The sequence below is a fragment of the Cibotium barometz genome, chromosome 13 (assembly GCF_041138505.1).
Source record: "Cibotium barometz isolate CiBa-2024 chromosome 13, ASM4113850v1, whole genome shotgun sequence".
Classification (NCBI taxonomy): Eukaryota; Viridiplantae; Streptophyta; class Polypodiopsida; order Cyatheales; family Cibotiaceae; genus Cibotium; species Cibotium barometz.
In genome coordinates, this window is record NC_141058.1 from 33244104 (window position 1) to 33305051 (window position 60948).

The window sequence follows — 60948 nt, forward strand, 5'->3', positions numbered from 1 at the left end:
TATTTAATGGCCTCACATGCATGGTTTCACACCATAGACGTGCCATGGCACGACATCCGCCCCCTCTAAACCTGCACATCCTCCGGTATGTGCCAAGTCATCATCAAGATCCACATATATCTGGATGTCGTCTTCATCTTCTACATTACCAGGAAGATCATCCTCTTCCTCTTCAACCATATCCATGCTATCACTATGAAGCCTCTCATCTTGAGTCTCCTGTGAATCAAAAGGATCAGTGTCATCCCTTCTTTTAAACATCTTGATCCTTTTGCCTGCGACTATAGAGGATTCTTTATCTCTGTTCCGTCAAGCTCACACAGGGTATACGTGGCATTTCCATGCACATGCTTGACAATGTAAGGGCCAAGCCATCTTTTTGCAAACTTCCTTTGCACGGTGAACTGTCAAGACTACTATCATACATTAGGACCCAATCACCTTCTTCAATGGGTTTTGGCCGGAGTCTGTGTCTTCTATCAAATCTTTCTTTATTTTTCAACCTTGCATCTTTCAAACGAGCTTTAGCAAGCTCTACATCTTCAGGCCTCCTCTCCAACTGCCTCATTCGCAATGCAAGGAGGTCTTCCCTATTCAATTCTTCCACCCAGGGTAATACATTCCAAGTTGGAACTACTTCTTCAACTGGCATTACCGGCTTCTGACCATACATTAATTCTGCAGGCATGTAACCTGTCACTGAGCTATGAGTTGTACGGTCAGCCCATAAAGCATATGGTAGCAGCCTTGGCCACTCTCGCATTCTTCCTCTGCATGCCTTAGCCAAAGCTTTAATGATTGGAGGATGCCCTCGCTCGCTTTTACCATTGCCCTCAGGGTTGTAAGCACATGTTAGGGCCAATTTGATACCAATTCTAGAGAAGAATTCCCTTGCTTCTTTAGCATCTAGCTCACCCCTATCAGCAGTTATTTTCCCAACACAACCATACCGGCAAATCACATCTTCCAAGAGAAATTTGCATACTGACGTTAGAATAAAAATATCCCGTGGAGGAATCGCCCCTGGCCACTGACATATCTTGGCCAGAGATTCTACAGCTAGACTACACCGACGATTAGTCCACATCTTCCCACTCCTCTTTTAGCGTGTTCACATTATGGACCGCTTGTATATACTCTATTATGTGTATGTTAGTCACTTTATCTTCTTTGTAGACCTCTTTTGTTGTGTGAAGAAGAAGAAGAATTTTCCACCTCTTAACTTGTGTGCTCTCTTCTAGTGTTTGTCTGCATGTGTGTGTGTGCTTGCAAGAGCTCAAGCTCTCTTCTCCCCTGCATCTTTTCATGGTATCAGAGCCTGTTTCATGCTAAGGGCTGAGCCGCAAGCAAGAGAAGCACAGGAAGTGGTCTGAGGGTAAGAGCTTCATCTACTCTTCCCCCTTTGTGTTGGGGCTACTACACCCTTGTTGGGAGGTCTTCGGGAGGCACCAGTAAACGAACTCCAATTGAGGAGCTTTATTCGTGGTGGGAGGACCAGGTTTTGTGGAAACAGGGGATGACACTGCTCATCCAATTGCCCATGTTGGAGATGTGCCATTGTCTATGCAGGATGGCAAAGTGAAGTACCTTGCAGATGTACTTCACGTTTCGAATATAACAAAGAATCTGGTTTCAGTTGGCCAGATGATTAAGCAGGGTTTGCAGGTTCGGTTTAACCCTGATGGTTGTTATGTTGAAGACTTTAAAGACAAGTGCAGGTTGGTTGGGAAGGAATTGGAATCAACAACAGGGATGGTCACAACAGCAAAATTGGCAGCCGCCCCCGAATTGGAATCAGTAAGGGAATCAGCAGAACTGGACTCCGCAGGGGTGGAATCAACCAAGACCTCCTCAACAACTACCTCAGTTACCTACACCTCCTATGCAGTAGCGGAAGTGAATAAACCTCCTCAGAGTAATATGGTGAATGTGGATGTTTGTTTGGAAGCAAGAGCAGGTTGAGTAATGGCGGAATGTGGAATAACATGTGACTGTTCGAAGTGTGTTGTATGGGATTCAGAAGTTTTGGCAGTTGGGTGTCCGATAGAATTGGTGTTTGATCAAGGTGTCCATTTTCTAAATTCAGCCTGTCACAATTCCTTTAGTCTGCATAGACTTCATTCGCTGCACATTCACATGTCCAATTCTTTTATGCCAAATGTCTGTGTCTACAACAATTCCAGAACCATTTGCAAACATCGCAACACTCATTTCAAGCATGTCTACATTCAACGTAAACATTCTTCCCACTCTGTTGTAGCCCCCCTCACATTCCCATTGGCACATCGTGCACGGATAGGCACATGTGCACACACATACACATTTGTCAAATCTTCTCTTGCAAGTGCTATATACCGCATCTGCCAGATTCCCAAGGGCATTGTAACTAGATCCACTACCCATTTGTAGTGCATGGCAGGTGGGTAAGTTGGTTGCAGGCCATCACGATGTCGCACATTCAAGTACATTTGACATACCATGCATGTTTCCACATATTGGGATACATCCTTGTACATTCATTTCCACCAATATGTTTCCTTTATTTTGGTAAAGGTGGCCCACACACTTCGATGTCTAGCCCAGAGACTCTCATGGAATTCTTTCATGAGCTTCCCTTGAGTCTCTTTATCACATATAACTCTCTACGGCATAGCATTCCTCTGCTTAGGATGCTTCCACAGGTACCCATTCTTTAGAAAATACCCATATGCCTTTTTGCGGATCCTCTTGAATTCTAAGTCAGACCAATTTTCCTGCCTTGTCAAGGTACTCAAGTATTGGCCAATAAGCAGCCAATCTCCTTCATACATTTCCTCAGTAAAAGACTCAAGTGCATTAAGAAAACATGGTTCCCTTCTGCATGTGTAGTAGTATAGAACTTTGTGCCTACATCAACAGTGTCACTAATCATCCCTTCTTCATCTTCATACCTGGCTCTCGATAGCATATCTGCAAAACTGGGTTATCCTTCCCTGCAATATGCTCAAACTCAGGATTTAGTGACTTGATATAGGCAATCCACCTGAGCATAGCGATATCTGGAGTGGTGCAGCTTACAATCATCCCAAGGAGTGGCAAGCAGTCAGTTTCCACAAGCACGGATGCCCCAATGAGATATTCTTTTTCACATTTTAAGGCAGTGACTATTCCCCATAACTCCCTCTTGATCTGCGGATAATTTTGCTGGCGAATGCTTAGTACCTTTGCTCCAAACCTGATTACATACCTGTGATCATCCTCATCATCTTGCCCTACTGCCCATCCTATCCCAGTAGGACTAGTATCAACTGTTACAATCACAGGCCTGCCACACTCGTAATCTACCTTCCTTAGAGTAGGTGATGTTTGGAGCAGACATTTCAGCTTTCGCATAGCTTTAATATGTGCAGCACTCCATAAAAATCTCTGATTTTTCCTCAAAAGTTGGTAGAGTGGATCTGCTACATGTGCATAATGTGGGATCCATATAACATAAAAGACACATGCACCAAGAAATCTCCTCACCTCTGTAACATTAATGCATATCTCTTTCATTCTTTGTATTGCATCTATCTTGGCTGGACAAGGTCGGCGTCCATTAGTATTACAAAGATGCCCCACGATTAGTACTTCACCAACCCCAAACACTGATTTCATTCTAGACAAAGTAAGATTCACCTCTTCAAGCCTGGATAGGATTTTGTCACAATCCTTTATATGATTTGCCACAAATTTGCGGCACCCCCTCAAATCCAAATCCCCATCTTTATCTTTCTCATCACAGCCTTTTATGGGCACATCATCCAGAAAAGGCATAGTTATTTGTGGAATGAAGTCTTGCAAGACTTTATTCATACCATTCATCATATGTGCCATTGAGTTGGTGGCTCCCTGTGGTGGTAAGGTGCACATCCTTACCAAACCCAAAGGAGTTTTCATTGTGGTCAAGTCCCTGCTTTGTATATCCAGCTGGAACTGATCATATCCCGAATACACATTACCCATAGAGTATATAGCTTTCCCTGCAAATGCTTCTGCAAACTCGTCCACAATCGGACCTGTTCCCACGTTCCTGATTGTGACCTTGTTTATAGGTTGCATGTCTTGAATGAAGTGCAATGCTCCATTTTTCTTTGGCACCGTGAACCATCTATTGGAGTATGGAGCGCATGATGGCTCCAAAATTCCCATCCTGATCTTTTCTTTTAGTAATTTCATCAGCTTTGGCAAGAGAGCTTTTGGTACTGGAATCGGCCCCCGCCCCCGCAGGTTCCAGGGCACATGTGGAACAGTGAAGATCACCATTGGCGCTATTACACTTGGATCAACACAGCCTATCTCATGCGGCTCAAAAGCAAAGGCCTTTCCATGTTTCACAAGCATCTCCTCAAAGCATTCCTTTTCAACTGGTAACAGGAAATCCTTGTCACCAATCTTTAGCTCTTTTAGAGTTTCCTGTGTAAACTTATGCCCAATTTTCTTCGGATCTCTGAGATTAGGTTGCATAGAAGCCTCATCTATCTTCTCCTTGCTTTCTGGTGGCAAGGGCAAGGCAACTGGTTTCACCTTCTTTGCAACCGTTTTATACTTTGTATCAACACGATCATCCATCTCACAATACATGTTTTTACATTCTATCCCCTCAAATTCCCAGATTATATCATACATTCCCACAGATGACACTTTTACCATCTCATTTCCACCCTGTAATAAGCATGCGCTTTCCATGGCAGAAAGCTCATCCATAGTATCCACAAATGACACCTCGTCAAGCACACCTGAAATAAACTCATTTTTCTCCAAAAGACCACATTGCTCAAGACTTTTTTGTACATATCGACGCATACCATGCTTCAAATCCTTGCTTTTTACAAAGACTATTGACCCATAGCTAGAGGATCCCTGAAAGTTTGCTGAAAAGTTATTTACATTGATTGAGTCCTGCGAGAACTCATTGCCCCTTGTACCATTGCAATCCCGCTTTACAATGGCACCTAGCCAAAATCCCTCATCTCCCTGTAGTTCATGAATTCTCTGTTTATCTTTGGGAGTGACTGTTATCGAAGAGACTCGCGGTTCCTTTCATGGTTAATGCAAAGTGTCAAGAACTGAACAGCTTTCTTGCCATCTTTGCTCCTTATTCTTGCATATGCTGAGCCATCATCTAAGACTTTTGTCTCCATCCTCACAGCTGTAATATAGGGTTGCCCAAGTATGAGGGGATACGATGACATCTCCTGGACGAAGAAGTTCTGATCATCTTTCACATCCCCTATAGTTATCCTTACATTTGGATAGGCTGCATAGAGCTCTCTAGATGAGTTATTAGCCGCCTTAATCATCCACCCATGATCTACATCCATTGGCCACTTACATTTGTTGTAGAGGTTTTTAGCCATAAGATTTATTTCAGACCCATGATGATCGATTAAAGCAACATACGGCTCTTCCAAGTCTCCTATCTTGACAAGGGTTTCAGTGGTGGCCCTTGCCCAATGGTTCCTGGAGTAATGACTTTTTGCAAGAACTTCTTTTTCATCATCCTCATCCACAAAGCGCACTTGTCGTGCCCCTTCAGCAGAGTGATTACATTCCACCACATTCTCTCTCTCTTCCTTTTGTTGTACATGTACTCCATGAGTCTTGGAAGTGCTTGTCTCCCCCTGTGATGGAATAGATTCAATTATGGACTGCCTTTTCCTTCGTATTATATCAATTATCTCATCATGGAATTCTTTCTTTGCAATCCCCAAGACTTCCCCTAGTGTAAATTCCACCCTACTGTTTAGAATCCTTTCTTCTAGCACCTTTTTGAGATCCGTTGCGGCTTCAATATCAGATTGGAGCTTGTAGAGCGGACTTTTCCCTTTACCCTTCTCCTTCTCATGCTTCATCTTTGCTGGCGCTTCTTCCATTGATACTTCCTGTGGAGGCTGGTTATGTGGCGGAGGCACATGTGATGGCCCAGGGTCCTTCTTTCCACTACCACCCTTTTTGATGGCCCTCCTTCCTCATTTTCCCTCTTACGCTTTTCCTCTACCTATGCCTCATTATTCTGGCATTTTGCAATGTAGGCATGAACAGATAAATAATCCACAGGTTCTTCCCAGCCAGTCTCAAGACGTATACAGTCTCCTGTCTCATGCAAAGCCTGCTTAGACACCTTCTTTGACGCAATTAGCTCCATTGTTGATGGCCAAAAATCTTCATTCTCATAGTCTTCATCCTTCTCAGATTCTTGTTTTGATTGTCCGGCCTTTAACCCATAGGTTTGCTGCCTCAACCATAGAGATGGCATGGCTAGTAGCCATATCCTCAACCAGCTTTTTCATCCCTCCTTTCCCAAAGTTTGTGCTTAACGGAAGACCAGTCTCTGTAAGGTGGATTTTTCCATCTTTGAAAAATACAAGTTGGTTTCTAAGAGCTTCCTTATAACTGGCACAGTCTTTCTTCGCATGTTCTGGGTCATCACACCATATACATCTGAATGTAAACCCTTCTTTGCTTTGAGGCCTTTGCATAGAAGCCTGCCCTAATGGTAGCCCTTTTTCCTCAATCCTGGACATCTTCAGTTTTAGGTCTCATATGCCCTTAATAAGTCTTAGGAACTCTGTGGGGCAGAAATTCCAATTTTGGGTTTTGTACCCACTCCAAGAAAGTTCGCTTGGTCACCTGCTCGGAGTCCTCCATGAAATAATCATCCTTCAAAGCAAGCTTGAACTCCTCCCAATTTCTGCCACCATGTGCTGCCTATAATCCTCTTATGCGCTCTCTTATTTCGAGAACACATACCAGCTCAAAGCTTCGAACCATATCCTCCTCAGTCACCCTGTTTAGCTCCATTTCCTTTGTGTAATTGCGTAGGTACTTTGTGATGTCTTTACCATCAAATTGATCCACCTTCTTCACGATTGACTGTAGTGCTTTAGTCGTGGAAATTTGCCCCCTCTCAGCCGCTTGCTGTTGTTGCATATACATAGTAAACATCTGAAACATTTGCATAACCCTGGGGTCAAAATGAACCCCCTGTCCCTTAGGATTCTCAGCCATAGCTTGCACTGTGTATTTCACCACTAAGTCTCACCCCAGCAGTTTCACGTCGGGTTCACCAATGCTGTCGTGACGTGGGCGGTATCGCTGGGCAAGTGCAAGACTTTTGGCTGATCCTCACCAACAACAAGTGGCTACGAGCACTTCAATATACATAAAAACGTAAAAAGCACATGGGCAGAAGAAGACAGGAAAAATCCTGCCACAAAGGGACATCATCAAAAGCTAATTACTTCAAAAGATGCATGTCGCTTCAATGAATCAAATGAGGAACTGAGAATCACCATCTCATTCTGATGATTAAGTCTACGTTCCTCCGAATTCTTCTCTCTCTTCTCACCCATTATTAACATCTCTTAGTGTCCCCACTAACAAAATTCAAATGTAACCTTGCCGATGATTGCCAAAAACATATTGAGCCAAATAAAAAAAGAGCTCACACAAATATAAAAATACAATCATTCACAAGAAACGCCACCCCCCACCCCGTTAGAAATTCCACCGCTAACCTCTTCATTAATTAACTAGTTTTTCTTATTCCTTTCGGCGGAGGAACAAGACCATTGAACGTCACTCAGCATCAACGCCATCGACAAAACTTGTTCATTCTCCCCACACAAAGGTCTTCAATGCGGTCACGCGGACGCGATCGCCATCAGGAAGGGAGGGATGTTAATCCAATTCTAGGATTAACAAGAGCTACCGCCATTAGATTAACAAGAGCTACCGCCATTAGATTAACAAGAGCTACCGACATTATCTTACATCAAGAAGTCACGGTAGATACACCAAGGGGCATACATTCAAGATATGAAGCAATAGTGTCCAAAGCTACAACTTGGATGGGCGCCCATAATGGTGTGATGGAGTATTTATGCCAATTCCCGCCTCAAGAGCGTGTGGTAGCAAGATAGGAAGAAGTCCTAAGTGATGTATTTCATGGATATATTATGAGAGTAGTCATTGTAATAGCATTAGGCCTCTTATGAGCCTAAAGTGCCCGGTCAACCACAATTTAAGTGAGTGTGAACACTTATGGCCATGTATATAAGTGAATTTCTCTCTTAATTCAATATACTCTCCCATTGTGCAATGGAGTCTTGCTCTTGCTAATCTCTCTCCCTAATGCATGCTAGTGAGTGTGTGTGAGTGAAGTGAGGTGAGAGGAGGGACGAGGACCCATAGTGCAATGCAGCGGTGTGACAACGTTCACGGGAGACGTGGTAGAATTGCTTCTCAAGGAGTTGTACAGCTTGGAGACCTCAAGGGTTACGAGCTCAGCCATTGGAAAGATCCTCATCACGATAGTTGTGGTTCACCACGTAATCTCTTTTTGGATGTGTTTCAAGGAGGGTTAGGGTGAGCCATAACAAGAGTGGATTTAAAGTGATTAGCTACACATATATCATATAATTAACATCACATTTATGATAAATTGTATACATTTTTACTGTATAGAATTTTAAAAAGTAGTAGAGGACTTGCTGCCATTTGTGATGAGGATGATAAATGCATGGTTAAAGATCATGAGGACTTTTTGTGATAAGTACACGAGCATAGTATGATTTGAGAATACCTACAACATAAAATTTAGCCTCTCAAAAAGCACATTTTTAACACCATGGTAACATATCATACTTAAAAAGGTGGAAGGGGAAGGTTGAGAAGTTCTGAAAGTTTTTTATTTATTTAAAAAAGCATTAGGCACTAAAAGGGTGTATATGGAATATAGAGATACACATTCCAAGAGACCTTAGTATATACTATATCAACACACTCTCCAAGATGAAGAATTAAGACCTTGGTATATCAATACACACTTTTGCAAAAGTCTTTTTGTTAGAGTGTGTGTATCTATATCCCATACACACTCTTGCAAAAGTCTTTTTTGTTAGAGAGTGTGTATTTAAATCCCATACACACTCTCACAAAAATTCCATACACTCTCTTGCAAAAAATCTTGTATCCATTAAATGCCAAAAAGCAATGGTATCCTTAAGGACTTAATGGCTTCAAGAGTGGGCACTTTCTCTTAAATCATTATCTTTACTTCTTTTTATCACCAAATAACACTAATGAATGGTTAATTGGTGCTTTCTTTTAATTCAATATCTCTACATTTTATAAACTCTTGTAGATTTTAAGATCGTTTTGTAAGGGAGGTGTAATAGGTGCTAAGATCCTTATGGTTTAGTGTAAGGTCCTAAGGTCTTATATTGAGATATTAGTTCTATACTTAGGTATTAAGGCCTTATAGTTTGAGGTCTAAGGTCTTATATACATACATACATATATGTAATCTATGTAAGAATAATGGAGTGGGGCACTTAGGTAACCTTGAATTATCCATGAAAACATCATGACCTACATCAAAGTCGATGTCCCCAAAAGGGGGCCCCATAAATCAAATTCAGTGTGTGTCACCAGTGTATCAAGAAGTCATCCCTTTTCCTAAAATTGAGCCATTGTTGCCCAAAGATGCATATCCTCTCACCAACCAACTACTGGGTAAGGGATGCCTATGCATGCTCTCTATGTCATCGTCACTAGCATGGAAGATAGTGTGCTAAACATGGTTCATAGAATGTCTCCATAGTTATAGAAACATGGGATTTATTACAAAGTCAGTTTGAGATCGAAAATCCCCCAAGGATTTAGAATCTTGAAAATTTGATTTAACAAGTGAAGTTGAATGAAGGTGAAGCAGTGGAGGTATTTGTTCTCACTAGAATCAAAGATCTCCATGACCAAATGGCTTCTACAATCAACATGAGTGTTCTCACTAGCAAGAAAGGACACATAGCCAAAGAATGTAGGAAAAAGCAAGAAGATACCAAGATTGGCACTCTAAAGGCTAAGAAAGAATCCAATCATGCTGAAAAATAGAGTTATTTATTTCTATTGAAGAAGTGTGCAATAAAATAACTAATTTTATAGCACACGATCATCGACAATAGGGGACTAGTATTCCCTGTGGGAGATGGTATCATGACGGCAAGTGGGCAAGGATGTAAAGTGACTAATCATCAAAAGTTTAGATAATATTCACTTATGTTTAAAGGAGGTTGTTCAAAACATCCTTTTAAATGAGGAAACTCCTTTTTTGTCTTGGCCCCACCATCATGGACTGTGACTTGCAAGTTCACTTTAACGAGAATGGTGCAATCATTCTTGTTGATGGAGATGATAAGGTTATTGTAAAGGGCATGTATAGGCTTTTGGTGTTCAAAAATTTAGGTAACAACAAACTTTGGCATGAAAGATATGGGCATCTTAGTACTTTCAGAGATGTAAAAAGGTAAGCTAGTTGAGCTATGGGCATCTTAGTACTTTCAAAGATGTAAAAAGGTAAGCTAGTTGAGCATTTTTCACCAATTTCTAACAGCCTAGATGTGTTTACATGATGGATAAGTATCACCAGAAACCCTTTCCATAAGAGGCCAATTTTAGGGCCAATGCTCCTCTTCATCTCATACACACAAATCTCTGCAGAAAGATGAGTACTATTACACATTTGGAAGTTCTTCCTATTTTTTCACATTGATATATAATTACACTATGAAGATTTGGGTGCATTTTCTTAAGTAAATGTTATGGCTCCACCCAAACCCCCCTTGAAACACATCTAACAAGAAGATTACTTGGTGAACCGCAATTGTTGTGAGGATCTTACTGGCCGAGCTCGTAACCCGTTAAGGCCTCCAAGCTCTACAACTCCTTGAGAAGCGATTCCCCCGCGCCTCCCGCAAAGCGTTGTCACACTATTGCATAGCACTAAGTGTACTCGTCCCTCCTCTCACCTCACTTCACTCACACACACTCACTAGCATGGATTAGAGAGAGATCAGTAAGCGTATTAGCAAGAGAAAGACTCTATTGCACAATGGGAGAGTCCTTTGTATTATGAGAGATATTCACTTATATACATGGTCATAAGTGTTAACACTCACTTAAACTATGGCCGATCGGGCACTTTAGGATCAAAAGAGGCCTAATGCTATTACAATAATTCTCCAATGATTACTCTCATATTATATCCATGAAGTAAATCACTTTGGACTTCATCCTAACTTACTACCACACGTTCTTGAAGCAGGAATCGCCACCATAAGTATTCTATCGTACCATTACGGGTGCTTGTCCAAGTTGTAGATTTGGATACCATTACTTCATATCTTGAATTTATGACCTTTTGGTGTATCATTCCTGACTCTTTGATATAAGATAATGGTATTATCTCTTGTTAACCCCACGAGATGGTGATTCTCAGTTCCTCATTTGATTCATTGAAGCGACATGCATCTTTTGAAGTAATTGGCTTTTGATGATGTCCCTTTGTGTGGCAGGATTTTTGTCAAATGTTGTTGAGAAAGACCTATTCCTGTCTTCTTCTGCCCATGTGCTTTTTATGTTTTTATGTATATTGAAGTACTCTTATAAAGAAGATTTACATGAAGTACAAGAATTGAGTCATATAGACTCTTATTGAACTGCTCTGTGTTGAAGTAGACACTTATTGGTGAGGATTGAAAAAATTACGTCGACTTGTGAGGCTAATATAGATATCTTCAATAACGATTGAAGATCATTGATTTGTGAAGATGGTGGCATCATTTGGATAGGTTTGTAATTTGAAGGAAAATTCCAGGCGATGAGTTGTACCATTGACCAGGCTTTCGCTCACCATGGTCCCCCCATCCAAGGATGTACCTAGAAGTTGTCGATGGTGAGGCTTTGGTGCAAATGTTCTCCAGTGCATGAGTATGGATATGTACTCATCATGAAGTAGCTACTACATTAATTCAGCCAAAAGAATAGTAAGCAATAAGCTTAACAAATATATAATGGTTATTGCGTGATATGGCTTAATCTAGGATGAGGCTTAAATCATGAAAATGCATGTTCTTAAGCTGTGAGATGGAACTCCATGAATTGTAATTCCCTGAGATAGAATTTTGTGAATTTATAGGTTTTGACCTTGTGAAGTTGCAGGTTTTGACCTCGATAGTTTTTTAAAAAAAAATTGGTCAACTAGGTCATGACTTGCGAGCAACCGCTTCTTATGCACTTATTTCTCACATCTAGAGGGGTGACAAGAGCATTGTTATTTTGTCCTTGATGCGCTCATAAGTCTCCGTTGTCAATGTGGGTATTGATTCTTGAATTTGTTGCTCAAATGTTGTCGAGGCCGTAGGGAAGATTGCTGATTGTTTACTTGAATAGACAAGCTCTTGTGTTGGTGCTGAATGCACGAGAGTTGTTGAGTGATTTGCTTGTCGTTGCTTGGGCCTCCATTCTTGTCAAACTTTAGGTGAAGTTATTGGGGTTGAAGTCGGTGGTGAGGCTTTCTTCACATTGTTCGATTTTGGCAACCATATGATGGAATTACCAGCATAGTATCCGTATTGTTGAATCACATGCACAGGCACAGGCACCCATCTTTGATGAACACTGTAAATTGGTGGGGCCGATGTGCTTGGTGTTGAGGCTTTCTTCTTTGTGCAAGCTTAGGGGACTTTGTGATGTTCTTGGGGACCCAAGCTTTGGTATTTCTTTAGTAGTACCCTTGTGTGCACAGCATTGTTTTTGGTACCCACACTTCTTGCATACATTGGTGGAGTTCTTTGAGGAACCCGCATAGGCTTTTGTGGACAGTGTTGTGGAGTACTCCTCTTCTTCCTTGGCCTCCGAGTGCTGCATTGAGGAAGAGGTTTTGACTGTCAAGGCACCCAAATTTGATTGGCACCTTCATAGTAGCCTTGAGCTACAAGTAGCTGCTTCTCCACCCACATTGGTGGAGTTTTCTTTTGGGTTGATGTGGAAGGTTTTGGGCCCTCCTTGACTTTGGTTGGTGCTAAGGTTGTTGCAGGTTTGAGACTCATGGGCATTTTTGATGATGATGAGGCTAGATTCTCTTGTGAAGTGGCTGTCGATGAGATGAGGCCTTTGAGCATGTGGTTGTCTCCTTTGGCGAGGTTTGTTGATGAAGATGCATAGGCTCCCCCGAGATCTTTTCTTTGATTTCCTTATTAGAGATAGATGGTTTGGCTCTGGGAACTTCTTCAAGAATAGCTATTGATTGCAAGGTTTTGGCATCGAACTTCGTAGGTGAGGATGGGGTTGAAGGAGTAGACACTTTATCAGAGTCGGTCATTACGCAGATGGTAGGTCATTGTGTAGAGGGGCTTTTGTGGAAGAGAATTGTATCCTTTTGCGTTCAGCATCATAGAAATCCATTAAAGTTGGATCCTCTTCCTTGCAGTATGGTATTGTCAACTTTTTGTCTTTGACCATCATGATGACTCTATCACTAGCAAAGCACAGTGGTGCTTGGGTAGCAATAGTCCATTTATGCCCCAAGATCAAATCTGCTTCCAACACATACTCAACCACAAAAAAACTTGCAAGTGAGGGGGTTAGTTTCAATATACATTGTATATTCAAAGTACCCTAAACATGGCATGTTCAAGTCTTGTGTAAAGTATGTTCTTTTAGGATGTGCCGAGAGTGTTGGTTGACTTAACAAATCCCATAGCACAAGGGTCATGGGATTGTATTCTCGTGTTGGATAAAGCTGTGCTTGAGCTGTGGTGATTTTATTTGCAATTTCCAATCCAACCAAAATCCTAGGGATCTTTTCAATAAAATATGTTGGAAGTTCCAGCTCTTGCAAGGTCTCTTCCTCACGTAAGCAATTGTACATGGCCTGCAAGAGTGTTCAAGGCAACTATTTGCATGGATTCATCTATACAACGATTCACTTATCCAAGTTTTGCCAAGGATGACATCGTACTCAAGGGAATCTAGGGTAACATGGAATGTAAATTCCATATCGACATCGATTGTTTGATTAGTGTAGGGATAAGTTTAGGTTGCCCCAATGATATCCAAGTGTCTATTGTCACGATGTTATGACTATCTCGAGGGCTAATTAATGTGCGTTTGTGCTTAACATCATTGCATGTAGAGAAATCCAACCATACCATGATAAAATCTTCCAAAGGAATCATGGGTGTTTCGGTTATTATTTCGGCTTTAGATCTCATTTCTGTTTCATACTCTCATTCAATTTCATCCTCTGTTTGGGTCTCAGCTTTTTCAAGAGTACCCAAGGCGTACACTGGCACACTTGGCCCTCTGTCTGATAATTCTTAATGAGGGCTGTTTGGAAACTTACGAATCCTGATAGTCCTGTTTTATGGAGTTCGTTATGTCCTTGTATAACTCAAGTTGAGCCCTTAAAGGTGCAAGTGTTGATGTGATGCTGGCTTTAATGAGAGAAGAGCATTCCTCCGAATGAGGTTTTAAGAGACTGTTTTAATCTTATAAGGGAATTATCGAATTCCTCACGTGCTTTCTCAAGCGTATAATTCATACCATCTGTCCCAAATGACTCTTCTGTAGAGAGTATGTATTCCTCTTGAAAGGGAAAGCGGTACTCCTCTAGGCTTTATATCTTGGTTGCTATTTTAGGTTTGGCATTATGAGGTTCAATCCCAACTAGTGACCCTGTAAGACATTCAACCAAGCTAAGCATGCTCTCCTGAGCTTGCTTTTTGCATTTTGTCATGTGATTATTATTGTTGGGTGGGTTCTAGTTTCTTGATTGGTCTATGTGAGTGAAGAGTAAGAACTTGTTTCATCCTCACTTAGTGATGTACTAGAACTTGATTCATTCTCTGACTTTCTTTGGTTTGTCTCAGTTCTTCATTATGTTTACCCATGCAACAAGATCGAATTTTCTTTTGGGTTTTTGTATCCTGTGTCGCACATATGGGTGTCGAGGTTTGTGTGGTGGTCTTTGAGGTGGATGCTTCTGCATCATGTATAGCTTTTGGCTCTTTGGTGTTTATGTCCCTTTTTGGGTTTATGTCCTCTACAAACTCCTTTTCCCTGTCTTTTTATTCGACCTTGGTTTCGACAGTTAGTTGTCCTTTGTTTTTCTTGGTTTTAGAAGATTTTGCTCGTTCTTTTGGGATCTGTTTTAAGGCATGTTCTTCTACCCATGTTGAGGCATTATCTTTTGCATTCCTTTTGACTATTTCTTGTTCCTTTGCTTGTAAGCATGTAAGAACATCCAAGGGCATCGTGAACAATTGTCCGTTTTGTACACTTAAGATGTTAAGAGTTGTATTTTGTGAGACAAGTTGCATTGAAGCAACTTGTCGTGGGCAATCTTAGAACATGTGATCAATGCCACATCGTTCACACATGGGTCGCAAGGTGTCAGTGACTATGGGCATGGAAGTATTCCAAACTGTGTAGTTTGCCACCTTGTGAGGTCCATGACAATAGAAACACTGAATGGATTACTATTTCCTGAGCAGTTTCTACCCTTTGGACTGTTTCTGTTTGGTGCACAAAGATGGAGGTTTTGAGTCCATTGTGGATGAAGCAGGACACTTTTTAGTATCATGGTCAAAGGTTTTACAATATATGTAGTATAGAAGAATAGGTGCCTTGTATGCACAATGAGGATTGGGGTGGTCGTAGTGATTGCGTTCAACACAAGGCATTTTGTTTCCTCACTTTTAAAGGCATTATGTCTGGTTTTGAAGGTTTTCATCCTCTCTGAGAGATGTTGGCTATAAGGTTTTAAGCAAGGCTGCATAAAATTATAGGAATGTCAATTCCGAGATCTTTCTTTCTTTTGCCATTGCTTCACTTGGTTTAGATGAGGAACACCTCGTAGCATGATCATCTTCTAGCATGTTGTCATCTAAACGTATTGCTTCTTTACAACATTGATCGAATGTTTTCGGATTGGATATAATGATCAAGTTGTGTAAGCTGTTATTCTTTAACCCCATCATAAAACATCTCTTCAATTGAACATCATTTAATTTTTCCCATGACTCATAACGTGAGTCCAAGAGTTTTATCCGAAGGATGAAATCTCTAATGGATTCATTAGGTTGACACTCAATTGAATAGAGTTCTATTGTTGCACTCCACCAATCACCTTGTCTAGAAAAGCCATGTATAAAGGCTGATTTTAAGGTTTTGAAGTTGGTCTTAATCATCGGCATCAATGTGATGAACCATCGACTAGCTTTTCCCTCTAAGCATAAGCTCAACGCATGTACCTTAGTGGGGCAGTTGGGATTTCCAAAGACTTCACATCTCTATTCAATTATTTGAATGCATTGAACAAGGTTTGTTGTTTCGTATATTTGCCCATAATTTTAGAAATTTGTATGGCCGTATTTCTGTATGAGTCACTAAGGCCGTACGAGTGCTCTTGTTAGAAGAGACTTAGTGAGTCCTCGGGCCATCCCCCTTCCTAGAGACTAGTCAATATGTCCAAGGTGTGGGCCATCCCCCTTCCTAGAGACTAGTCAATATGTCCAAGGTGTGGGCATCGAAGAAAGGGTTGGTACTTATAAGATTTGCGGCGGGAATGTTAGGCAAGGGACCAAAGCCCGGTGGGATCGAAGTGATAAGGGATGTAAAACCTGATGACACGCTTGTTATAGGTATAGCCAATGGCATTGGGAGGTGAATTTGTGGTGGCATAGATCTCAATGGCTCGAAGATGTCAGCCATTGGGTTCAGTCCTTGTGTGATCCCTGGCCATCCCTCTATCGTATCCATGTCAGAGTGCCTAAATGCTCCTTAATAAGCAATCACAGTTTTTTCTTTTTTACTTTTTATACTTTCCCACAGCCCGTTTTTACAGCCTCAAGAGGCTTGGCGTACTCTTCGTTAGATCAAACAGGTGTCCAAGCGCCCTAATTAGCTTAGGCACTATACACACATGAACGACCTCTTAGAGATATTTTTTCGAAAAAAGCGTATGCTAGGAACTTCCCAGATGGAAGAGGAGGTCCTAAAACCTATTTTCCATCACTGTCCCACGAAAAAAATTTCTGAGAATTTTTTTCCTGTTTCACAGCACGTTTTTGAGGGTGTTCCAAAAGAAGTTTTTTAAAAACTGTTGAAATTAGAGCAATGTGATGAGCTATGGTGGATCAAATACTAGAATCAACATCATTAATAAAGTGATTAATAAATAATTAAGATGTGATTAGTGAGTAATTAACAAATAGCTTAATGTAGGCATGGATAATCAAAAACCAACAAATTCTCATTAGGCCAATGCCTCAATTTATAGAGTTTACATCCAAGCATCAAATCCCACTGATTTCTCCTTGATTCACTCCACCTCTCCCAGAATATCTCCATCTCTTTTGCTTGATTCTCTCCACCTCTTCACTTTTCCCAGAATATCTCCACACTTCCTAAATCTTCTCATGCTACCCTTTATTCTCTCCCAGTAGATTCTTCTCACCTTTTCACAGGTTCTTTCACATTTACACATTTTCTTTTACAGCCTCTAACCAAGGACTTGTTCTCGCACACACCCTATTCACTTGTATATTTCAACAAAAACTCTGTAATGAGGAAGTTGTAGTATTTTTGGAGTACTATAACTTTATTTCCTTAAGTCGTCCATGATTTCGTCGTTTAGACCCTTAAAAAGTACCTCGAATATGGCTCGTCATCATTTTTGCGCTATTTTTTTTACGATTTTTTTGTGATTTTTTGGACTGGCTTTTACCTCGATTTTTGGGTCAAATTTTGAGGCTACTGGTCGGAGGTCAAAATGGTCGATTTTGACTTCGGATGACCATGTCCAATGTCGAAGACCTCGATGAGCCCTAGAGCGCCTTCATCGGATACACGGTTTAGGAGATACGGGCCTCCAAACAGGGGTGGTTTCGAGAGGTTTTTTTTTGGCCGACGGACCTCTTTTCACGTCGACGAACTTCACAAGTTTTATAAATTTTGATTTTTTTTCCCTGCGTGAAACCTTAGGTTTTCACGCCGTGAACCGGTCTCCACGGAATATTAAATTCGATTTTTTTCCCCGTGTGAAACCTTAGGTTTTCACACCGTGAATGTTCAATGTTTCACACCGTGAAACCAGACTTCACAAAATATTAAATTTGAAAAAAAAAACTTCTCCCTGTGAAACCTTAGATTTTCACGTCATGAAACGTTCAATGTTTCACGCCGTAAAATCGAACTTCACGAAATATTAAATTTAAATTTTTATTTTTATTTTTTTTCCACGTGAAACCTTAGGTTTTCACACCGTGAAACGTTCAATGTTTCATGCCGTGAAATCAAACTTCACGAAATATTAAATTTGATTTTTTTAAACGTCCGATTTTTCATGGCCTGAACTTTCACGATCGGAATTCCGTTCATAGCCGGAATTTTTCGCCGTTTTTTTTTGTTTTTTTGCAGTCTAGTGAAAAATACGAATTTCCTTTTTTGGGGGGGAATATTTTTTGAATTTTAAAAGGAAAGGGGTATGGGCATTTTCCCAAAAAGGTAAGTAGGAATTAAAAAAGTCAACCTTTTAATGACACCCTTTACACCCCTCATAAATGACTCCCAAAATGGATAATTTTGATAACTCATGAGCAACTACTCATTGAATGCTCATTAGCCTTAATGAGTTATGTAAAAAAGTAATGAAAGATTAATCCAAGATTAATCTTTTCACTAATCTTTCCCTCTTTTACACTAATCAAGACTCTAATTAACCACTAATCCTTAATTAATTCATACAATTGAGCACATCATTGGATAGAGCAAGGGAATGCTAATCTTTGTGCATCAATAATTGTGTAAATTAATCTAAAATAGGAGATTAATTAGACTCTTAATTATGGTCTCCTCTTTTAAGGCAAAATTAAGCAACGAGACTCAAATTTCTCCACTTGATGAAAAAATTGATGTGATTAGGTGTTTCGAGGCATCTAGATGCTCTCAAAATACTCAAAAACACCAATTTCGACTACTCATATGATCCATTTAGATCCCAATTAACACATTTTTTAAATTTTTAGCCTCTTGAACAAGATTAATCACCCTTAATGACAAAAACCAGTCCATTAAGAGAAATTGCCCTTAATGACAAAAACAGTCCATTAAGAGAAATTAGTCAAATTCAAGGGTTTTTTTTATGGTTTTAAAAAGTTTTTTGAAAGATTAAGCTACTCCTAATTCTTGCTAACACTCTAATCCAAAAAATTTCAACAAACAAACACACAATTAAACTAGAATTAATGATCTTAGTTCTATGTTGAACATTAAAGAGAGCTAACATTTACTAAAAATTGCATTCTATTGCATTTTTTGATGCAATGGATGCAAATTAAGCCTAATATACAAACTATGTGCAAGCCCTCAAAACATGAAAAACCACAAAAATAACAAATTAATCTAAAAATTAAGCAAAAAGCATTCTTTTTATCAAAAACAAAAAAGAGATCTATTCTACACCAAATCTCACATAAATCATTTAATGGGAAACCATTAATCAAGATAATGGGCAATGGGTTATGCATAGATTAGAGGCAAAACGATAGAAAAAGCCAAGGGATATCTCCTCGACAATGACACCAAAAATGCTATGGCTCACCCCTAACCCTCCTTGAAACACATCTAAAAAGAGATTACCTGGTGAACCGCAACTGTCGTGGGAGGATCTTTCCAATGGCCGAGCTCGTAACCCTTGAGGTCTCCAAGCTCTACAACTCCTTGAGAAGTAATTCCACCACATCTCTCGCGAGCGTTGTCACACCGCCGCGTTGCACTATGGGTTCTCATTCCTCCTCTCACCTCACTTCACTCACACACACTCACTAGCATGCATTAGGGAGAGATTAGCAAGAGGATTAGCAAGAACAATATTTAATTGCACAATGGGAGAGTATGTTGTATTATGAGAGAAATTCACTTATATACAATGCCATAAGTATTTATACTCACTTAAATTGTGGTCGACCGGGCACTTTAGGCTCATAAGAGGCCTAATCCCATTACAATGACTACTCTCATAATATATCCATGAAGTACATTACTTAGGACTTCATCCTATCTTGCTACCACACGCTCTTGAAGTGGAAATCGCCATAAATACTCCATCACACCATTACGGGCGCCCGTCCAAGTTGTAGCTTTGGACACTACTGCTTCATATCTTAAATGTATGACTCTTGGTGTATCTACCGTGACTCCTTGATGTAAGATAATGGTGGTAGCTCTTGCTAATCCTAGAATTGGATTAACAACTCTACATTCTATGAAGAAAGTATACCAGTAATGTTTTAAAGTTTATTGACTTGTGTAGACTTTGTGGACACATGTCAAGAGTGAAATTATATAGACTCTGTGGACACAATGAAATTATATAATGTTTAATTAGTTTTTAAGACTCTTCTTCATCACATTTTCTTTGACATTTAGGTTTTAATGTCATGCTATGTAAAGAATACAACCAAAAAGAAAAAATGAGATGTCTAACCTTAGAATTCATAAATGAAAATTCTAAAAAGTAAAAAGGAGAGGTGGAAATTTATTATTAAAGGCACATTTGTTCACAAAGTTAGTAAATCCCGATAAAATCCATGATATTCATTTTTTTGAAGAATAATCTCAACCTTTTAAAATCCATGACATTCATTTTTTGAAGAATAATCTCAACCTTTTAAAATCCATGACATTCATTTTCTAAAGAATAATCATAACCTTCTAAAATGTAACAAAGGAAACAACAATACTATTGGTAGATTGATTTATATTGTTCAAGTTCTCTACAGCTATCTATCTAAATAAGCACCCAAAACTCTAATTAGTTAAAGATATTGTCATTTATTCAATCGTAACTTAATGTAAGATGAAAGTTTTGTTCTCAACCATATACTGTTTTTTCTTTAATTAAGTAGTTAAAGAACTTGTCATTTATTAAATTGTAACTTAATGGAAGATGAAAGGTTTGTACTTAACTATATTATGATCATGGCCTTGTATGTAGTTTGGTGAAGCGTATCAATTACTGCATGCACGTTTTCTTTTTTCTCCCTTATACTAGCTTCACATGGATTATAATAATTTTGAGCATATACAACAGCTATATGCTCCTTCCATTGTTCTTGGTTGACTCTTTCATCATCATGTTTCACGCTGTAAAAAGTTTGTCCAAACATTGTGGAAAATGATTAGTTCTTGGCACGTGAATATCACTAACATCAATGGTGAAGATGGTCCGTCTTCTCCCACTGCATCTCTCTTGTGTTGTGCTTAGCAGGTTCTTTCATCCACATTAATGTAAAATGGTCCACACATTACGGCTGATTAGATAATCACCCCTTCTCAAGGTGTTTTTGATCTGAAGAATTTGCATGGAGTAACAAAGAAGGGTCGCTCATCTGTTTACATTTTTTGTCTCAAATATTCTCGTTTTCTTTGTAGTATGTAGTCTTCTTTCATGTAGTAAAATACTATAATTAAAGAGATGCATTTTGGGTGCTTATGTTCTTCTTCTTCTTCTTTTTTTGTCATTTTTCATACATAGAAGGTTCTTTTAAAGTACCTTCATGCAATAAAGGAAATAAGACCTAGTTTGATCCTTTGGTGTAGAATGTTAGTTTGTCTTCTTTGAAAACTGTGCCTCAATTTCCATACAAGAACATAAAGGGTTTTTATGTGTCCATAACCTTTGCACTTTGGAAAACTATGCCTCAATTGTTAGTTTGTCTTCTTTGAAAATTGTGCCTTAATTTCCATACAAGAACATAAAGGGGTTTTTATGTGTCCATATTGCACTCTAGAAATCTGCATATGGATCTATCTTTTCGGAGCCCATAGAGGAGTTTGTCAAGAATGATTGTACCATTTGCACTTTGTACCATAACCATCATAGTTTGGAAATGTGGATATGAATCTATCTTTTTAGGAGCGTATAAAGAAGTTTGTCAAGATGGAATACATAAATGGTTTATTTTTCTTTAGAGAAGGGAATGACCTTGTACCATTCGCACTTTCAAATGATAGTAAATAGGTGTAGATAAACTTATGAAGGCATACGTGGTGTGCGACATACTTAAACCTAGGAATTAGTAATGTGTTGTGGTCTTATGCAAATCTGCATGTATACTTTTGAAGGCATGGTAGGCCATTGTATGAAGGATCTCCATAAGTTGCACTTTCAATTATTATTTTTTGCTCATAAACAATGCCTGAGTTTTTAGTCCTTGTGTGTGTGTGTGTGTATATATATAGTAGCGCTTGATTAACGATAAAAATTGCAAATGCTTCATCTTAGCGGAGCCAGCGTACGTCTTGTACGACAGAGAAGATAATGCGTCGTACATCTTTTGCGCCATGGCTACACACGTGTGGTCTTGCAGGTTACTTTCTAACCATACTTGCTGTTAAGAAGCAACATTTTGAGATGATGTCTAACATACAGATTTGGGATATTTTCGTGCGCAAAGAAAATCGAGTTGATGATGAAGTTGTTCATCAGCATATGTATGTATGTATGGATGTCTGTCTGTGGACATACATATGGATGCATGTATGTATGGATGTCGGTTGGGATGCCGTTGGGGCCTCCAAGGATTTGAACTTGGGACCTGCCCCTTCCCGGTCACCGAATGAACATGACTACGCGACGACACACCCATTGGCGTGGCTGTATCTGTCTTGTGAAAACATGTGTTATCTGTTAATTGCTTGTTTTGGCTGACTATGTTGTTCCAAAAGAACAAAAAGAAACTTGTTCCACATTCTCTTTTTATTGTTTGGTCTGATTCTCATACTATGGGACTCTCCAAGGAACCATTTTTTTGGGGCAAAATTATCCCTTGATCTGCCTGTGATCTCTTCATGCATATTATGAGATCCTTGTCTCTTCCTGAATGTATTTGGTTCCTATAGAGTACAAACATCAATCCTTCTTTCAAAGTGCTGGTCAGCGCAGAAATAACAGGATGAGGGGTCACCCAACGGATTCGACTTGGGCATGGCTAGAGAACTTTGACCACATAGCACTCTCATTATGCCTAGGTTTAATTGCTTACATGGTGTAAAAGTCAACCATGACCGCCCCAATGAATTCAAATTGGGCAACAAGTCATTCAAATTCGAGAATTTTCATGGTGAGTTTGAGTCCAATAAAGCCTTATCTTTGATATCTCAATTTGAAATAGCCTTTTTGAAAGAGAATTTTACGGAGAAGTTCAATCCTTTCCATGTTAGGATGCAGTTTCAACTCAAATTTTATGGGCGATTTTTCCCTCCAAATTTTGAGAAAGTTTTCGTAAGTAGTGGGATTGGCTCATTCAAAAGGAGGGTGAGTCGGCCACTTCCTACATCTCAAAATTTTGGAAGGTGTATCTCAAGGTTGTGCCATTCAAGAAGAAGAGAAGAAGCGGAAGTTTGAGTTGGGTCTCCTTTCTATAATCCAAGATCTACCCCAATCGAACCTTTAAACTCAGCCACACCAACTAATTTTTTTTTCCTGGAAACAAGATCCTTCTATTAGTTAACAAAAAACAGCTTTAAGAGGCAAGATACAAACTCACCTTCATGTACGGAGTGAGGATCAAAGAACAAAAAAGGAGGGAAGGATGCACTTCTCCTCTATCTGATCACTCTATGAGGAGAAGGCTATCTCATACTGTAGTGCCAAGTGGGCTCACCACCACTATCTATGAGAAAAGGACCAGGTTGCCAGAGTCTCCAGAAGGCTCCCCGACGCTTCCCCATACGGTTAGAACCACCCTGAAGCTTCCTCATTGGCCGTGGAGGGTATGAATGATGTCGAGCCAAATGCTCACGATGGACTCCGCAGGTGGGGTGTGAGTGCGTTCGATGGCTTCGCTGCAAAAACGAGCTCTCTAGATGTGCCATGCGGTAATGTTGCTACACATCTCCTAGCTTTGGTTTGAACGAGGAGTCGAGTGATCAGTAGATGGGGCTGGGACTTGCACTATCGAGATGCAAAGGTGACAGACCTGAAGGGCTAGCCTCCCACCTTTAAGTCATGACAACCTCGGCCTCAGTGGCCTAAGTGATGATACCCCATATAATAGTACGGGAAGAGGCCCTATCCATAGTGAAGATGCGGAGAATCCACTACCAAACATGCTGAGCCTTCGGGTAATCCCAAAGACAGTGTCCCTGAGATTCCTGGGGATTGCCACATCTCGTACATGCTGCTAGTCTACTTCCAATGGCCAACCATGTGTCAATCGCCTATCGAAATAGACTGTTGGAGGGTCGGCGTGAGGTGATCAAAAGCTCGTAATAGACTGGCTGCAAATTTGTCCTCAAAAGCTAGGCTAAAGCCATGGGCCCGCATCTCCATGAAGATCCATCTAGTGCTCTACGGCCAAGGGCCCCCTAGACTCGGTGTTGCATGTGTGGAAACGTTGTGGTACTGATCCACATGGCATAGCCCTAAGCCTGATTAAGAACAAGATGTTGATGGCCTACCATGCCTTCAAAAGTATACATGCAGATTTGCATAAGACCACAACACATTACTAATTCCTAGGTTTAAGTATGTCGCACACCACATATACCTTCATAAGTTTATCTACACCTATTTACTATCATTTGAAAGTGCGAATGGTACAAGGTCATTCCCTTCTCTAAAGAAAAATAAACCATTTATGTATTCCATCTTGACAAACTTCTTTATGCGCTCCTAAAAAGATAGATCCATATCCACATTTCCAAACTATGATGGTTATGGTACAAAGTGCAAATGGTACAATCATTCTTGACAAACTCCTCTATGGGCTCCGAAAAGATAGATCCATATGCACATTTCTAGAGTGCAATATGGACACATAAAAACCCCTTTATGTTCTTGTATGGAAATTAAGGCACAATTTTCAAAGAAGACAAACTAACAATTGAGGCATAGTTTTCCAAAGTGCAAAGGTTATGGACACATAAAAACCCTTTATGTTCTTGTATGGAAATTGAGGCACAGTTTTCAAAGAAGACAAACTAACATTCTACACCAAAGGATCAAACTAGGTCTTATTTCCTTTATTGCATGAAGGTACTTTAAAAGAACCTTCTATGTATGAAAAATGACAAAAAAAAGAAGAAGAAGAACATAAGCACCCAAAATGCATCTCTTTAATTATAGTATTTTATTACATGAAAGAAGACTACATACTACAAAGAAAACGAGAATATTTGAGACAAAAAATGTAAACAGATGAGCGACCCTTCTTCGTTACTCCATGCAAATTCTTCAGATCAAAAACACCTTGAGAAGGGGTGATTATCATTTGATAATCAGCCGTAATGTGTGGACCATTTTACATTAATGTGGATGAAAGAACCTGCTAAGCACAACACAAGAGAGATGCAGTGGGAGAAGACGGACCATCTTCACCATTGATGTACTGTTTTTCTTTAATTAAGTAGTTAAAGAGCTTGCCATTTATTAAATATCACCAACATCAATGGTGAAGATGGTCTATCTTCTCTCATTGCATCCAGCTTATATTGTTCTTGTTGGTAGACTCTTTCATCATCATGTTTCACGCTGTGAAAAGTTTGTCTAAACATTGTGGAAAATAATCAGTTCTTGGCACGTGAATATCACTAACATCAATGGTGAAGATGGTCCGTCTTCTCCCACTGCATCTCTCTTGTGTTGTTCTTAGCAGGTTCTTTCATCTACATTAATGTAAAATGGTCCAGACATTACGGCTGATTATCAAATGGTCCACACATTACGGCTGATTATCAAATGATAATCACCCCTTCTCAAGGTGTTTTTGATCTGAAGAATTTGCATGGAGTAACGAAGAAGGGTCGCTCATCTGTTTACATTTTTTGTCTCAAATATTCTCGTTTTCTTTGTAGTATGTAGTCTTCTTTCATGTAATAAAATACTATAATTAAAGAGATGCATTTTGGGTGCTTATGTTCTTCTTCTTCTTTTTTTTGTCATTTTTCATACATAGAAGGTTCTTTTAAAGTACCTTCATGCAATAAAGGAAATAAGACCTAGTTTGATCCTTTGGTGTAGAATGTTAGTTTGTCTTCTTTGAAAACTGCGCCTCAATTTCCATACAAGAACATAAAGGGTTTTTATGTGTCCATAACCTTTGCACTTTGGAAAACTATGCCTCAATTGTTAGTTTATCTTCTTTGAAAATTGTGCCTTAATTTCCATACAAGAACATAAAGGGGTTTTTATGTGTCCATATTGCACTCTAGAAATGTGCATATGGATCTATCTTTTCGGAGCCCATAGAGGAGTTTGTCAAGAATGATTGTACCATTTGCACTTTGTACCATAACCATCATAGTTTAGAAATGTGGATATGGATCTATCTTTTTAGGAGCGCATAAAGAAGTTTGTCAAGATGGAATACATAAATGGTTTATTTTTCTTTAGAGAAGGGAATGACCTTGTACCATTCGTACTTTCAAATGATAGTAAATAGGTGTAGATAAACTTATGAAGGCATACGTGGTGTGCGACATACTTAAACCTAGGAATTAGTAATGTGAGACATACTTAAACCTAGGAATTAGTAATGTGTTGTGGTCTTATGCAAATCTGCATGTATACTTTTGAAGGCATGGTAGGCCATTGTATGAAGGATCTCCATAAGTTGCACTTTTTTTTTTTTTTTGCTCATAACAATGCCTGAGTTTTTAGTCCTTGTGTGTGTGTGTATATATATAGTAGCGCTTGATTAACGATAAAAATTGCAAATGCTTCATCTTAGCAGAGCCAGCGTACAACGTCTTGTACGACAGAGAAGATAATGCGTCGTACATCTTTTGCGCCATGACTACACACGTGTGGTCTTGCAGGTTACTTTCTGACCATACTTACCATACTTGCTGTTAAGAAGCAACATTTTGAGATGATGTCTAACATACAGATTTGGGATATTTCCGTGCGCAAAGAAAATCGAGTTGATGATGAAGTTGTTCATCAGCATATGTATTTATTTATGGATGGGACGTACATATGGATGCATGTATGTATGGATATGCTGTTGGGGCCTCCAAGGATTTGAACTTGGGACCTCCCTTCCTGGTCACCGAATGCACATGACTACGCCACGACACACCCCTTGGCCTGGCTGTATCTGTCTTGTGAAAACATGTTTTATCTGTTAATTGCTTGTTTTGGTTGACTATGTTGTTCCAAAAGAATAAAAAGAAACTTGTTCCACATTCTCATTTTGTTGTTTGGTCTGATTCTCATACTGTGGGACTCTCCAAGGAACCTTTTTTTTGGGCAAAATTATCCCTTGATCTGCCTGTGATCTCTTCATGCATATTATGAGATCCTTGTCTCTTCCTTAAGGTATTTGGTTCCTACAGAGTACAAACATCAATCATTCTTTCAAAGTGCTGGTCAGCGTAGAAATAACAGGATGAGGGGTCACCCAACGGATTCGACTTGGACATGGCTGGAGAACTTTGACCACATAGCACTCTCATTTTATGCCTAGGTTTACTTGCCACCTCTAGACAATTGCTTACATGGTGTAAAAGTCAACCATGACCGCCCCAATGAATTCAAATTGGGCAACAAGTCATTCAAATTCGAGAATTTTCATGGTGAGTTTGAGTCCAATAAAGCCTTATCTTTGATATCTAAATTTGAAATAGCCTTTTTGAAAGAGAATTTTATGGAGAAGTTCAATCCTTTCCATGTTAGGATGCACCTCAAAGGCATGGCTAGCAATTGGTGGATCACTGAAAAGTTATCCAGCCATATGATTACCTCATGAGCTGAGTTTAAACTCAAATTTTATGGGCGATTTTTCCCTCAAAATTTTGAGAAAGTTTTCGTAAGTAGTGGGATTGGCTCATTCAAAAGGAGGGTGAGTCGGCCACTTCCTACATCTCAAAATTTTGGAAGGTGTATCTCAAGGTTGTGCCATTCAAGAAGAAGAGAAGAAGCGGAAGTTTGAGTTGGGTCTCCTTTCTATAATCCAAGATCTACCCCAATCAAACCTCTAAACTCAGCCACAGCAACTAATTTTTTTTCCCGGAAACAAGATCCTTCTATTAGTTAACAAAAAACAGCCTTAAGAGGCTAGAAAACTCACCTTCATGTACGGAGTGAGGATCAAAGAACAAAAATGGGGGGAAGGATGCACTTCTCCTCTGTCTGGTCACTCTATGAGGAGAAGGCTATCTCATACGAGGGGTGGGGACACAGGTGGTCTGTAGTGCCAAGTGGGCTCACCACCACTATCTATGAGAAAAGGACCAGGTTGCCAGAGTCTCCAGAAGGCTCCTCGACGCTTCCCCATACGGTTAGAACCACCCTGAAGCTTCCTCATTGGCCGTGGAGGGTATGAATGATGTCGAGCCAAATGCTCACGATGGACTCCGCAGGTGGGGTGTGAGTGCCTTCGATGGCTTCGGTGCAAAAATGAGCTCTCTAGATGTGCCATGCGGTAATGTTGCTACACATCTCCTAGCTTTGGTTTGAACGAGGAGTCCAATGATCAGTAGATGGGACTGGGACTTGCACTATCGAGATGCGAAGGTGACAGACCTGAAGGGCTAGCCTCCCACCTTCCTCCTCATAAGTCATGACAACCTCGGCCTCAGTGGCCTAAGTGATGATGACCCATATAATAGTACGGGAAGAGGCCCTATCCATAGTGAAGATGCGGAGAATCCACTACCAAACATGTTGAGCCTTCAGGTAATCCCAAAGACAGTGTCCTTGAGATTCCTGGGGATTGCCACATCTCGTACATGCTGCTAGTCTACTTCCAATGGCCAACCATGTGTCAAACCGCCTATCGAAACTGGAGGGTCGGCCTGAGGTAATCCCAAGCTCGTAATAGACTAGCTGCAAATTTGTCCTCAAAAGCTGGGTTAAAGCCATGGGCCCGCATCTCCATGAAGATCCATCTAGTGCTCTACGGCCAAGGGCCCCCCAGACTCGGTGTCGCATGTGTGGAAGCCTTGTTGTACTGATCCACATGGCATAGCCCTAAGCCTGATTAAGAACAAGATGTTGATTTAAACATGATTAAGGCAAAGGAGAGAGAAGAAGAGAGATATGGTCAGTGTTAGGTTTTCTTGTGTTTTATAGGGTACAAAAAGGTGGCTTTATGTCTGTACATGGTTGGGACCTTGGTCAGCCCCAAAGGAGTGACCTCTGGCCCCTTACATGGCTTTTATTGACTTTCTATATTGATGGATGAATGCTTGTTGAATGACTTGACTTATGACTGAATGATGACTTTTTGTTATATAATATGCTGAGGTGCTAGTCGGCCAGCTACTACAGGAGCTGGCGGCCAGCTCTTGGACAAAACACCTGTAAATGCTACACTTTAACATCAATTCATGAATAAACACCTGTAAATGCTATGCTTTATCATCAATGCTGCCCCTCCTCGTGCTGGCCTTCACTCTGACACTAGCTACCTGCTACATGAGTACCTGCTGGTGATAGGGTCCCCATGCCCTTTTCTTCATGCTTATGCTGATGATGCTGATGTTGTGATGATGATGATGATGATGATGATGATGGTAGTGATGTTGATGCTGATGGTAATGCCGCTACTATTGATGATGCTCTACATGCTGACTTAATTTCTATCTTAACCGTTGTCCTAAGCAGGGATTATGTTGTTCATGCTGAGGTTTAGGCCATGGCACAGGTGTGCACATGACACTTGGTGTACGGGCGGATATCCTGGCCAAAAGGAAATCCTTCCAAGGCTCGCTGCTTGGAAGAAGCCTCTAACAATCACCTTGCCTAGAAGGGCACGGCTCTGAATGGCGGGGTCAATGATGCCCAGGCCCCCTCTGTGGCGCGGTTGTATGATCACTCTCCATGCCACCTTGGCTTGGCCAGGCTTCCTGTCGCTAGCAGCCCTGAGAAAGTTGCGGATCAACCGCTGAACTTGACCAATGCAGGCCCGTGAGAAGGCCTAGCAAGAAGTAATATACCACATGGTGGCAAGAAGAACCTGGTTCGCCATCACCACTAGGCCGGCCAAGGAAAGCCTCGTTGAACTCCAGTATAGAAGCTTCTTCCAAATGCTCAGAAGAAGAGAGGCTAACTGCTGCACTGGGGAGATATTGATGTCCACCTAGCATCCAAGATAACAGACCCGAGTGCCCCTCGGGATCCATTGGAAAGCCTCTACTGGACGCCAAGTCGGGGCCAGTGGAGAGCCAACCCAAAATCCACACGACTTGTGCCAATTGATGCGTTACAGAAGATCTCTATCACCTCTGCAAATCTCTGAAGATTCCCCACGTCTCCTGATAAGTACGTTGCTATGTTATCTGCAAACTCTTAGTCTAGGAGCTCCTCCTGTGTACGGATGGGGGGAGAGAATCCCTGAAGCCAGTCTTGAGAAAACTACTCATGGCCTCAACAAATGGAAAGAGATATGGTGCTAGAGGGCAGCCCTGCCAGACCGAGCGAGAAAGGTGGAATATGTCACCTCTAGCTCCTTGAATGAGAACCTGATTGTGAGAGGTTGAGTAAAGTTCAGAAATACCACGGATCCACTCCTTTGAAAATCCCATACGGCACATCGTCCCCTCTAGAAATCCCCAATCAACTCTATCGTAGGCTTTCTCAAAATCCTGTAGGAGCACATTGAGATCCTAGCTGAAGCAGTCGCCTCCAGATAGTGAAGATGTTGTCTAGAATGCTTTGATCTTGAACAAAAGCTATATGACTATCATGAATTAAGTCGGGAAGGAAGGGCTGAAGTCTCCGGCGATGGCCTTGGCCAAAATCTTGTAAGGGATCCCGAGGAGGGTGATGGGTCTCCAATGTCGAATCTCCAATATGTCACCACCCTCGTTGGGAATCAAGTGTATTAGACCCTCTGAAAGCCTCTCTAACATGGCACCCGTAGTCATAATCTTGTTGAAGGCTACTCTAAGGCCGCCTTCCATGAGATCCCCAGTGACCAAGGAAAAAGGAGATTGGAAGCCTGTCTGCTCTCGGGCATTTGCCCCTAGGGAGTGCCGTCAAGGCCTCCGCCAACTCCTCTGCTGTGAAGTGAGTCAATAGGAAAGTCCGGAGAGAGGGATGAACCACTTCTCTCGTGTGCTGCTAGACCCGCTCTCACGCATCCACAACCTCTGAGGATATGGGGGCACCCATGAGAAAGGATCTAAAAAAATATGTGTTATGGCTCTCACATGGGGGGGTTCAGAAACAATAGATCCATCCTGGCCTCACAACCTACGGATACCATCTCTCCGCATGTGGGGGCTTGCAATCTCAAAGAAATCCCGAATGACCCTCGGCATCCAAAAGGAAGCTCTAACATGGTATTTGTACTCCACCCTCCGCTCCTCTATGGACCTGAACTATGTACGGGCGGTAGTGAACTAACCCTTGAAAGAAAGTGAAGCAAATATAAAACACAGATGTAGGCCGAGGTACAAGACCTGTAAATGCTGGAAATTGATGTTTATTGCTGAAATCTGAGCACGAGGGACGTAGGTGCTGTACAATGGTGAGAAGCAGTAGCAGCTACTAATGACCTCCTTAGAATGCTGAAAAATGAGATGAATTGAGGGAAAGGGAGCTAGCCCTTATGTAAAGCTTTTATAGCTTTATTAACATGATTAAGACTTAATTAACAAACATAAGACAAATGCTGATAGAAAGATTGAGATGAGAGATATTTGCATTGAGACAAGGGCCTTTCTTAAATAGAGACCGAAAGGGTACAAGTGAAGAGACACATCCCTGGGAAGGGGTGTGACTCTTGAGTCAACGGTTATGTCCTTTGGACTTAGGGGTGTGCCTTTTAATGAATAGACATGTCCTTTGATAGTGACCCATGTGTAAGGGTGTGACCCTTCACAGGTGTCCTTTCAGTTAATAAGAGATTAAGGAGTAATTAAGGAGAGATTAAGAGAGTTAGTCACAATCGTGACATTCCCTCCCACTTAAAATAAGACTCCGGCTAAGAAGAGATGGTTGTCTTTGAAAGAATTCCCGAAGAAGTTCTGGATATTCCTATAAGTCTTCATCACTTTGCCAAGTAGAGTCAGAATCATCAAGATCTCTCCATTTAACCAAAAATTCTATAGTGAGTTTATGTCTTGTTTCTTTCTGTCTGACATCAAGAATTATCTCTGGAATTAAGAGTATGTGTTCATCTTCGATTTCTGGAACATAATCCAAATGATCTAAAACTGGAGAATCACCGTCCACAAACTTCTTAAGCCAAGAAATGTAGAAAGTTGGATGAATTCTACCCCAAGAAGGTGGTAACTCCAACTTATAACTGAGAGATGAGTTCTTCTTAATAATACGAAAGGGTCCATAATATCTTGGACGCAGCTTTGGGAAAACTGATTTCACTGTCTTGTATCGATGAGGGGCAATATATAATAATACCAGGTCTCCTTCTTGAAATTCAATGTGACGAGACGACGCTTATTAGTTGTGCGTTGATATTGCTCTTGGACGCTGATCATCTTATCCTTAATAACAGAATATCTTGCATTTCCTGAATGAGGTGATTTGCTAAAGCCACTTTATGTTGAAGAACAAAGTTGGCAGGAATAAGGGAAGTATGGCCATAAGCTGCTTGAAAAGGTGTCATTCTAATAGCTGAATGATAAGAATTATTATAAGCAAATTCTACCAAAGGTAAATATTCTTCCCATGAAGCTAATCGAGACTGAACATAATGTCGCAGCATTTCTTCTAGAATCTGATTAACTCGTTCCGTTTGGCCATCTGTCTGAGGATGATAAGCAGAGCTAAAGAGTAAATTTGTACCAAGAGACTTGAATATCGAAGTCCAGAAATGTCCTGTAAACTTTGGATCTCGATCCGAAACTATAGATTTTGGCAATCCATGAAGTTTAAAGATATACTGTATAAACAATACTGCAATATCTGAAGCTTGGGCTGCTTTCTTGCACGGGATGAAATGTGCCATTTTAGAAAATCTATCAACCACCACAAGAATACGTGTATTGCCTTTAGAAGAACGTGGCAATGAAGTGATAAAATCCATACTAACACTTTCCCAACGTTCATTGGGAACTGGAAGTGGTTGAAGAAGACTAGCTGGAACTTGTCTGCTAGCTTTGATTCGTTGGCACGAGAGACACGCTGTAACAAACTTAATAACATCTTGCTTCATTTGAGGCCAATAGTATGTAGCTGTCAAAAGACGATAAGTCTTGTTGATGCCTGGGTGTGCAGCATAAGTGACCTCGTGATGTAGAGGCTTCAGGATGATGAGGCTCTGGGAGTTTTTGCTGTTGATGACGCCGCTGGGCTCTAGTAAGAACCATCGGCTGGAGGGTGCGGCATCTGTAAATCCCGAGAGGAGAGGCTACGTACTGGTGAAGCGGCTATAGACCATCCAATATAGTAAGGGTGATCCATTGGGATTGGGCTCGCACGAGAGTCTGCTACTGGAGAAAAGGTACAGGAGTAGGAGCAGCTACTGGTGTCAAGGGTGTATACTCCGGTGTAGAGGGACGCACCGTAAATGAAGAGGGATTAATGTCTTCAGAATAAGTGCAATATTCATGTAAGATGATGCTACACTCGGGGAGGATAGCGCCCAGATAAGGATGACGCCTGAGTATAAAACAATAATGATCCAGATCCTGTGCAGAAGTACGAACACGGATAACCCACACGTCGAATTCTCGGAGGTGAGAAGTTGGTGTGGCTATTTGTATGCGGTAATGAGTGGGCTGAAAAAAGCGGGGCACTCTCTCTGGAACAGGGGCTGGGGCTGGTGGAGAAACACGGGTAGGAGAGGGCGCTATGGACTGAGAGGGTGTATCCTGTAAATAACTGAAGTCATAGGTTTCCTCTGCCATAAGCCGTCGGAGAAGAGGTAGTGTGTGTCCACGTGATCCCGTAGAAAAAAGGTATTGGCCCCAGAGGAGTGGAGAGCCCGTAAAGGAATGAAATGGCAGGTTGCTGATATGTTAATACTCCACTTCAGGTGAAATATTTTTATCCAAGAAAATGGAAAGATCACACCTAAAGGAGGTTGCCATAGTATTGCAGGAGAAGAAGCACCAAGGTAGTCGTCAAGCCGCGGAGAACACCAACATAGACCGCAAGAGCCTAACAATGAAGAAGGCTGCTAGTTGGTGTGCAGGGCAGGCGCCATTTCGTAGGAACCCGGAAGGTAAGTGTATGATTTTTTTTTTAATTTTTAAAAATGTGCTGATCGCTGGCCGTGGGGTACTCCTTTGTTTTTTTTTTAAAAAAATGCGCTGGCCGGCGGCTTCACGTCGGGTTCTCCCTTCGGGTTTTTTTTTTATGTGTGCGCTGGTCGGCTGCTGTTCCTCGCTGGCGGCGTGCACTGGTGCTGGCCGTTGGGTGCTGGCTGCCGGTTGCTTCACGTGGCTGGTGAAGCCACGTGTAATAAGGCTTAATATAAGCCTTAAGTTATAAGGCTAGTGGTTTTTTTATTTTTTTTGTGAGGTGAACCGTCACGTTTTAAAAGAAAACGTGAAGAGGCAAGAGACCGAAGGGTGGCGCCCCCTGCGTGGAGAGATATGCAGCCCGAACAAAATGCGATGAGGGCCTCCAGTAGAGCACAGGCATAATACAAGCACTTAGATGGAACCCTGATGTGAGTCTCTGCTTCCCATCGTTTTTTTTAAATGAAATTAGAGAAATGCTTAATCAAGCAAAATTGGCAAAATTGGGTAAAATTAAATGGGGCATTCTCTCCTGCTCTTCCATTCAACACTTGCTACACCCAATTTTAGGGTTAGGGTTTGCTGATTTTAGGGTTAGGGTTTGGACTGATTTTAGGGTTAGGGTTAGGGTTTGGGCATCTCACAGGGCGGAAAAAAGTTTGCTTTGATACCACTGTAAAGCTTTTATAGCTTTATTAACATGATTAAGACTTAATTAACAAACATAAGACTAATGCTGATAGAAAGATTGAGATGAGAGATATTTGCATTGAGACAGGGGCCTTTCTTAAATAGAGGCCGAAAGGGTACAAGGGAAGAGACACATCCCTGGGAAGGGGTGTGGCTCTTGAGTCAACGGTTATGTCCTTTGGACTTAGGGGTGTGCCTTTTAATGAATAGACATGTCCTTTGATAGTGACCCATGTGTAAGGGTGTGACCCTTTACAGGTGTCCTTTCAGTTAATAAGGGATTAAGGAGTAATTAAGGAGAGATTAAGAGAGTTAGTCACAATCGTGACACCTTATATACTCCCTCAGGATGCTGGTCGGCCAGTTGTAGCAGGCCGACAGCATGGCAGTAGCATAAAATACCTAAAAATACCAAAAAATGGTAGAAAAATGCTGAATAATCTCTGCTAAGATATGCCAATGCAGGGCCTCATAAAAATGGCCAATACAAGCATGAAAAAGGTGATATAGACCCTCTGGAGATGATATAATCCAACACCTCCTCTTCAGCACCAGAGGGGCAGTCCAATACCAGCATGCTGAAGTAACACCTCCATAGTAGCTCTCGGAAGTGGTTTGGTGAAGAGATCAGCCACATTGTCCTTGGTAGAACAGTAGGCCAGTTGAAGAAGGCCCAACTCGATCCCATTGTGTACAAAATGATAATGCACTTCAATATGCTTGGATCGTCTCCGTATCACAGGATTCTGTGCTAGAGCAATAGCACTCCGAGAATCCGAGAAAATAATAACCAGGGAAGTGTCGGCACATCACAAATGCTCCAGAATCTCATGAATCCAAAGTGCTCAATAGAGGAGAGAAGGTAGGATTTATACTCAGCCTCGGTGGAAGAAGCAGAAACAGTCCTCTGCTTTTGAGACTTCCAAGAAACCAATCCAAAACCAAGCATGAAGCACTATCCAGATGTAGACCTCCGAGTATCAATACAGCTTGCCCAATCAGAATCTGTGAAGCCAACCAAATCAGCACCACGAGTAGGTGATGCCATAATTTGAAATACCTCGAAGATAACAAAGAACTCTTAAAGCTGCTTGCCAATGAGACCTTCGAGCGGTTGATGAGAACTGGCTGAGGACACTCATAACATAGGAGATGTCTGGACGGGTGTTGGCAAGGTAAAGCAATGAGCCAACAATCAGCCGGTACTCTGTGGAATCCACCAAGGGTGTATCATCCTCCTTGGATAACTTGGCATTGGGATCCATGGGACAAGAGAGAGGTGTACACTCTGACAACCCATAAAGTGTGAGCATCTTTCTCACATACTTCTGCTGAGAAATGAAGATTCAATCATCTTTCTGCCAAACCTCCAGCTTAAGAAAATAATGTAGAAGGCCAAGATCAGTCATCTCAAATGTCTCTGAAAGCTTGGATTGAACTTGTGTGACCAACTCAGTATCTGAACTAGAAAGAATGAGGTCATCAACATACAAAACAATGACACAAATATCTCCATCAAAAAGAAGCACATAGAGATTACTATCAACATATGCCCTCTCAAAGCCAAGAGATAACAAGAAGGCATCAATCTTCTGATACCAGGCACGGGGTGCCTGTTTGAGACCATAAAGAGCCTTTTGCAGAAGATAAACATGGGTGTCCTGTCCCTGAATCACAAAACCAGGAGGCTGCCCAACATAAACTTCCTCCTCTAAATCTCCATTCAGAAAAGCGGATTTGACATCCATCTAGAACACGGGCCATCTGAAGTGTGCAGCCAGAGCCAAAACATGTTAGACATGATCCCCTACTTGCTGGCTTCCTATTTGGTGTCCTATTTTAGCCTCTAGGGCTGACTTCTTCCAAAGGAGTGATGTACCTGGCAGCTTGTTCTATTGCTTTTGTAGCTGAGTTGCTGAGGAGATTGCTTGTGGAGCTTTCTTGGTACCTGTTTCTGCAGTCTTTCATCTTTGATCGAGGACGGCATTTTTGGCTTCTTGGAGTTCACTGAGCATCCGGTGCTGAGAGGGGGTGTTAGACATCATCCCCTACTTGCTGGCTTCCTATTTGGTGTCCTATTTTAGCCTCTAGGGCTGACCATGTTAGTCAGAGGGGCTGGTCACCCCTCACATATATTTTACCTGTATTTATTCCCCATTTATGGTCTTGGGTATTTTTCCCAGTCGTGGAGGTACTTTTGTTCCAGTCAGCTGCCTACATGTACGTGTATATATAGCCAGCATGCCTCCCTCATATTTTCATTGCTTGCCTAGCTTGTCTAGCTGCAGTCCCTCACATACGAGGTTCTCCCCTCTTGCTCGGGACATGTATTCCTTTTGGTGATGATATTGAGAGCAGGTTCTCACCTGTGTTTTCTCTCCAACTCTCTCTCTCACTCTCTCTCCGTCCCACATGATATTGTATCCCTTCACTATATTCCACTCACCTCCATAGCGTACCCCCCCCCCTCGCTATATTCCAGTTCCAGTTTCATTTTCTAGGTACCAGTAGTATCATCTTTATTTTTCATTTTTCTGGGTTTTTTTATCCAGACATTGTATCAGATCCACCATGATGTAACTTTTGGTCTCATAGGTCATTATGGCCTTTTGAAGACGTTAATATAACATTTCATTTCATTTCATTCTCCTGTGTTTTCACTTTCCCTTCTTCTGCTGCACATTCTATCAAAACAATCGTGATGGTGGTATACTTGGTTGTAGGAGCGTATGTCTCATCAAAGTCTTCACCTGCCTGCTGAGCATATCCTCGTGCAACAAGGCGGGCTTTGTACTTGTCCAAAGTACCATCTGCATAAAACTTGACTTTGAAAATCCATTTCACACCAATAACACGATGATGTAAAGGCCGTGGTACCAAAGACCAAGTGTTAATCTGCTCAATAGAGGCCATCTCTGCTTCCATGGCTTGCCGCCACTACGGCTGTGAAAGAGCCTCCTCTGGACTCTCAGCCTCATCAATATCCATGAGAGAACTCATGAGAGCATAATTTACCGTGTGATGAGATGTGGAAGCCTGAGATGAACAGCGAGGGCCAGGGGTGGTGGTAGAGATCTGGTTATGGAGCTGTGCATCAGTGAGACTAGAATCTCTAAAGAGTTGCTGAACCCACCGAGGTAGGCCAGCCTTCCTCTCAAAGCGTGAAGAAGAAGAAGATCCAGTTGCAGTAGAGGACTCATCCGATGCTGCTAGAAGTGGTGATGAGGTAAGCACTGGTGAGGGTAGTCGCGGAGTCAAAGCAGGACTCATAGAGGGACTGGAAGTTGCAGGAGCTGATGCAACGGGAACGGGTGACTGTAAAGGAGCAGCTGGCACCGGGGTTGCAGCAGGGGGAGGGGGAGGAGCTGGACGTGGAAGAGGTAAAGATCACTAGCATCTGCCGGGAATGGATCATCCAGAAAGTCAGAAGATGCATCAGGTGGAGAGGAATAAAGGCCAAACAAGCTCTCATCAAATCAAGCATCACGAGAAATGATGATGTCATCAACCTCTGGATCCCAGAAGCGGTAACCTTTGTATCTCAGACTGTAGTTTGTGAAGATCATCCTCTTTGACTTCGGGGCGAGTGTGGTCCTTTTCTTATCTGGGACATGCACATAAGCAACATAGCCGAAAACATGAAGATGAGATACAAAAGGCTTGTGTCCCTGTAAAGGCCTCCTCCAGAGTCATCCCCTCAATTGCTTTTGTGAGAGAGCGGTTAATGAGATAAACTAAGGTAGCCACAGCCTCACCCCAGAAAGCAGGAGGGAGACCTGCATGATGCAACAAAGCACGAGCCATCTCTTTGACGGTCTGGTTCTTTCGTTCCACAACTCCATTCTGCTGAGGAGTGTAAGGAACTGTAGTCTGGCGGTGGATGCCCTTCGAAGTAAGGAAGTCATCAATTTGTACAAACTCGCCACCATTATCAGTCCAGAGGAATGAAACTCTACCCCTAGACTTATTTTCCACCATCGCGATCCAAGTCCTGAAACTGGCAAAAGCATCTGACTTGCGAGCCAGAAAACATACCTAGACTTTGCGAGTGAAATCATCCACAAGAAGAAGAAAATATCGAGCCCCGCCAAGAGACTCAACCTCCATAGATCCTACAAGATCTGCATGTATAAGCTCCAGTCTTCGGGTTGCTCGATGAGTGGCCTCCTCTGGAAATGCATCTCGATGATGCTTGCCCATCATGCAAGATGAGTAGATGTGTGAGAGAGACCTGAGCTGAGGTAGTCTGCTGACAACCTGCTTAGAATGGAACTTCTGTAAGGCAGCAATGGGTACATGACCGAAGCAAGAATGCCACAAAGAAGTATCTACCTCACAAACCAAAGCCAATACGGGGGAGAAAAACTGATGAATATGGGAATCAGTGTGAGGGATCTAGGAAGAAAAATTGGTGATCTTGTAGAGACCCCCATCATGGACTCCATTGGCAACAACTGAGAGAGTCTTCCTGTCGATTACTTCGATGACCTCATCATCAAAGTCCCTTCTGAGAAGCTTTGTATACTGAAAACAGATTTTTGGAAATTCATGGTACATGCAGAACATCATGTAAGGTGGCAGAGGAACCCAAAGAAACATTACCAACGTCAGTGACAAAAAGCGAAGAGTTGTCGCCGATACGAACTAAAGAAGAGATAGTCTGGTAGTCCTCCAAGATATGGGCTTGATTGGTCATGTGGGAAGAAGCACCACTATCACCAATCCATTCCACCGCTTCAGGTGTGACACTAACCTCTTCAGGAGAAGTCATATCTGAGATCACGAGGAATGAATCCTTTGAAGAAGTGGATGAATCTGTGAGTGCCATGTATGCAACTTTGGTAGATCCCTCCTCTGAAACTTTGCCTTTTATCTTTGGTGTTGTCCTTGTCAGATGCTTTTGAAGCATCCTGGGCTTTATACTTGGCTTTTGCTGCTCGAGAATCATCACGACGAGCAAAGTAGCGAGCCTGAGTAGAACCTGTCCTGCCACAATAATCACATTCATTGCTTTTGTCCTTAGATTCCTTAGAATCCTGTTTACCCTTGCCTTTGCCTTTGTTTTTGTTGTTGTTGCTGTTGTTGTTGGAGTTCCCTTTTCCACCTTTGCCTTTGCCCTTGTCAGAGGCAACAAAAGCAGACTCCGACTAACCTTTTCCGCGAAGCATGCACTTGCCATGGAGATAACTCACGACTTCCTCAAAAGGGGGGATAGGATCACAAAAATAAATATTATCCCTGAAAGAATCAAAGGAAGCAGGCAACTTACAAAGAAGTTTATGGATGGGATTGTTGATGGTGTTCCTGTACTCCTCAAGTTGCAGCTTGATATGGGAAAACTCTCTGATCTTCTCAATCAGGTTATCTGACTCAGTGATGGTAAGCTTCTCTATATCTGACTCCAATTTGGCAATCTTCATTGTCGAAACTCTCCCATACCTCCTCTAGATCTCTGTCCACATCTGATGAGCATTACTCCGGGAGGAGACAAACTGTGCTTGTATGGATGGAGTCATGCAATGGATGATGCTAAGACGAGCCCAAGCATCCAATATGCTTCTCAAAGCAGGGTCCACCAAGTGAGGTGTGGAGATGGCCATCCACACACTGGCTCCTTCCAGCAACAACTGAGTGTAGAAAGACCAAGTATGATAGTTGGTTGCAGTAAGCTTCATGGAGTCACTGGCTTGGGGAGGATTGTAGGATTGTATGTGGGTAGGGGTGGGAGCAAGACTTGGATGAGAGAAACTCAGGGAGGAAAGATTGGGAATAGGAACCACCTGTGGAGCGGCGGGAGCAGGGGATCCAGGTTGTGATGGTGCTGGACAATCAACAGGAGAAGGAGCAACACTAGAGAAATCTCGTGAAGCCATGTCCTCTGACAAGAAACCTGCTCTGAAGAAAGGGGCTGAAAAAAAAATCAGCAAGTCCTCCTCTTAGGCTGTGCACAGCAAGAAGAAATGGAGGGAGGGTGGGAAACTGAAAGGAGAGGAAGAAGATCTCTCCAAGATGTAGTTCCCTGTCCTCAGCACCTAGAAGAGGGCTTCAGCAATCAGAAAAATCAGCAATCATTGCTGAAAATTCAGAAATACAACAGTCCCAAGTGTCAGATGATGAAAACGCAGCACTCTTGAGGAAGCCTATGCTCCCGGAAGAAAACGCAGCACCTTCCACGCTGAAATATGTAGAAAACGCAGCAAACTGTTGAAGCCTCTGCTCCAAAACAGAAAATGCAGCTTTCTGCTGCTCACAGGTCAACGTTTTTCTTTGATACCATGAAAGAAAGTGAAGCAAATATAAAACATAGATGTAGGCCTAGGTACAAGACCTGTAAATGCTGGAAACTGATGTTGATTGCTGAAAAATGAGATGAATTGAGGGAAAGGGAGCCAGCCCTTATATACTCCCTCAGGATGTTGGTCAGCCAGCTGTAGGCCGACAGCATGACAGTAGCATAAAATGCCTAAAAATACCAAAAAATGGTAGAAAAATGCTGAATAATCTCTGCTAAGATATGCCAATGCAGGGCCTCATAAATGGCCAATACAAGCATGAAAAAGGTGATGTAGACCCTCTAGAGATGATATAATCCAACAACCCTGAGTCCACGGGCTACCTATATCCCACATGGTGGGTTTTGGTCTTCATGGCACTTCTATAAGGGGCATTCTGCTGTGTGGTCTCCCTCATCCCCCACTTATAGTGGATAACCAGGATTTGGGGGTGGGGAGACTCTTCGGCTAGGCTAAGCCTTCCGTCTGTCCTCTTCTGCACAGCCGCTGGGTAGCTCTCTGCATTTCTAATATGGTATTAGAGCCTGTTCGGCTCTTGGGCTCTTGAAACCGGCCTTCAGAAATTTGACGGGCGGTGAAACAAACACTCACACACAAAACACTTCAACACCCTTGAGAACCTGGAAAAGGAAAACAAACAGGGGGAGCTAGAGTGCTCCTGCAAACATTACACAGACACCGATTGGCCCCAAAACGCAGTGGCGCCCCTTGCGGTATTTCTTTACTTGATCAAATTTGAGTACAAAGTACAACTTGTAGAATCCTCCACCAATAGGATCCCTTATAGTTTCACCCAGGACTTCCACATGAGTGCTTAGCAAGCCTTACCCCATGTCTTCTTCGTCAAGAGCCATTCACAAAGCCTTAACCCTTGATCTTTGTCTTCAAAATGCCTTCAAGCTAAGTGTTCGAGGACCTTGTACACATTCAAGGCTCAAGACTTGCTAGCCGGCACCTCTCATGGCGCCCTCTGGTTGTGTCCCATGATCCAAGTCCTTCCACTTGCTAGCCAAGGCGCTTTTCATAACACCCCTTGCTCTCTTCGTTAGGAGAGCCTCACAGCTTTCACTTCACATAAGCCATTCTCGATAGAGACCTTGACTTTGGAGGGATTGATAGCGATCTCACGGCTAGTGCGGGTGCCTTTAGTTGAGGCTCAGAAGGCGTAGTGTCCTCAGAGGCGGTCCGCTGTCCTATAATAAAAAGGTGCTGTATGCAAGAGGGCGAAGGGTACCCAGTGAGCTTGTCCATAGGACTCTGTCTTCAAAAAGCCTTCAAGCTAAGTGTTCGAGGACCTTGTACACATTCAAGGCAAGCGGCTACCCACAATCTTGCATACCAAGGTGGAGGCCTCTAAAGATGTGACTGTTGAAGCAAGGAGCTGGAGGTTTGCTTCTGGAAAGGAGAGGCAAGGGATGGCAGCCTCGGTCGGGGACGACGGAGTGGCTGCCATGGAGTCCTCCTGGGGGTTCAAGACTAGAAGAGGAGAGTAGGGGTATGAGGAGCAGGAAGGTGAGGAGGGGGCTCGAAAGGACGAAAAGGAGGAGAGGCAGAGTGGCTTTCTCTCTCCACTCTTTTTGGCCTCTACATCGATGAGATCTCGAGCTTCATTGACAGATTAGGTGGGGCTGGTCGCACACTGGCAGGCATATTAATCCCCCTACTTCTTTATGTAGATGACATTGTCCTCCTCTCAAATTTAGTTGAGGGGCTTTAGAGACATTTGGATACCTTACATGATTTTTGCACTGAGCGGGACCTCACTGTTGTTGGGTATGGGGGAAGAAGCCTAAGAAGAAAACAGTTACCACTGGTTGACACTCGCGTGTCATAGCAACCTGCCCAATCACTGTCTGTAAATGCAAGCAGGCATAGTGTAGAAGAACTGCCATAAAACAAGGCAAAGTTTGCAGTGCCTTTAAGATAGCGAAAGACACGCTTACACGCTTGCCAGTGCATGGTGCTCGGACAATGCATGAATCTGCTCAACTGAGAAACAACTTAGTGTATGTCCAAACGAGTAGAGCATAAATAGATAAGGCATCCCACAGCTTGCTGATAGGTGGCAACATCAAAAGGTTCGCCAACATGCTCAAGTGACAGTTTTAGACTTGGTTCCATAGGAGTAGAAACAGGTTTACAATCTGTCATGTGAAAACGCTCAAGGAGCTGCTCAACATATCTGCACTAAGATAACATGATACCCCCCTCAAAAGGTATAAACTGTATGCCCAAATAATGTAAATGCCCCATGTTTGTGACATCAAATGCATGCTGCAAATCAGCTTTAAAAGCTGAAATATCACCCTCTTCAGGGCCAGTGATGAGCATGTCATCCACATAAAGAATAAGGATGAGAACATTGTTCCCAATGTGGTGTACATAAAGTGTACTTTCAGCTGAACTATTATGAAACCCTTTGGCAATATGCATGAATTTTGTGGTACGAAGCACGAGGGGCCTGTTTAATACCATACTGTGCTTTATGTAAACGGCATACTTTACTTTCTGCACCTTTTTGAACAAAGCCAAGAGGCTGAGACACATAAACTTCCTCCTGCAAATCGCCATTCAAAAAAGCAGTTTTGACATCCAACTGATGTACATGCCACTGCTTGTGGGCAGCCAATGCAATAACAGTACGTATGGTAGTCATACGTGAAGTGGGAGCAAAGGTCTCCTCATAGTCAATGCCCTCATGTTGGGCATACTCTTTGGCGACCAAGCAAGCCTTATGGCGACGATCAACTGAACCATCAGGCTTACGCTTAAGTTTGAAAATCCATTTTGTGCCAATAGCAACGCTTGCCCGGGGGCAAGTCACATAACTCCCAAGTACCGTTTTTGTCAATGGAGTCCAACTCCGAACGCATGGCTGCCACCTAATGGTCATCCTTGGAGCTAGGCAGGCTGATTGGCGAGCTGAGTTAGGGATAGACTAACGGGCGGGCGCCCAAGTATGGACGGACGGGCGCCCAAGTGTGGATGCCCGATGACCGGCCAAGAGCCTATAAAAGGGTGGCCAAGGTTAGTCATTGGATATAGAGAGTCTCGCGAGTTTGTGAGAGCTCTATGGTCTTGGAGCCTGGATCTAGTGCAGACGTGCACCTGCTTTATGCAGCCGAGGCTGGCAGCAATCTCGAGGCCCGTGAGGGTAGCTTCGTGGCGGTATGGGACGTCGCGAGGAGGAGATTGGTCGGTACGTCAACCTAGTTAGCTCAGCTCGTGGCTCCGTGGGGACAGCCAAGACTGGGGGCTTGCCGACGGCTGTCATGGTTGGGAGGTGAGTCAGGCCTGCACCCCCTTGTTGTTTGTTTGTTTGTTTGCAGGATTCGAGTCTCGTACCAGGAGCAATCACGAGGAGATCCGGTGGGGATTTGACAGTGGTATCAGAGCATGCCTTGTGAACGAGCAAGTCGGTAGGTAGAGAAGATGAGGTCGAAGAAAGGTTTGTGTTCAAAAAAGCTTGTTGTTTTTCTGTGCATACTGCTGTTTTTCAGATTGGTATGTGCTTTTTCATCGAAGAAATCCATGAAGATGGAGATGGTGGTCTAAGTAGGGTTGTTTGTTTGCAAGAAGAAGGCTAGGTTCTTGTTGTGCAGTCGCACGAGCTGAAGAGAGAAAACAGAAAAAAAAAAGCACGTTTGCTTTTGGTTGAACGAGAGAGAGAGAAAGCGTGAGAGGCGAACGTGGCAGTGCTGGTCATACCGGGCGATGCTGGTGGGCAGGCATTGGGCAAGCGTTTAGCAGCCGTGCCTATGCAGGCGGCCAGGCCTACATAGGCGGCCCTGCTGGCGGGCGCCTAGGCCTGCGTAGCCAGGCGGCCAGGCACCTAGGCCTACGTAGCCAGGTGGCACGCGCCTTGGCCTACGCAGCCAAGCGACCAAACTGGCGGGCGCCTGGGCTACGCCTGTGTAGGCGATCGAGCCTAGGCGTAGGCCAGCGCAGGCCGCCCTGGTCGCCTGAGCAAAGGTGGCGCCGGCAGGAAGACTGGCGTAAGCAGCCGGGTGATGATGTCAGCAACGCAACAGCCGGCGGCACTAATCCAGGAGGGAAGGAGAAAAAAAAAACAAGGAAAGCACTCGCCGATTCGGGGCTTGCTTTCGTTTTTTTTAGTTTAATTTTTTTTAAAAAGTTTAAAGGCCCCTCCAAGGTTTAAAGGTGTTTTATTTTTTTGAAAGAAAACAGAATATATATATCCATATATATATATATATATATATATATATATATATATATATATATATATATAAACACAAAAGCAAAAGCTCAAGTAGCTTTTGGGGCAGGCTATATAAACCCCTTAAGTGGGCTTCTTGCCACACATCTCTCAAGTTTTCAAGCTCTCAAGCTCTCAAGTTCACTCGCACTTTTATTGTGCAAAGATCGAATTTTCTCTCCACTTGTCCTCTTCAAGATGTCGACCCAAGAATCGGAGTTGGAGCCCCTTGAGGAACGCGAAGGCTTGCCGGCTACGGAAGATACCGATGCCGATCTTTTTGACGATTGTGTGTCAAACTCAGATTTCCAAGAGTTCAAAGTAGCTCTCGAAGCTTCTTCGTCGGAACGTCAGGCACAAATCGCAGCCCAGATGCAAGCTTTGCAAAACTCCATTGCTCTATTGATCACTACCCTCTCTACTCTTTCGGGTATGGATACCTTGGCCTCTGCTTTAGGTCCCAACATTACTCCGGAACCGTTCGGGGGCGAGCAAAAGCACCGTACCAAGGAGATTGTGGACACTTGGCTACATAAGTGGCAGGCCCATTTTCAGTTTCATCCATATGATGATGGAAAAAAGATCCAGTTAGCAGGTTTCCTCTCAGGCAAACCTTTGCTTTGGTGGAAGGAACTCAACCCTAAGCCAACGACTTGGGCACAATTCGAAGACGTCTTCAAGAAGGAATTCCTCAAGAAAGAGGATGATTATGATGTTGTTGCCCGGTTTTCAGCTTTGACCATGACCTCGCAGCACCTCACTTATGAGGTCTACCTCCAGAAGTTCAGGGACTTGCAGATGAAAGCTACAAAGATGGATCCCACTACTCTTTTGGGGTTCTTCGTAGCTGGTTTACCAGACTCATACCGTTTATAGGTTAAAAATAACAAATGCAAAACATTGGATGAGGCCATTCATTCAACTCGTATCTTTAATTTCATATGGTCTCTTCCAAGTCGAAACCCGTTACCGAGCAGGGGAACAAGCATAAACGAAAGTTCTCTGCACCTATGGCTAACACGACTGAAGGCAAGTCTTCGGACCAACCTTCGAAGAATTCCAGTTCAACACCAGCGAAGAAGAAACGACTCCTTAGGGCTGTAAAGCTCAAGAAGGAAGGACGTTGTTTTATTTGCGAAGAAAAAGGACACATGTGTAACGAGTGTCCAAAGCAAAAGGGTGCAAAGACCAACGCAAGACCCAAGCTAAAGGCAGCTAATCAGTTGTCTTTGACAGGTACGTCAATTACTGTACTTTCTCGCCCTAGTATATGTTTTGATTGTCTGTTCAACTCTAAAGTATTTGGCTTGCATGATCTTCTCCGAGTTTATGGAGAAGTGAATGGCCATAAAATTCACATTCTTCTCGACCCTGGCAGCTCACACAACTTTGTTAACTACAAACTTGTGCAGAAATTGAGTCTTGATACGACACCCAACGATCATACCTATGAGGTACGCCTACGTGCGGGAAGGCAAGTATGGGATCGAAAGGTGGAGATGCTTCCAATCCAGATTCAGGACTACAAAGATACTCTGGAATGCTATGTTAGGCATCTAGAAAATGTAGACTTGTTATTAGGGATTGAGTGGTTTAAGACTCTTCAAGTCCAGATAGATTGGTCTAGTCATATTTTTTCTTTTCAGCATAGGGACATCCAGTATAGTATTTTAGGTGATTGTATTCATCCCTCTCAGGGACCTCTTGTAAATACAGTTGATTTTGGAAATATAATGGATTCTTCTTTGTATACCACTTTCCATTGTGTATTGATTCCACTTTCTTCCTTTCTCATCCCTTCCATGGATGTAAATGAATTAAGTGTGTTTGAAAGCAAAGAATTACAGAAGATACTTGATTCGTTTCAAGATGTATTTCCTAAGGAACTGCCATCGGGTTTACCACCTGAACGGGCCGTAGATCATCGTATTGATTTGATCCCTGGTACCCATCCTGTCAGTATTCCACCTTACAGGATGAGCCAAGCTGAGGAAGATGAGTTGGCTAAACAACTCGAAGATTATTTGAGGATGGGCGAGATCCGTCCAAGTAAATCACCTTGGGGTGCACCTATGTTGCTTTAGGAGAAAGAAGGACAACACCTGGAGAATGTGTATAGATTACAAGAGATTGAACAAGCTGACAATTAAGAACCGTTATCCTCTCCCTAGATCAGATGACCTGATTGACCGGTTAGCCGGAGCGAAATATTTCACGAAGATAGATTTACATACTGGCTATCACCAGATACGTATTTGTTGGAAATAAGTGCACACTAGGTGTACTATTTCTCTAGTCTAGTTTCAGTCTTTGTGTCTTGAGTCTAGTGCCATGTGGCACCTCTACATTTATCCCATAAGTGAGTCTACTCAATCTTGTACTTCTCACCTATAAATTGTAGGTGTCACATCAATGAATAAATCAATCTTGTGTCTTGTCTACACTCATCTCAAGGTAACTCTTTGTCTTTCATTTGTTCTTGTTTCATTTCTAGTTTTGCTCTTGCTTTCATATTTTTTACATGGTATCAGAGCAAGCTGCTCCTGCCCTGTGTTGCCCGCCATAGCTTCAGCCCACCATCTCCCTAGCTGCGCTCAACTCTTAGGACCAGCCTATTCACATTCTGAACAGTTGCCCGCCGGCCTGAACTGCTGTCCGCACCCCTGCGCGCCGGCTTGTTTCCCAGTTGCTGCTGCGCACTCCTGCGCCGGCCTGTTTTCCAAGTTGCTGCTGCTGGCGCTTCATCCTCTACAGTTTGCGCATCACTCCATACCTGCAATTACTGTCGGCCTCCCTCTCTGGATGAGCAGCACTTGTACTGCTTATTCACAGGAGCTGTATTACACCTCTGCACAGCAGCCTACGTCTATCTGCTGGAGGCGGTGTTTCTTCATCTACAGGCTACGCATCATCTAAAAACAGTCCAGTTCTGCCATCGCTTCCTCTTGAAGAATCCACAAGGTACTGTGCATTGTCTCCTTCAGTTTGCTGGTCAGTCCTTTTCTTATCCTCATATCTGCAAATTGCTAGTTCCTCATGCTTCGATGGGCTGTCACATGCTATGGCCTTGACAAGTGGTGAGAGAGCCGGCTTCTAAAAACAGTTTGGATCTCTTCTTTCATTCATTTCTGCAATCTTGTAAGGGAATAGACACTGCCCTTGCACTTTAGCAAGAGGTAAGACCTTCCCACATGGCCTCTTCTACTCATTCTCTCATGTCTGTCGACAAATTCAATGGCTCCAACTTTCATACTTGGCAAATCAAAATCAAGTGCCATCTTATGAAAGAAGGTCTTTGGGACGTTGTTCACCATGCTGCTCCCGAAGATTCCGACATTGAGCAAGTTATCACTTATGCTCCCACTGCCAAGAATGACAAAGCCTATGCTATCATCCTGCTCGGTCTTGGAGATGATTACATTCATCACATCTCCGACATACAGTCTGCTTCTCGAGCATGGATCACTTTGGATACCCTTTTTGGACCCCGCTCTAAAAACTCTAAGATTGCACTTATGATCTCATTCTTTGATCTATATATGCAGGAGGGAGCTACTATAGCCTCTCATGTCAATTATTTTCGCAGTCTTATGGTTCAGCTTGCATCAGTGAAGTCCCCCATCTTCGAAGATATTGCTATTGCTGTGCTTCTCAAAAGCTTACCTGACACCTATGCTACTCTTGTCACTACCTTCAAGTATCACAATAATCCTACTCTTGAAGGTATCATCAATGCTCTCCAAGAAGAGGAAAGAACAAAACAACAAAAGGTAACTGACACTGCATTTTTAGCAAAGAAAGGAGGTTCTAAAGTAAGAAAGCCTTGCACCCATTGTGGAAAAACTAATCATCTGGAGAAGGACTGCTTCAAGGCTCATCCATGCACCATTTGTGGCCGTGATAATCACCGGGAGAAGGACTGCTACTCTAAAACCTCTACATCAGCCCCTGCATCTACCTCAACCCATGTTGCTGCAGCATCTACATCAGCAGATCTTGCTGTTCATTCCTCACATGATGAGGAGTGGGCTTTCTGATTACTTCACCTTTTCTTGTCTACCACTTTGACCACCGATGATGTAGGTCAAGGGGTTCTAGTGTCTTACTCATTATGCTTTTTGACCTCTCTCTTGTCCCTACCCAAGAGGCAGAGATTGCCCTTGAGGAGGGGATGTCTTCAAGGTCCATCTGTTTGTCTACAGTCAGTCTTCTGTGTCTATCTGTCTATCTAGTCTTGTCTGTCTGTCTATCTGTCTATCAATCTAACTGTGTCTTGTTTTAGATCCATCTTGTCCCTATCCTTGTGGACCCATATGAGGATATCACTTGAGGAGGGGTGTCTCAGGATCTCTTGTCTCTCATGTCTTGTCTCTCAGTCTATCAGTCTTTATGTCTGTCTTCTAGTCTTGTCCATCTTGTCTTCTAGCTTGTCTCTCAATCCTTGTCTAGTCTCTCTGTCTTGGTCTTATCTTTTGTCATGTTATAGTCTTGTCTTTTTGTCTTCCTCCTAGTGTCCACTTAAGGAGGGTGTTGGAAATAAGTGCACACTAGGTGTACTATTTCTCTAGTCTAGTTTCAGTCTTTGTGTCTTGAGTCTAGTGCCATGTGGCACCTCTACATTTATCCCATAAGTGAGTCTACTCAATCTTGTACTTCTCACCTATAAATTGTAGGTGTCACATCAATGAATAAATCAATCTTGTGTCTTGTCTACACTCATCTCAAGGTAACTCTTTGTCTTTCATTTGTTCTTGTTTCATTTCTAGTTTTGCTCTTGCTTTCATATTTTTTACAGTATTCATGAAAGGCATGTCGAAAGAACCGCCTTTCGGTCTAGGTATGGCCATTACGAGTTTCTCATATTACCTTTTGGGTTAACCAATGCTCTAGCCACTTTCCAGCAAATGATGAACGATCTTTTTCGTGAACATTTGGGAAAATTTGTGGTGGTGTACCTGGATGATATTTTGATATATAGTCGTACTCTTGAGGATCCTGTGAGCCGATGGATTATTCTATCTTCCCAACACAAGAAATGACAGTTTTTTTAAAATAAGTGAATACTAAAATTACATGTTATCACTTTCCACTATGGGAGTGAGTAATTCAAAACCCACAGACAATTGAGTTAACCAAATCAAATGAGTGATGACCCATGAGAGAGAGAGACAGAGAAAGATGATGTTGACTCTCACTTTTTGTGGAATGTTCTGGCATTTGTATGTGTGTGTATATATAGATATATAAATAATAATACTTGATATTGATTATTAATATTATTCACTTTTCTGGAATGTTCCGGGCATGCAGAGGAGCCTTTTTCGGGCATACACACACAGAGAGAAAGAGAGAGAGCGTTTTCTTTGCAACAGACAACATGCTTCCAGTGCAGCAATGTCTGTATGCTTGGGCGATGTCTTGATTCTGGACTGCTGCTCAGTCTATTTTAAGACAGAATCGACTATATGCTAAGTTAAGTAAATGTGAGTTTTTTATGACAAACATCATTTACTTGGGACACAAGATCACTAGAGATGGATTGAGCATTGACTATGACCGAGTTCAGAAGGTTTTGGACTGGCCTATACCGCGAATAGTGAAACAACTTTGTTCTTTGCTCGGTTTTGTTGTTTTTCTTCGGAAGTCTGTGCGGGAGTACTCTCAGCTCACACTACCGATGACCGACTTATTGAAAGGTCGTGGACGTAAGTCAAATCAGCCTATCACTTGGAATAACGATTTGGATATGGCCTTCAGACTTTTGAAAGATAAAGTCAAGGAAGCACCTATCTTAGCATTACCCGATCCTAGTCGGCCTTATGTTCTTGAAATTGGTGCCAGTGACTATGCCATCGGGGCTGCCCTATTTCAAGATGGTAGACCGGTTGCTTTTGAAAGTAAAAAGCTAGACGACACTCAATCTCATTGGCCAACCCTTGAGAAGGAGCTTTATGTTGTGATTCATGCCCTCAAGATTTGGAGACATTATTTATATGGCTCCAAGTTTGTGGTATTGACTGATCATCAGTCAATCAAGTATGTATGTGATGCGGATGATTTGAGAGGAAGGAAAGCTCGTTGGGCTGAATTAATGCAAGATTTTGATTTTGAGATCCGTTATCGAAAAGGGTCCATGAATAGTGTTGCAAATGCGCTTAGTCGAATTCGAGAGGTGAATACTTTGTCGTTCACCGAGATTTCTACTGACTTATTTCAGTCATTGAGAGGGCTTTGCAGGACTGATAGTTATTTTGGTCCATTTTGGCAGAAGATCCAAGACGGTAGCTCATTGATTGACCAAGACTCAATGACTAAGCAGTCTACCATTCAGGCTGCAGGAGACCAGTGATGGTTTACTATTCCGTAATGACAAAATTTGTGTACCACAGATCCCGGACATTAGGTCCAAGATTCTTAAGGAGTGTCACGACGCTCCTTCTGCTGGACACCCTGGGGTACACAAGACGCTATCATTAGTGAAACACACTTTTTATTGGCTAAAGATGAAAGGGTATGCAGAAGATTATGTTCTCAAGTGTCAAATTTGTCAGGCAAATAAAGCTGAACGCTTTAGACAGGCTGGGTTGTTGCATCCTTTGCAAATCGCAGGTAATAAATGGAAAAGTATTTCCATGGATTTTATTACCGGATTGCCAAGAACACATCAAGGCCACGATTCTATTTGGATTGTGGTAGATCGCTTGACAAAAATGGCTAGATTTTTACCGACCCGAAAGACTATTACAGCTACGCAATTAGCACGGTAGTTTATCGAGCAATTGTTTAGACTGTACGGGTTACCGCAGGACATCGTCAGTGATAGGGACTCTTAAGTTTACGAGTGATTTTTGGAAACTTGTTTTTGAGAAGTTGGAAACAACTTTGAATTTGAGTTCCTCAGATCATCCTCAATCTGATGGCCAAACTGAAAGAGTGAATCAGATTTTGGAGGATATGCTTCGAGCATATGTATCCAAAAGACAGAGTTCATGGGAGGATTATCTTCCTATGTTAGAATTTGCATATAACAGTACTAAGCATACGAGTACAGGTTTTAGTCCTTTCATGCTTATGTATGCTTTTCAACTTAGATCACCTGTTACAGTAGGATTCTCAGGACTTCAGCATGATGCAACACGTAATTTTTTGCAAGATATGGAGGAAATGTTACAAGTTACGAAAGAATCTATTAGAAGTGCTCAAGACCGAGATAGGTTTTATTCTAATAGACATCGTTCACCCAAAGAGTTCTCTGAAGGAACGATAGTGTATTTGCGAGTTCCGAAAGATTCCGAGACTTTACGGATAGGTCGATCTCCGAAATTATCCCCTAGATACCGTGGACCATTTCGTATTACACGACGGATTGGTTCAGTTGCATATGAATTGGATTTGCCTTCTCATGTGAAAGTTCATCTTGTATTTCATGTCAGTAGACTTAAGGAAGTACTGGGTAGAACAGATTAGTTAGTGACTCCTCAAGAAATCATAGATGTCGAAGACATGACCTTTGTTTCGCACGAACCTGAAAAGATTCTTGGATTTCGTGAAAGAAGATTGCGTAATACGCTTATCACGGAATACAAGATCAAGTGGAAGGATCGTGTTGAGGAGGACGCTACATGGGAGACATTGACTACTCTTCAAAGAGATTACCCTGGCTTCTTAGTGAGCTCAAGAGTGAGCTCTTAGAGGAAGGGGAGTATGTCATGTGCATAGTGTGTATCTACCGTGTGCTACACATACGCAAGACTAGCTTCGAGGTTTGGGGAAGCTTGGAGCTAGGCAGGCTGATTGGCGAGCTGAGTCAAGGATAGACTAACGGGCGGGCACCCAAGTATGGACAGGCGGGCGCCCAAGTGTGGACGCCCGATGACCGGCCAAGAGCCTATAAAAGGGTGGCCAAGGTTAGTCATTGGATATAGAGAGTCTCGCGAGTTTGTGAGAGCTCTATGGTCTTGGAGCCTGGATCTAGTGCAGACGTGCACCTGCTTTATGCAGCCGAGGCCGGCAGCAATCTCGAGGCCCGCGAGGGTAGCTTCGTGGCGGTATGGGACGTCGCAAGGAGGAGATTGGTCGGTACGTCAACCTAGTTAGCTCAGCTCGTGGCTCCGTGGGGACAACCAAGACTGTGGGCTTGCCCACGGCTGTCATGGTTGGGAGGTGAGTCAGTCATGGAGCCACAAAGATCACTATGAACAAGCTGTAATGATCGGACAGCCCTCATAGCCCCATCTTTAGGAAAGGAATTCCTGTGCATCTTTCCAAGGATGCATCCCTCACATACATGCTTGAAGGGAACCTGCATAGGAGGAAGCTCATGCACACCATACCTTGCTTCTGCAAGCGTACAAGAGATGGGAAGTTCAAGTGACCAAACCGAGCATGCCTTAACTCAGTGTCACTCAACACACGGGAGGTGGATGCAAGCATAGCATCATGAGAATAAGTACTCTTGTCATACATATCAAGCTTATACAAGCCACTGCATAATGTCCCAGAAAGCATAAGAGAAGCCGAATCTCTGCTGTCATACACTGAGCAACAATGGTTAGAAAACTAAACCTTAAACCCAGATAATGCACGATTTGAAACAAAAATGAGATTCTTCTTAATGCCTGGTACGTATAAAGTGTCACAAAGAGTAAAGCTATCCCCATTACATGCTGTTAGCTCCACATTGCCAATGCCTTTAATGGAGTAAGAGGCATCATTGGCACACATAACTATGTCACCTGGAGGTGAATCCTGCAAATTGGCAAATAGATCTCTGCAAGAAGTGATGTGCTTAGAAGCACCACTGTCAAAGTACCAATCTCCAGCTGAGATAGACATACAAGAAGCAGGCAAACTGCATGCAACCACTAATGCATATCCCTCATGAGCAAAGTTAGCCTCTTCTTTAGTGTCCACAGTAGCAGCCAAACCTTGTTGCTTCTTTTTCTTTTCACTCTCAATGTGCTTCCTACATTCCTCGATAAGATGGCCAGGTTTTCTGCAATAGTTGCATCTCTTCTTTTTCTTGTTGTCACCCTCTTTAGACGAGGTAGAATCTGAATGGGCATGTGGTTTGCCCTTAGGTTTACCACTAGATGCAGCCCCAAATCTACCTTTGTTTCGATCAAAGGCACCAAATGCCTGATCAGCAGAAAACATAGTGGTCCTGTTAGAACGAGACTTCTGCTCCTACAATAAGAGAGTCACCAACTCATCAAAGGTATAGAATTTTGGATTACCCTTCATGAGTAGACGATAGTAGCAAAACCTTGATAGGATTCTGGCAAACCCTGAAGCACTGTAGATACAAGTGAACCATCTGGAATGACCTCATCAATATTGATGAGCTGCTCTCGCAAATCCTTGATGCGGGTAAGGAACTTGTCCATTGAATCACCCTCATCCATATGCTCAGATTCAATCTTCTTGCGAAGATAGGCAACACGGGCCTCATTGCAAACCTGATACAAAGAAGCAAGTACATCCCATGCACCCTTAGAAGAAGTGCATGAACAAATGTGTGGTATAACCTACCTTTTGCATGAAAGGGCAATCAAAGCATGTGCCTGAGCATCCTTGGCATCCCATTTGAGCTGTTCTAGAGTGGGTGGCAAAGGTGTAGAAGATGTAGCACCACCTGAAGATACATCTTCACCTGCATCAACGGTTCCTGAAGTACTTGCTGCTCGTGCAGGAGCAATGGGCTTGACATCAGTCCCTGATACATAAACCCACAAATTCTTTGCAACAAGAACATGTTTCATCATGTATGCCCACATAGGATAGTTGGTGCCATCCAACTTATCCTCAACGGAAAGCATTCCAAATAAGTCACCAGTGTTCCCAGACATGGCAGTCACAAGTGTGTACAAACAAGTAGTAATGCTGTAAAACCCAAAAATTTGGGGGAAATGCCCCAATGTCAACTGAATCTGCCTGTAACACCCAAAATGCCTGCAAATGTCTATAAAGAACCTACAAATGGTGTCAATTTTGCAAAATCCCCAAATTTCAGTGCAATTACGGACCAAATCAGGCAAAATCAATGCCAATGTATGTCAATTTTGCAATTTTGAGCTCAAGGATGAAAAGCCCCAAAACTAATGCAGCCAATTTGCTAATAGTTAATTTCTGAAATTTTTAAAAGAAATAAAAAAAATAGCAAATTGGTTACTGATTACTGTTGGCACAGAGTTCGAGGAGAAGGGCGGCGCACAACACAGGTCAAGGCGGCGCCAGATCTGGGGCGTCGTACGATGCAGGGCGACAGGTACAGTCGGCGCAAAACCGTATAGGCGGCGCAGGACAGGGCGGCGAACGAAGATATGGCGGCGGCGGCGGCGGCGCTGCACACAGAGCTGACAGGCGGCGGCAATGGCAGATCTGGATTTGATCGACGGCGCATAGTGGCGGCGGTACAGGGTGGCGGCGGCAGATCTGAAGGTCCGACAGTAGAGGCGGGTGAGAGCGGCGGCGGCAGGGCAAAATCCTAATCCTAAACAGCAAAACCCTAATGCCAATAGGCTGAAGCTCAAGCTCTGATACCAATGTTGGATATGGGGGAAGAAGCCTGCACACACACACACACACAAGTGCAAGAGAGAGAAGAACTAGTGAAGCTCAAGAGTGCTGGAAAAGATGTACTCAATAATAATATGAAAGTACAATGTGAGTACATAAAGTAGCCTAGGGCAAAGTGCCCAATACACATAAGTGTGTTCACACGGGAAAAAACCTGTGTCCAGTCTCACAGGGAAAATGTGCCCGTGAGTAAGCTGTGTTCACGCCTGAACTAGCCGGGAGTTGTCATGACCAACAACTATTAACCTTTGGAAAACTAAGGTGATGGTCCTCAATACCTCCCTCCCCTTCACATCTAGATTGAGCTTCACATACAAAGGGGATCCTATGGAGATTGTCTCATCCTATATCTACCTTGGTGTCACTCTCAGTGGCCCACGCTTCACCATGGTTAGCGCAGCACATGCCAGAGTGACACGGAGATATGTAGCCTTCAGCTTACTTGAGCAGCAGTGTTTCCAAGCACATTTCCAGGAACTCAGGACCAAGGTTTGGCTTTTTGACACCCTCACCACATGAGCCTTGATGCATGGAGCAGCCTTTTGGGGCCATATTTATCCGATGAGGATTGGCACAACAAGTTGAGAGGCCCCAGGTCATGATCTCGTATGATCTTCAACAAACCATCAGTCCCACATGAGATTATCCAGGCAGAGTTTGCTACAACCCCGATAGTAGTGGATGCACTCTTCTAGAAAGTCAAATACCTCCAGCACATCAGTCACATGGATCCCCACAGGTACCCGAGGCTTGTCTTGGAGACAGCTAGCACTCGAGGGCCACCCTAGAGTATGGTATGCCTGAGGTTTTGCTTGGTTCTCAGGATATGGGCTCCACATGGACCACCTCCCACCCCTTCGGTACAGTTTGGACTCCCCTTTTTTCCAGCTCTCTCATGAGGACACCAACCGGGTTACCTGGTTAGATCTTCTCAACCTCTACACCCATTGCACATGGATCGCACCTTCGGAGCTCCCACTGAAGATGCACTTCTACATAGATCACTTCCTCAGTCTCATTGAGGATGGATTCATTCAGCAACCGGGCTACCTGAGTGTTCACATGTCCCATGCCATGCAGATTGCGATTGGCCAGATACGGGTTTCATCCCACCCCCTCAGAGTGAGAGACGGGGAGAGCTGAGCGCGTCTTCAGAGCCGGGGAGCTCATGTCCTTAAGCCTGAATCCAATTGTGTAGCTCATTGAATGAGCCCATTTTTGCCCATTTGCCACATGTCATTCCACCCTTGGACCCCATTTGTGACAAACTCCACGTATCTCTCTCCCTCCGTGCAGAGCTAGTCTATTTCTCTTGGTACTTTCAAGCTGCCCATCATTTTTGCTCAAACCAAGAGCTGCAGGCATCCATTTACAATTCATGAAGCCGAAAGGGAACCACAGGAATTCCGAGTTCTTCCTCCATGCCTAGTGAGGAATAAACTCAGCTTTTGAAGTTCATGAAGCCTTCCAAGAGATGGATGGCAAAGTTGTCATTGACTCTGCCATAAGAGATGGTTCCCACTCTTGCTGCACCAAGGGGATTTGATGTCTTTCAGCTTTATCTTGTTCGTTTGGCATTGACCAATGCCACCCTCTTATGGTGGGACCATTCCATGACATGTTATGAAGATTGCTGTCTTGAAACACTTCGTCCTTTATCAACACGACTTGAAGAAACAGTTTGCTCCGACGGTTTGTAGCAAGTGTAGTGTTCTATGGTTGGCTTGAATTGTAACACGCGGAAGCTCTGAGAGTCTTCTTTCAGCCCTAAACACCACTTAGAACATGCTGATGCAAAAACGCAGACAAAAGAGAGAGAAGAGAGAGAGAGAGATATAGCTGGAAAATTCAGTATATTCATATGGTACAAAAAGGTACCTCTAAATCTGCAGCCATGGGCTGCCTTCCATGAAAAGGTGGAAACACCCAAAACAGTCCTAAATGTTGGACCCACTCCATAAGGGAGTGAATGAACACAACAAGGAGCAAACATGCCTATTTATAGGCTGGAAAATCACTGATGGTCTGGCCGACTGCTGGTCGGCCAGGTTCAAGTCCAAAAAATCATGTCCGACAGGTTCATTAGTCTACTCTTATGCTGGCCGACAGCAACACCACCTCTTCCATCAGATATCCTCCTGCCAAGACAGCATAACATGCTCCTAAATTCTGGTTCTAACCGATTCTTAATTCCTTCTTTATCTGTTGCCCTTCAGGACTAGCCTCAGAGAATGTCCATGGCAAATCTTGCACATGACATGAATTCTTCCTTGCATGTAGATGTTTGTGCACATCAGCCCCGTGATCTCTCAGATGCCATTCGTCTTGCTACAACCCTCAAGACGTGGGAGGAGAGTTCCAATCTGGGGTTCAACAACAGGCTCAAGAAAAGGTTGAAGACAAGTGTGGACAGTCCTAGTCCAAGGCCAAGGATGGTAAGGATAATCCAAGTGGGGGAGCTTGCCTCACCTCTGAAGAGTGTCACGCCAAGCTAGCCACAAGGGGGGTGTTTCTTTTGCGACTCCACTGAGTATATCGGGAACGACTGTCCAGAGCACCAGAAGCAACAAAATGACATGGCCAAGGAGAAAGCTAGATGCAATTACAACATCAACAACCACCACCCCCCTCCAGCTTCCACGTGTACTATAATTGCTCTTCACTTGACTTTGTCTAGCAGGATCAGTTGTCCCACGCTGGCATTATATGGTGATGTGCTGAGGAACGATCCATGGACATCTGGTGTCCAAACTCTTCAATGGAGGAGATCTGGATTGTTTGGTTAAGCGGTTGAAGCTCCGTATTGTGGTGGACACAAATGGAGTGGTCCTCACCATGGAGGTGAGTTTCTCGGTTCCCAGTCTGTTTATGTGGGAGAGAGCATTAGTGAGGTAACTTGCAGTTTCCAGCTTTGTAACTATCATCCTCCTGATTGATTTCAAGCTATGGATAAACTCTCATGGAGTCCAGATAAGTTTGGGAAATAATTTGAACTTTCGACCTCCACTTCCCATCTGTTCCACGGTCTCCTACAGCAACAAAGATGATGGGGTGTCCAAATATTAGAAGGGAAAGAAAATAGCACAACATGAAAAGACACGGAAGCTTTTTGATCCTCCCCACCAATTGAATCTTGGGCTTTCACATTAAGCCATCTTGCGCTTTGTGCAAACTCTTGCCCATAATCCATGAACTCCTAGTGATTTTCCCTGGTCCAAGGTGTGTGCTCCTTTGGCTGCTTTCCTTATATGACTAGCCCAATCCATTGCTGGTAAACCATGGTCTGCCCCTTATGCCATCAGCATTTTCTTCTTTTGGTCTACCAACACCTGCTGCCATTGTGGGGCAGGGTGGGCGAGGTTTTGTGTTAGTACAATAGACAAGATGTGAAAACTCATGGAGGAGTTCTCTACATGAGGTCACTTTAATAATACTTTCAAAATATTCGGTTTACACACCATGAATGATCTGTATCTTTCTTGAAGCACACTTATTTGTTTGTTTCACAGGTAGCAAATAATGACTTGTTTGGAATAGTGAGGACTCGAAACAATATGTTGCACAATGCCTTGTACATGTAGCCCAGTTGAGACATCATGAATAGAGGGCTTCAAGCTCAGAATCTAGCATCTGATGTTCCGCCGCCTTCCTCAGAAAGAAGCCTCTCTCAGGAGCTCTGGAGGGAATGCAACGAGTGTTGTGATTTGCAGCAGTTTTTCTGCTGTGTTACTTTCATATTCTTTGTGATAGCTGTCTTTGCAGCCATTCTGGCTGTACTCATCTACTTCAAACCAGTTGAGATTAGTGTGAAATTACACAGCCTAAATGTGAACAATTATACAATTATCAAAAGAATTGAAGAAAACAACCAAAGCTACTATGCAGTCTATGTCATTGCCTACATTGACTTTGTATTCTTGGCTACGAACCTGAGCAAAAAGTTTACCATTGCATATAGCAACAGCACATTTAAGTGCCTCACAAGAAGCATGCCTCTGGGAGTGTTCACCACGGGGGCTTTCAGACAACCCCCCCTTTCTTCCACTAACTGGACAAGGATTTTGCTGCTAGATGTACCAGAACCGGTCCCGAGCTCCTTACGAGTTACTATACTACAAGATGCCTTTGTAAATGGTGTTGTATCTATGCACATCGGAGGCCCGATTGTAGCTCAGTTTGAAGTTGCTGGAATCTTCTTCCCATCAATTGAGGTCACTTTTCTCCTCCTCCTAAAGGAGTTAATGCTTTGAGTGTGATATCAACTTACAATATGCATTGAGAGGGGTACTGAAATCAGATGCCCCACATAGGTAGATTCAAACCCAATATCCTCCTGAACCATATATGGCCCAGGAGGCACACTATGCGAATGATCTTTGTCTCGTAAATGTTAAATATTAGCATGTGTGGGTGTGCATTGCATGTGTGCATGTACATGGCTTGGATTTGGGATTGATTTGTGCTTGTTTTGGTTTTGCTGTATTTCAGGATACACTTAATTGCAGTATTGAGTTCAAGTACTTGGATCAATCCAATGTAAGCATTAGTTGTTGAAAAGATCACAGATGGGTGAATCATGAGCTCCTCACAGAAGCTAGTGTATTTTTAGAAGGAAAGGACTTGCTGTATGATTCTTATGGCCGTTAGGTTTTAGTCATGTCGTGTTAATCATCTTTTTCATGATATGAACAAGGGTACACTAACTAATTATTTAATTTTATTGTCTTTGATTTTTTTTTTTGTAAAGAATGTATTATATGTTTAATAAATATTCTATTTTATTTACATATCAACAAAATATTATTCTATATTAAAATATTCTATTTTATTTACATATCAACAAAATATTATTCTATATTAATGAGCTTCCTCACATACGTTTTGAAGATGTATAGAAATGCATGTGGTTTGTCTACATCCCACTTCATGTGGTTATGCAAGAGGGTGAGATCAATGATGTGAGTGAAGAATGCACACAATCAAGAATGCAGGCTCTTCAATGTGATTATTGCAAGAAAGCCATGGCCACAACTTAATACTTTTTGAAAAGCTCGCTTGAACCTTACAATTCCCATGTTGCATGCAATTTTTTGGGAAGCCATGCTCTCTACAAAGACCAGTAGCCAAATAAACTCTCTATCGATT

The 60948-nt window shown here is 42.6% G+C and overlaps 1 protein-coding gene across 2 annotated transcripts; it reads left to right on the top strand.

Annotated features, from left to right (window-relative positions):
• Positions 1 to 34164: 34164 nt before the first annotated feature.
• Positions 34165 to 60535, top strand: LOC147632616 (uncharacterized). Of its 2 annotated transcripts, none has more exons than XM_086807400.1 (3): positions 34165 to 34454; positions 59313 to 60014; positions 60292 to 60535. In XM_086807400.1, exons 2-3 carry the CDS (start codon positions 59400 to 59402, stop codon positions 60355 to 60357), a joined length of 681 nt encoding a protein of 226 aa, XP_086663526.1. In that variant the 5' UTR covers positions 34165 to 34454; positions 59313 to 59399; the 3' UTR covers positions 60358 to 60535. The 2 variants fall into 2 exon arrangements, with proteins under 2 accessions (XP_086663526.1, XP_086663527.1); XM_086807401.1 differs by lacking the exon at positions 34165 to 34454 and adding an exon at positions 58160 to 58644.
• Positions 60536 to 60948: the final 413 nt, after the last annotated feature.

Bases quoted from the DNA above. Each gene is read 5' to 3' on its own strand.
- LOC147632616 (XM_086807400.1), top strand. From the start codon at position 59,400: ATGAATAGAGGGCTTCAAGCTCAGAATCTAGCATCTGATGTTCCGCCG. The intron at 60,015-60,291 runs GTCACTTTTCTC...GCTGTATTTCAG, and splicing joins TCTTCTTCCCATCAATTGAG to GATACACTTAATTGCAGTAT.